This window comes from Armigeres subalbatus, chromosome 2, assembly GCF_024139115.2.
Source record: "Armigeres subalbatus isolate Guangzhou_Male chromosome 2, GZ_Asu_2, whole genome shotgun sequence".
Taxonomy (NCBI): Eukaryota; Metazoa; Arthropoda; class Insecta; order Diptera; family Culicidae; genus Armigeres; species Armigeres subalbatus.
In genome coordinates, this window is record NC_085140.1 from 339809540 (window position 1) to 339870487 (window position 60948).

Genomic DNA, 60948 nt, shown 5'->3' on the forward strand with positions numbered 1-60948 from the left:
AATGCCAATGAAGAAGAAGAAGAAGAAGTAGAAACCTAAATACGTTTTTGTCGAAACAGAACGAGATTGCGTAGAAAGGAATTCTGTTAAATTTCGTTTCGAATCACCTGAAACGAGATATTTCGAAATACCGCATATCCTTATCACGTGTACATTCAAAAGCGATCGAGAAAAAGGATAGAAAAACTATAAGAAGGGAAACTTGTGGGTGGCAAAACGTAAATGTCGATATTTCCGATTCCTTTTTGTTTTGTTCATGATGCAATTCATCAACCAGATGTATCGTCCATTCAAAGAAAGCTATCGCAACGTGGTGCGAATATCAGATGATTTGGTTCTATCCTCTTAGTAGTGATTTTGCCTTACTTGGGAGTCAAGACAGTTTAGACAAGTTTTGTTATCTTGTGCCATCTAATTTCATTCGTGATTTTAACTAACATTCAATTGCAACAAAAGGATAGCTTTAGGGTTTTCTGCTGCATGATTTTTACCTTCAGGATATGAGCAATTTTCATCGGATCACACTTCTGTTTCGTTTCGGTACGCAATGACGTCAGTACCGGTGTAGGTTAGTCTTGTTTATTTCAATAAATATGCCCATTCAGAGCTGGTACTCAACTCATCGAATTGAACCGAGCGAAAAGTGCCTCTGATTATCCTATATGAAAAGTTTCTTTTTCGAGTGAAATCATTGTCCTTCAATACAGCTTAGCATTACGAGAAACGCAAAAAGTGTAATATATTACGTCTTGCGAAAGCGGTACAATCTGTCTGTTCAAGACAGGGGAAAAAATCTCAATAGCTATGATTTATGACTGTGCCTAACAGAAGACGATATCGGTTTTTTTTCTTCTCAAGCTCTTGAAAGGTCGCGAGGTTATCGTGAACAATTGGTTCCTGTATTGATTTTCTTTCCTATGATGAAAAGTGCGGTGTGAGATGCTGCAACCGATCTGAATTGAAATTTCTTAATCGAGATGAATCACATGAAATTTTAATATGATTTAGTGGAACCGGAGCTGGCACATGTGACGTATTGAATAAAATACCACAATAAACCTCTTGACTAGAAGAAAACTTTATTATCGAAATGTTCGCCTCATGAGATCACAAAATAGTTCAGCAGTAGCACCCACCCCACAATCGCAATTCCTTCAGCGGATCTCCCCGCGCCACCATTCCTCCGCTGGAACTGTCTGTGCGACGACCTTCGCCTTCCGCCGGTATGCTTGCGCTGCTTTCTTTTGTCGGACAAATGCGAACTGATCCAATGATTGGCGAAGGCGACATCCGAGAACACATCGGGAAGACCGGACTTGTTTGCCCCCGCGGCATCGACTTCGTCCACGATAGCGACGGTTCCAACAGCAGTAGTGCCGCCGCATTGACCTGCCGCTGCCGTTGCAGTTTGCCAGTCGATGTGCGACACCACGGCAACCAGTTTGCCTTCGCATACTAACGGACTGCCGAGCATGATGTTGGTGCGTTGCTGGAGCTGTTGGTTTGGTTGGAAAGTTATTTGATCGTGAGTGCAAAATGCGATAAACGTGGCGGCGGCAGCAGTAGTTCTCATTCTGGTTCTGTTTGCAGTTGCATAGCATTTGGCAATAGTTTTTCGTTTTCGTTAACAGTATGAATAGATGCGAGTAAATGTAGCTTTGTTAATGACATTGTAATTCAAAATAATAAGTTAAAATGCTGCCACTTACAGATGGCGAAGGGCCATTTGGCCGAGAACCATTCGGAGAAATGCCATTTGGCAACGACTAGGCCAAAGGCCACTAGGGCGAAAGATGTTTTCCTGAATACACCATTTTCCGAACAGACCATAAGCCATTTAGAAGAATAGGTTATTTGGTCAAAAAGGTCATTTGGCAGAATATGTTTCACTTCTCAATCAACATTACTCACTTCTCGTCACGAAAAGTGAGGAACAAGAAGTTAGAAATGATGAGTGTGAAAAAGGCGTCCTAATTCTCATTTCACACTACTTACAGTGCAAAGTGAGAAGTAACAAATGACGAAAGAGAAGTGAGATGTCACATCTCACTTCTCACACAATATTTCTCACTTCTCACTATGAAAAGTTAGTAGAGCGAAATGAGAAATGAGACGTCTCACTACTTACTTCGCAAATCTTGCTTTTCACAGTGAGAAATATGAAATGAGGTGTGAGAAGTGAGATGCGAGACGTCTCACTTCACACTAATCATTTCTCACCTTTCACTGTGAAAAGTGAAGTAAGCAGTGAGACATCTCATTTCTCATTTCGCTCTACTAATTTTTCATAGTTATAAGTGAGGAATATTGTATGAGAAGTGAAATGTTAGACGTTTTACTTCTTACTTATCTTTCGTCATTTGTCCTCATTTTTTAACAGAAGTAAAGAATGATTAGTGAGAAATGAGAAGAGAGACGTCTCACTTCTCACTCATCATTTTTTACTTCTGTCTCACTTCTCACTAATAATTTCTCACTTTTCACAGTGAAAAGTGATATATGAGTTGAGCAAAGTAAGAAAAGAGACGTCTCACTTCTCATTTATTTTTCCCACTTCTTATTAGCAAGAGTAAGAAGTGAGAAGTGGATAGTGAGACATCTTACTTTTCACACATAATTTCTCACTTGTCACTGTGAAAAATGAGTATTGTGAAATGAGAAGCCAAATGACTTTCGGCCAGATGGGTTTCGGCCCAATAATGGTTTAGAGCACCTCCACGGGAGTCCTCATCGCTATTCTCATTATAGCGCTCCCTCCCGAGTGCTATTTTAGGATAGCGCCCCATCTTCCCACCGGTGGTTTTTGTTTTAGGTATAGCGACTTTGTAAACATATTGAGTTCTCACCGGGCGTTGCTAAAAGTAGTCAACATCTTCTTCAATGGCTCTACATTTCAACTGGAACTTGGCTAGCTGCTGAAATTAGTATTCTATTAGCATTTTATCAGTTGTAAGCTTTTCTGTGCCCTTCATTACATGCGTATGTATTTTGTGAGACAACTGACAACTATACCCATGGAGCCCATAGGTATACTCGAAAGCATCCTTGACCGAATCGGGAATAGAACTCGCCATCTCCGGAGGGCAATTCTACGCTTTTGATCCCAAGGCTAACTGTAGACCCGTCGTAATAATTTTTTTCACCGTTATTCCTTCTGAAATTTCTTCCGGGGATTTATACTTATCGAAGAAATTCCTCATGAAATTGCCACCAGTTTTCCCACAATCTCTTGACAAATTACAGCAGGAATGCTTCCACAGTTTTTTTTCTCTGAAGGATGTCTCGGAGAAAAAAAATTTGTAATAACATCCGAAAGTATCCGGAGAGTTTTCAAATGAAACCACAAAAAATATATAGGGCTTTTCCAATAAATAAAATCCCGAGAGAATTTGGAAGAAATCCTAAAACTATTCTTGGAAGATTCTTAAAAGAACACAAAGATTGCTGGGGAACTCCCGGAGGGATCCAAGATGATTATCCAAAACAAATCATTTTTAAAAGAACGACAGAAAAGATAAACTTGCGGGAGCTTTTCTGGAGAAACTACTTGAAGAACATATTGAACAATTACTAAAGGAACCTTCTGAGGCATTCCAGGAGGACCTTCCCTTAGAATAACTATAATAACAAAATAAAAACAGTGGAATTCGCTCCTCAATATAGGTGATCCATTACTGTAATCATTTCTTCGCGGAGTTGAACTGGGGCACTAGTTAAAAAAAATTAATATTCTCCTTGTTTTTAATTTACGTCGAAATTTTTCTGAAAAAAACAGATTTTCTGCAATTTTTATCAATACCAAAGTGACGTTTCACAAAATAGCAACCCTGTATGGAAATTTAGCAACCCAGTATGGGGTGCTAAATTTGGAGACTCACGGCTAATTTTGAGTTGCGTTCTTATTTTACATTCCCGTTTAGATACCTCCGGTGTAAAAGTGGGTCCCTATCAGGGGCCCGGAAATAGCGATAGGGACCCAGATGGGGACTCCCGTGGAGGTGCTCTTATTCGGCCTAGTGGAATTCGGCCAAATGACTTTCGGCCGAATGAGTTTCGGCCAAACGACCCTTCCCTCTTACAGTCTTCTTCTTCTTCTTATTTGCCTTACATCCTTCACTGGGACATTGCAATTCTTCCTGCTTATTGTTCATTCAGCACTATCACATTTATTAACCGCGAACTTTGCATTCGTATATCATGAGGCTAACACGATGATACGTACATACCCAGGGAAGTCGAGACAATTTCCAAACCGTTAATTGCTTAGACCCTTAGTCCCTCGAACCCTGCCAACCTCAGCAGAGTTTTGCTTTATAGCCGCGCATCTTACTGCTAGGCTCCCACTTAAAGATATAGCTCAAAATGTTCCCATTAGATTCTATTTGTAAATTTCGTATCGCCTGTAGAGGTGGGAGAGGGAGGTACCTTGAGCAATTAAGCCAAATATGTCCTTTGACCGAACAAACCGTTAGGCCGAAAAGGATATATGACTGAAATTGTTGTTCGGCCGAACAGGTTTTCTGGCCAAAAAAGTCGGATGGCAAAAATGGATGTTTGACAGAAAGGGTCATTCGGACGAAAATACTATTGGCCGAATGGGTCATACGCTTAACTTAGACTCACTGTACATGACAATGCCAGCTACTCCGTGATTGATCAGAATTGTTATTTATTGTTGCTGCTAGAGACCGATTATACCTCTGTCTGCATCCCCACAATGCCACGGAAAGGATATTTTGTTAGTTGGTTTGGGTCGTTGCGCAATGTAAATAATGCCACTGAACCTGACCAACAATACTCAGATACATCAAAATGAACTCTATTGATAATTTTTCGCGAAACCATGATGTGTCAGACGTCGCAAGATCAGATCAGATCACACCAAAAAGTGGCCCTTTCCTCGGGGAAACAGGTTCTCGGAATGCCACGAACCCTGATCAGCACCACTCAGGTACCTCGAAACATACTTTATTGAACACGTTTCCCGAATTGATGAAGTTTTATACATCGCAAGATATGTTTCAGATCACATCAAAAAGCGGCCACTTCACCGGGGCAACCAGGTTCCCGGAAGGCCACATATCCTGTCCAAACCCACCAAGGAACCTTGGAATAGGCTTTATTGGACATGTCTCGTGATTTCATGAAGTATGACACACCAAAAAATGATTTTTAAGACTAGATACCTAACTGGTTCGTTTGGTTGGTAACACAGGTACCTCGAAATATACTCCATGGAACTTGTTTCGCGGCATGATCAAGTTTGAAATATCGAAAGATGGATTTCACATCACATAAAAAAGTAGACACTTCCCCCTGGTAACCAGGTTCCCGGAATGCCACGGAACCTGACCTTCACCACTCAGGTACCTCAAAAAAGGCTCTTCTGAGCATGTTTCGCGAAACCGTGAAGTTCGAGACGTCGCGAGGTGGGTTTCAGATCACATAAAAAAGTGGCCAGGTGTCCGGAATGCCACGGAACCTGACAAACATCGTTCAGGTGCCACCAAGTAGACTCTATTGAGCATGTCTCGTGATTTCATAAAGTAGATGATGATGATGATGATGATACTACCATCTATTGTAGCAAGGCACCTGCCGATAGCACTGGCCATATCTGACAAACGATTTGATCATGATTATACTATTGCTTGTATTTCATCAGACTCCTGTATGAAGGGCAAAAATGGGTGGGGTGGTTCCATAAGCAGAGACACTTATGCGAATCCACGGGATGAATAGAGAATCTCCTTCCAGAAGAAAGTTCGTACATACAATGTTATAATCTAGCCCTCGTTTCCCAGATTGACCCAATAGATGGGGAGAAGAGCCCGCCCTTTATCCACGAGATGTTAACAATAGGAAGTTGGCGATTCCACTCTTCCTATCCAAATCGCTTCAATCGGGTGCCCTGATGGTTTTTTTTTTATGGTATATAATCATATAGTTTCAATATAATTTGGTAAATACATATAATGGCATTCTCTCACCAAGTTTCAATTCCATGTCCTGGACGAGAAAGGACCTTTCTTCAGCGCCAGCCAGTTTTAGATTTATGTCTTCAGAAATAGAAAACCAATAGCTCTTCAAGATATGTGGTGGTTTGGATCAGGGAATAATCTCGTGATTTCATAAAGTAGAACACACAAACAATGTGTTTCAAGACTTTCAGCAAGGCCATGTGGCCAATGTTAATGCTCTTCCCAGTGTTATAATTTCATCAAGATTGCACCAATATTTTAATTTAAATTAAAAACAATTCAAAAGAAAATAAATGGGAATATTTTCTATGTAACATCCCGAGTAGACGAAAATAGCTCAATAATATCAAATGTTTATTAGATAGCAAAATGTGATATGGACATGATTGATATAAGAGATAAAAGATCAGACGACAATATCAATATTTTGCACTGAAATATCATGAGGAGATCAATTTATGTTATTTGTAAGAAGTGATCAATAGCATGTGCCATTAGTTTGATCTTATCCTTAGCATATTTTAATATTTAAATGAAATTCTGGTGCAAATTTTTGATATTGTTGTCTGTTCTTTTATCTCTTATATCAATCAAGTCCATATCATGTTTTGTTATTCTGTTCACGGCTTCTGCCCGGGATAGCTCTTCTTTCCGATGAATTTGGTTACCTGAATTAGGAGATTTGGTATATGGATGATGCAGAGCCAATATACAAGTAATCAGGTTTACTATGATCTCTTTATTAGTTTTGATTCAATCATAGGATGCTTTTGATATGTCATATGACAGCCAACAATTTTTTTCGTCGTATCTGTTCGACAGCTTTTCCATGAGTTCACTTGAGATATTGGAAAAGTAAAAACGTTGCACACAAATGGTATGACCTCCATGAGCTGATAAAATTACTGGTTTGCCCAGAAGCCGGCTCCAAGGCATCGGCTTCCAACGAAGTTGAAGATAATCTGTTTCTATCGATATCAACGCGAGGTGCTGAACTGTACATCCCAAAATGTCTCAAAGCAATGATTGAAGAGCTTGTAGGAATTTGGAAAGAAGCTGGATACGAACGTCATGAGAGGAAGAAAGCGATCAGGAAATTAAAAAAAAAGTTAAATGCATGGCACAATATCCGAAAAGATGTCGGCAACAGTAAAACGAATAAGCAGAAGAAAATAGAAATTTTTAAGTCCGGACTTGAAGATTTGTTTGACATCAATATCGGAGAAAAATGAGATATCATTTTTATACTGGCTCCTTCCATATACTCCGACCTAATCCTGTAATTCAGGTAACCAACTCCATCGAAAAGAAAAGCTATGTTACCTAGAAAATATTCTCATTTATTTTTTAAGTATTTTTAATTAAAATTTAAATATTGGTGCAATCTTGATGAAATTATAACATGTAAAGAAAACGTACCGAATTTGTACACTTTTTGACTATTTACTAAAACTGCAATATATCAGCCCCATAATCACATTTCTTGAATCTTTTTTCATGAAAATATTCCTTATCCTAAGAGCTGTTTCTTTGTAGTACGTAAGTTGTTAGGAACGAGAAAAAAATTATATTATGTCTTGCCGGATTCCAATCCAGCGCTTGCATACAGATTCCTTCCTCGCTTTTTCGTAATGTGTGGCCAATCACCTCTATTTACGCTCTCGAATTCCTGTTGATATCGGTTTTTGATGGCATCGTCGATGGAACTCAGCATTCGAGATCTAGTTGTGAGGCCACCAGGCCCGAAATATAAACCGTAGACATCGGTTGATGAATACTTGCAGTTTCTGCGTAATCTTTGTTGATACACACCAAGTGTCACTGGCATATTACATAACAGATTTCACGTAGGAGTTGAATAATCGAAATTTAGTGCATTGACTGATCTGATTGAATCTCCAAATATTTCGTAAACTCGCAAAAGTAGCTTACTCTGCCTATCGTTGCACTATTAAAGTAATATCATCAGCCAAATAGAAGTCATTTAGATGCCAGAGCAGCCCACGGTTTGGTACACGGTCAAACGCACCCGTGATATTGTCGATTACGATGAGGAACAGTAGCGGAGATATAAATCATACTTGCCTAACTACAGCGACTACCCAGATGGGGTCAGACAAAGCTCCGTTATGCAGAACTCTGAACGTAAAAGCTTTGTACTGCGCTTCGATTAGGCCGACGATTTTGTCCGGAACTCCCTTGCATCTAAGGGATCTAACCACAGATTTTCGTGGCTTTTTTGTAGTCAATGAATACCAGATAGAGGGACTCACGGAATTCGACTCATAGCTCCAGGTTGATACAGAGCGTGACAATATGGTCCACACATGATCTTCCGGGTGGAATTCTGCCTGCTGTAGTCGGAGAGTCTTGTCTATTTTGTCCTCCATCCGATTTAAGATGAATTTGCAAATTTGAGAGCAATACACAGTAACATGATGCCACGCCAATTGTTGCACACAGCCAGATCCTCTTTTTTTGGACCTTCACTAAAGCACCCTTCATCCAGTTCGCCGGAAAAGTGGCAGTTTCCCAGATAATGCCGAATAGTTGCAACATTTGCGCTATGGTCGGCTATAGCGTCAGCTTTGAGCATCTCTGCTGTAATGCGATCGACTCCGGGAGCCTTGTTGGATATCTTGCTTCGGATGGGGAAGCAGCCATAATCTGGGGTAGCAGACATTCTTGATAGCCGTGCACTGTTCTTCTACGCTGCCACCTTCCGGAACATACGTTGCCCGAGTTCCAAGTTCTTCAATGAACGAAAATGGCCGTCCGAGTTTCTCCTCCCGCAACTGAATCCGAGCAATGTGTAATCGTATATCCATTTTCGGGTGATGCAAAGGGGGTCAATTTGATCTTCATTTGCTCAGTGACGAGAGATCCACGTGGCTTTGTGCACTGATCGATGGGGGAAAGAGCGATCTTCCAACCACCATGCCGTTATTGCCACATAATTCTGTAAACAGCTCACCGTTTTTACTCATTTCTCCAAGATCATGGCGTCCTATGATACACTCATAATCCGTATTTCCGGAGCCGATCTTCGCATTTAAGTCGACCATGTAGATCTGGATGTCAATTTTCGGAGCTTTATCCACGATTGTAATGAATATTTATAGAAAAAGTTATTCATTTGGATTAGGTTCATGAAGCAATAGCTATTCATACTTTTAGAATGAAGAAAATATATTAAAACAGCAGCGCATTATAACGTAATGTTGAGTCGTGTTATTTTGTGGAATATAAAGAAGAATCTTAGCCATTTGTGTACTCGTCATAGTTTGCATTTTCTGTCATGTCAAAGGGAAAATCGTCATTGATGCGTTATTACAACAATATGACTCGCTTCAACTAAAGAACAGTTGAGAACTACTGCACTAATTCTTAGGTGAGAATAGATTCGTACACTTACATCATTACACGAGTGATTTCTGCGAGCGCTGTTCTGGCTGTGGTGCGTGTTTCCATTCGATATTTTCGCACACAGCGCGTCATCTGTGAAATTGAACGATTTCGGATAGTCAAATTCGCAGCGCTCCCTGGACCATAGCTTCGCTTTGATGTCCGGATAGTTCGACGTATGGCTCGGGATCGTACATTTGGTTCCCTCCTCCATCCCGTAGCCTGGCTTCACCATCGGAATGGAATCGATTATGTGCGAATATTTCAAAGTCGTACCGAGTTTCAACAATCCCACGGCTCGTCGAGATGTTTCCAGGTTGTATTTGGGATGAACGTGCGACGATTTAATTCCAAATAATAAACCCTCTTTCGGGTTCGTTGCTCCTAATCGGACGGTTATGTATGAGGCAGTTTTGTTCCTTAAAACAACAAAGTTCCACTTTAAAACATGATTTTGTTGCCTACAAGGGAATTGAACTCACATTAAACATCTCGCAGCTGTCAGTATCCACGTCGTTTCCACAACCGCACCAGCGCAGAACACAATTCCCTTGTACTCGATAGCAGCTTTGTACGGGGTGATGCGGCCTCCAACCCCGCCGACACCTAATTAAGATTTGCATTTTCAAACTCGGAAAATCGTTATCTCTATGCATAAAAGCTTCCACACTAAACCAACCATCAGCAAAAGCACCGATAAAAAGCACCATTAGACACGTTCGAAATTCCATCCGAATTACGATAGCAACACACGAACGGAACTAAAACTATAACACAACATCTACAACCGCTACTAGTTTAGCTCAAACTAGTTTTATTAAATGGGGGTTCTAGCATTAGAAGTGCGAGTGCAGACAATCGGTGCACGAGAGATGCAATAGGCCTTCAGATCTTTGCACTCTCGCAGCCTCACCATCATCAGGGCAGCGTCATCGGTTGCTGTTTGTGCGGTACTTGAATTGCACTGTAAAGATACCAATAGGTACGTACTTCCTAAGCTGCGTCACCCTGGCTTTTCATGACTGTAACGAATAAGTACATTATGCGTTATCGGTTCACGCTTCATGACCGAATTTTAGGATGGGTACCTGTTTCTAGAAGCCACATTAGCATTGGGGGGAAATTTTTGTAGGTAATTGATATTTATATTTTAATGCTGGTTGCAATAGATGGAATGCGTTTTGTTACTAGGGTTAAACAGAGAGTACACATGGAATGGTTTAAAGCCTCTCTTTCACTGTCAATGAGAGAAGATTTATTATATCTAGAGTTCGAACATGGCTCTCAATGTAATTTAGCATTATCCCGCAATGCTGGGTAGACACTTTCTGTACCACACTGTACTATAGTTCTTACTATTCTTGTTAATATGTATATGAGTGATGGTTGGAGAAATATGGAACGACGATGATTTGCAACGATGTTCTAGGGTGACAGTACCCTTAGTGGTGGTAGCACCAATAGTGGAGGTAGTAGGGTTTTTAATGAGATTTATCATAATTATACACTTAAAGATGATTTCAGTTGATATGTCATGCTTTAAATATCCTATTAAATGCAACTTATCCTAAGATTTTGCTTGAAAATCTATTGAAAACTTAATAAAATTGACTTTCTTCCACCTATAGTGGTACAACTGTACTAATAGTGGCGAGTCTCATAAGAAATCAATGGATAGCACCGCTATGGGAACCAACAATATTTTTACCGCCACTAAAGAACAGTGTATCCATTATTGGTGTAAGCAATACTTGGTAGTTGTTGATGATAAATGATATCAATCTCATTTTTGTTAGCAAATTTATAAGTTTATCTATTGGCTAAAATATTAAAGCTGTAAATTTTCCATGATTATAAATTTAAAAAATATATTTCCTTTTGTGGATCTACTAATACCTCCATTATTGGTACCGTTACCCTATCTATTTTTTGCTGCATTGCTCATGGCACAGGATAAAAAAGTAAATTATTAAAAAAACGCAATTCAATCAACCTCATTACTGATGAAACAGAATTTCTAAGGAATTTTGAAAGAGTTTTCTACGAAATATTCACCGAAAAGTTTCATTTCATTTTCATGAAAATTTCCTCAGAGATACAACGATAAATGATTGATTTGCTTATGCATGATCGGTGGTGATCAAACGCTAGTGAAAAATCGAGAGAGGCAAATACGCAAGGGAGCACCTGATTGAAATTACTTTGAAAATTCAGCTATGGCCATATGATCAACAGTTAATTGATAAGTCAGCTTTCTTTCGCCCAACGTTCTGGATTGAAATCCTCTGAACGGCTCGGATAATGTTGAGACGACATTAGTACAGGTACTGGCAAAAAAAAGCTGACTTATCACGCTGATAACTGTCGTGACGGATTTATCTGACTCTATCGACGGACATTTGTTAACAGCCGTCTGTAAGACGAACAGAATACATAATTCGTTCCTTCAATAGGCGATATTACTTTCATTATTGCATACTCTGTCATGACGGGCACAAAGCGACATTCGTTACACAGGAAATTGTTTCAAACTCCCACGGGATTTATTTTTAAAGTTTTGGTCGATATATTTTAAAAAATCACCAAACAAATTCGGAGCACTTACGAAAAAATCTTCGGAATTTCCTCGGAAAATTTGTTTCTAATATCCTTACAAAACTCTTCTGAATTTCCTCAGGAAATTCATCGGAATTTTCTCGGGAAACTCTTCGTAATGTCTTTAGGAATATATTCGAAAATTGTTCGGAAAACTCACTGGAGTTTCTTTGGGAAACTTTGAAATTTCTTCTAAGGCATTTCTTTAGAAAACTATCAAAAACTACCTCCTGGAATTCATCGGATTAACTTTAGAACTTTACGGGATTCCCCCAAAAAACGCTCAGAATTCTCGAAACGATTCAAAATTTACTCGGAAGAATGTAAAAAAAAATCCAGAAAAGTTTTCGAAATTTCTTCGGGAAACGCAACACTTTCCACTTTCCGCAACAAATTTCCTCAAAAAGATTCTTTATGGTTTCCTCGGCTAACGTTTCGACACAGACAAACAGACGTAACTCTTAGTGGAAATTGGTTGAAAAAAATTGTCATCATTGAATGCTGAGACACTAGCTCTATCTGTTGAACAATCTACTCGAATCAGTGGCAGCTTTGACGCATTGGCGTTCAACGCTTCGCGTCTAATGTTTGAAGCAGCGCAGCGCCTTGGTAAAAAAAAAATCAGTGTTGCTATGGTGCTAGTTGTTGATGTTTCTTGAATAATATTCCTTAACTCACTTTTCATGTACTGTCCGGATTTGTTGCTTTTGAAGTTCCGTGCGACGTTATGAACATAGAAATTCGCACCATAGATTAGCCACATGCACAGTAAATAGAAAGCTCGGTGATTATCCAGCTCTACGTGATATAGCTCACTCTTGCCCGTCTGCATCAAATTTATCGTTCTATGTTCATCCTATACTGACCTTTTTGTATATTCTCACAATGAGGTACATCCTGCCAACACCTTATCAAACCATTTTCCGGTATTAACCAACACGTGATCGTCGGATCCAAACTATACCTAAAGCTCCAGCCAACATATAAATCAAGAGCAATATTCGACCCCCAAATGGCTAAACTCGGCTGTCGTGATTTCTGGTTCTTAATTCACAATATGCCAGAAGAGGTTTGGAGTCTCTTGATAAGTCTTGCTCCTCTTTTAATTATGGATTCTTGATAATCTGTTCTTGATCTTCTCCTTTTCTTCAAATTTGATCCGTTCGTCATGCCATCCGTTGTAAGAATGACCTCTTGCCCCGTTGACACCCGCCTTTTATACAGTTTGGCGTTGGCGACGGTTATGTGTTGTTTGTTATACTTAACCCCGCCTACCATGATCCATTTAGTCGAATTTCTAGAAATTGTGATGCAAACACCGAAAATACCATAGAGTGGCGGATTAACTTATTATTTATTGTTGAACGAAATAATGTATCAATTTGAATAATGTTGTATTTATTGATCAAGCCTTATTCTCTACATCGGCTAAGAAAAAAAGGTCTTAACGGAACTGATCGGTCCTATACCATTACAAACTCTAACTAACGCGAAAATGACATCCAATGAAAAAATTTCCTAATTTTTTATTCTATGAGTTTTCATTTTATTATTGGTTGTTAGTTCAGGCTCATCTTTGATGCGTTAGATTCGTCCTATGCGAGCTCTTTGCAGGTGTAGTGTCAGCCCAAAGACAAACATAGAATCCTGAACCAGTTAACTCTTTTAATTCTCATTTAAATTTCGTAGCTCTGCACTGCCATAAATTAAGGAAGGCGAATGACACTAAATATTGAGTTTATTTATTTTTGTTTTCTGGTTGCGCCTCACCAAGACGCGCATGCTTTGATGCAAGGTAAGGCGACGCTTTGGGCGTTTGGTGATTAGAACGTAAAATGCTAGACTCTTCTCTAGACTAGACTCTTCCGAGAGAATCGCGCAAAATAGTTAATGAGCGATGAACTGGATGGAAGTGTTACGTCTGTTTGTCTGTGGTTTCGAAATATCCTAAGGAAATGGTTTCTTCGGGAAACGCTTCGGAATCTCCTTGGGAAACGATTCGAAGTTTTTTTTAAACTTCAGAATTTCCTAGAGATCCACTTCAAAATATCCTCAAGAAACGTTCCTGATTTTTTTTTCGTAAAACGCTTAAAAAACTTATCGGGAAACGTTTTGAATCTTCTTCGAGAAACATTTCGAAATTCCTTCAGGAAATGATTTGAAATTTGTTGTCGCTCGTTGTTGAAAATAACTCGAAAAGCGATTCGAAATTTACTCGGGGAACGCTTCCTCGGGAAACATTTCGAAATTTCCTTGGAAAGCTCTTCGGAATTCCCTAAAAAAATACTTCGAATTTCTTAAGAAAACGCCTTTACAAATCCTCGGGAAACACTTCGGAAATTCTTTGGGAAACACTTCGAAATTTTCATCGGTAAGCTCTTCGGTATTTCTTTGAGACGTTTCTAAATTTCCTCGTGAAATGCTTCGGTGTTTTCTTGGCAAACGCTTCGAACTTTCTTCGGTAAACGCTCCGACATTTCTTCAGGAAACACTTAGGAATTTCTTCGGTAAACGCTTCGATTTTTTCTTGGGTAGCGCTTTAAAATCTCCTCAAGAAACGGTTCGTAATTTCCTTGAAAAACGCCTCAAAATTTCCTCAGAAAACACATTCGAATGTTCTCGGGAAACACTTAAAAATTTCTTCGGAGTTTCCTCGATAAACGCTTCAAAATTTCTTTAGTAAACGGTTCGGAATTTTCTTAGGAAACACTTCGAAATTTCCCTCAGAAACGCTTCGGAATTTTTTTTGAAAGTACTTTGGTTTCCCTCGAATTTTTTTTTCGGAATCTCTTCTGGAAACGCTTCGAAATGTCCTCGGGAAGCGCTTTGGAGTTTCCTAAAAAAAATATTCCAAATTTTAACGAGGAACGCTTAGTAGTTTCCTTACGAAACGTTACTGAATTTCCTCCGGAAGTGCTTCAAAATTTACTCAAACGCTTTGAAATTCCCACGGGAAACGCTTCGTAAGCTGCTTGAAAAACGATTCGAAATTTTTTGAGGAAACGCTTTAAAAAATTCTCGGGAAACACTTCGAAATTTCTTTGGGAAATTTTTCTCGGTGAGCTCTCCAGCATTCTCTCGAAAAAAGCTTCGAAATTTTCTCGAGAAATGGAATTTCCTTGGAAAATGATTCAGTCTTTTCTCGGGCAGGGCTTCAAAATTTCCTCGGAAACGCTCCAACATTTCTTCGGGAAAGGCTTCGAAATTTCCTTGCGTAGCGCTTTAAAATTTCCTCAAGAAACGCTTCGGGATTTCGTCGGGAATTGCTTAAAAATTTACACGTTGTTTCGTAATTCCTTAAAAAAAAATAACTTTTCGGAATTTCCATGAGGAGCGCTTCAATATTTTCGCTAGAAACGCTTCTAAATTTTCTCAGAAGATGCTTCAAAATTTCCTTGGAAAAAGCATCGCTGTTTTCTCGAGAAACGCTTCGAAATTTCCTCGGGAAACGCCTCGGAAAACATTTCTCCGGGAAACACTTCGAAGTTGTCCGGAACTATAGCTCGTGACTGTAAGTCCTCCAAGGTCACGTTGTAGTTTAGGAGGGGTTAGGGTTCTAGTCGATTGTTTTTTTTTACCTGAATGGCTTCTAAAGCTTCATAGCTTCCACTGTCTCACAAGGCTTCACTTCACTTGCTTCTAATTGATGTTTAATAAAATGGCTGTATGTTTAGACGTCTGTCGTGTACGTATCGCTTTGGAAATGATTCCAAGCAATGGCACATATCGGTTTAGAACCCTCGACCAAGTTAATTTTCCCTTCAAGCCTTTCGCTTATCATGGCGTCTTCTATGCTGTGGGGTTTGAGTAAGTTACCATCAGCGTGTGATTATACATTACCACCTCAGCGTGTCAATTGGTGAGTAGCAAGCCATGACTCCCCTCTTCTCATCCGATCTCGGTGGCGTGTACACGCACCGACGGAGAGCTGCGGTCATCGCATTTCGCTGCAGCCATTTGGAGCCACACATTTTGGCGATCCTGCCAGGTTGTTTTTTTTGTATCCTAACGCTGATTTCAAAAGGTGAGTTGAATTCAAGTAGTTAATATGCGAAAAGATACAGTATTTAGTTTTAAATACGGAAAGGAATAACAACCATTTCAACAAAGCGCATCAGGATGACCGCTGAAAAATGGATTGTGGTTTGAAAAATCACAAAGACCGCTGGAAAATGGATTGTGGTTTGGAAAAGCACAAAGCGCGTCGGGACGACGCGACCGCAGGAAACTGGATTGTGGTTTGGAAAATCACAAAGCCCGCTTGGAAGACCGCTCGAAAATGGGTTGTGGTTTGGAAAAGCACAAAGCGTGTCGGGACGACCGCTCGAAAATGGATTGTGCTTTGGAAAATCACAAAGCGCGTCTGAGAGACCGCTCGAAAATGGATTGTGGTTTGGAAAATCACAAAGCGCGTCTGAGAGACCGCTGGAAAATGGATTGTGGTTTGGAAAATCACAAAGCACGTCTGGGAGACCGCTGGAAAATGGATTGTGGTTTGGAAAATCACAAAGCGCGTCTGAGAGACCGCTGGAAAATGGATTGTGGTTTGGAAAATCACAAAGCGCGTCGGGAAGACCGCTGGAAAATGGATTGTGGTTTGGAAAATCTCAAAGCACGTCTGGGAGACCGCTGAAAAACGGACTGTGGTTTGGAAAATCACTAAGCGCGTCTGGAAGACCGCTGGAAAATGGATTGTGGCTTGGAAAACCGCTTGGAAAACCGAAAAACCCAGATTAATCCACCTAGCGGTGATGGCGCCTTTCTCGCGCAAAAAGGTAATAAATGTAGCCTTTACGATTACACCTCGATGATGTACAAGAAAGGCAAAACAGTTACACCGTCTAATGTTGTGATAGAAAATTTACACTAGTAGACGACAGATGACGCTGCCAAAAGTTTCTCGAATTTCCTATGTTCGAATTTTGACTTTCGGACAATTTCATAGTACTATGAAACTGAACGAAGAGCATACTTACGCCTAAATGCGTGCAACACGAGCATCTTTATAGTACGATGAAACTCGGATGGGAAGCCACGGATAAAATATTCATAGATGCAAGGCATTTTTCATAACACATTATTGTTCTATGTGACTATGTCTCATCACTATTTTAATATTATCTATTTTTTGCAATTTGCAATTATTATGAAATTGAATAGTGATCAACAGCGTTTTAGTCTCTGTCGGATGCAACTTGTTGCAAGAAAATCGGTTAAGAGTTTCTATGTGAAAATTTGGCTAATGTTTTTTATGGCATTTTGTGCACACACACACGCACACACATACACACACACACGCACACACGGACAGACAGACATTTGTTCAGCTCATCGAGCTGAGTCGAATGGTATATAACACTACGGGTCTCCGGGACTTCTATCAAAAGTTCGATTTTGAGTGAAATGATAGCCTTTCGGTACAACTTAGTTGTACGAGAAAGGCAAAAAGGGTTGACAATCTAGAAAATCCCAGGGTGAGTCCGGGAAGTATAGATTTTGGTTAACATAAATTTATACAATTTACAGTGTACATAAGACCACAAGTTTAGCTTATTCTAACGAAATCTGAGAGATATGCAGAACTATCATATGCGACAAAGATGTTTGGAAAGCGAAATAGATTACATATCTTGAAGTTTATTTTGGGATTTACTGACTTAGTAGTCATAGCAGAATTGCCCGTTGAATCAGATATCTGAAATTCACGAAGTTAAAAAACGTTGCCAGCTTTCACAAAGCTATTAGTTTGGAATTGTTGGTTAATAGTACTAGTGACCAAAAAAATCTAAAAATGAGGTATCGCTATATTTTTTAAAATAAATATCATTTTCTAGGCAGTTGTTCGGAAATTTAACATCGACATGTTGGAGGTCAGCTTGATGGCTTGGCTGATTGTTGGACTAATTGGGCAGAATAAGTTATTTAGATTATTGCTGCGAACTATAACGTGTCTTGAGAGATCAATATCATAACAACTAGATACCAACGTTTTCTGCAATTTAAAATCGTGGTTAAGTCAAGTTTATTTTGGAGTTCAATTTTCAAATGAAACAGGTTCAACGTTCAACTTCGTCTTACGAAAAGGACTTTGAAAAAAAAACACTCGTCCTATGCTAAAGGATTTTTTTTGTTCCTTTTTTGTGAGAGAAGAAGGGGAATGTGGGGTTTGAGTAAGTTACCATCAGCGTGTGATCATATATTACCACCTCGACGTGCCAATCGGTGAGCAGCAAGCCATGACTCGGCCTCTTCTCGTCCGATCTCGGTGACGTGCACACGCACCGACAGAGAGCTGCTGTCATCGCATTTCGCTGCAGCCATTTGGAGCTACACATATGCCACCCCGCAATGGTCGCCCGTGATCCTGCAACTGATGGTGAATAGCGTAACTGTGTGTGGTGTGGCTACTGTGTGACCCTAAATGACCGGAACGAAATTCTGTAACAGCGACTCTCCGTTAATACGTGTGCACTACACGGAGATCTGACCACGGGACTGACACTTGTATACCTCCACCACAGTTCATTTCGTAGCCAACATAGAAAATTCCGCACTGACAGCCATAAGAAGAATCATGGGAAAGAAAGAGATAGGTGCGTTCCACACTGACAGTTTCATAAACGACAAGCAGAAGAAACGAGACTGCATCTACACTACGAAAACAGAACCAAAACATCAAACCCACGGATCTGACTAGAAGAGGCAGATTCATGGCTTGCTGCTCGCCGATTGACACGCTGACGTTGAGGTGTGAATCTATAAACACACGCTGGAGGCATTTAGCTCAAACCCCACATTTTCCTTCTTCTATCATTAAAAAAACGCAATAAAAAATCTTCTGGCATAGGATGCAATGCTTGTTTATCTCCTGGGGGTATTAAATGAGATGAAGGTGAATATCTATTGCATTTGATAAACCGGTTAACTCCATTGAAAACTGCACACCAAAATAACCTTGTCTCAACAGCATGGTTTTAATACCAGAACAATGATATATAATATGGGTTCCCAAACTATGGGCAGTGTTGTTAAAATCATTCATAAAACTTACTCATCGAGCTCTCCCGCATGAGCAAACTCGTTTGCGAATTTAAAGATTTACATCACGCCTGAGTTTTTCATGCCAAAACGCATCATTTCACTCATTTGCCAAAAAATCATTTCGCTCTAAAAAGCATTTTGAATCAATATTCTGGCAATTTATTGTTTACACAAGCAAGAGTATTCATTGTTCTATGCGACGAACGTCAATTAATGGTTTTTAACGAAGGAGAATAAAAGAAAACCTACGATGATTTAAATGGATGATTCAACTCAGTCATAAGTTTTTAGGAGCTGAGTTGATGCGTTTCAACTCACGATTGATTTGAATCATCCATGAGTTTTGAGTTTTTCCCAACACTGACTGTGGTTCGCCAAAAATCAAACGTGATTCATACTTTCGTTCCTATTCCGTGCCACAAATCTATACAACCATTTAGATTAGGATCTAAGTAATGAATGAATGATTAGAGAACAACAAACTTACGACGTTAATGGCCTTCTTTTGTTATCCGAGATTTTATCAAATACAATTCAAATACCATCCACATCTTTTACAAATCTAATTCACATTCAATCCAAATCAATTCAAAATCCAGTTCAAATCAAATACAAATCCGTACATTTAATCCAAATTTTAGTCTCGCGTATAGTACACCATCCATCTGAACTTCAGCATATTGATGTTGACCTTCCGAGCAAACGCCTTGCAAATGACGTTTATCTTAAATTTCGCAAAATCTGAGATATTATACCCAAATGAGAGACGCGTAAACTAGTACTGCTACCCAAACTAAACTTATGCATAATAAATTTGAACTTCCGAATAGCTTTGTGAATTCTGGCAACCTCATTAATTTTGCAAATTCCGAAAGATCTGATCCTACAGGTAGTGGTACTAGTCACTGCACTCCAAGATAAATCTCCAGACAATATACTTGGTTTTCCGAACAGTTTTATAGTATTGAATATTTCTCCATTTCACTCATAATTCATTATATCATAGCTCAACTGGTAGCCTCATGTACACTACCACCGCCAAAAGGCTACATGAAGTCTAAATTTGTTTTAATCAAAATCAATGCTCGCAGGACTTTCAAATTTTCTAGATTGTAAACCATTTTCCGTTGGTTTTCCACATTTTTCGGTCACCTTTCAGACACGCTTTATGAAATTCTAAACCACAAACCATTTTCCGACAGTCTTCTAGACGAGTTTTGTGATTTTACAAACCACAAACCAAGTGCTTTTCAAACTAAAAAACATATTTTTTCACAATTTAACCACATGAATTAAACTCACCTCTTGAAATCAGCAACAGGATTCAAAAAATAGACTGACAGGATCGCCAAAATATGTGACCCTAAATGGCCGGAACGAAATTCTGTAACAGCGACTCTCCGCTAATGCGTGTGCACTCCACGGAGATCTGACTAGAAGAGACAGAGTCATGGCTTGCTGCTCGCCGATTGACACGCTGAGGTGTGAATTTATAAACACACGCTGAAGGCATTTAGCTCAAACCCCATAGCTGCATCCTTTCATAAAAAGATAAACGACCAAAAGTGTCGTTTAACCGAACTGGTAATTTCGTCGAGAAAGGTGGTTGGCGGAATAACTCATTTATCCGAAATTGTCATTTGGTCAGAATAGTCGTTTAGCAGAATGAACTATTTGGCAGAACGGGTCGACATATGATCTGTTCAGCAAATGAACTATTCGGCCAAATGTTCATTGCGTCCAAACAGTTGCGGCATTTTCGGCCAAACCATATTCGACTTAATAATCGTTTGGCCAAATTAAATTCGGATACATTACTTTCGGCTTAACGTGTTATTTGTCTAAGTGGCATTCGAACAAATGAATTTGCGCAGAATAATTTTCGGCCACGCACTTTCATTGAACCGAAGGCCACAAGGGAAAGAAGTTGTTTGGTCCAACATGTCATTTGACCGAACAAATCGTTAGGCTGAAATCCATCTGTCCAAAAATATCATTTGTCTGAAATCGACAACTGTTCATTTGACTGCAAATGCCGTTTGTCTAAAAATGTCATTTGGCCAGAATGGACATACGGCCGAAAATGTGGTTCGGCTGAACTAATCCTTGCGCCGAAAAGTGATTTGAGCGAATATGTCAGTGGTCCCCAGCATGCTTACTATCAAGGGCCGCATAGCAATTTCGATCTGTTGAAGCGGGCCACAGTACATTTGCATGATTTGTTTTTCATTTCATGTAGATTTTTACTGCTTAATAAATTATTTTGAATATCTATTTCACATTTCAATAAAATTTGTTGCGATGAATCTTCTTTAAATAACATACTTGTAAAAACATTTTATTCTACGGGTTTTATCACCGCAGTTAATACTAAAGACGATAAAAATCTTTTCTCAGCAACATGTTTTTAGCATAGTTTGCAGAACATATATTAATCTTCTTTCCCAAATGATCATATGCCGTCCGATTCTAAGATTTTGAATTTTTGTTGAAGGATTATTGTGCACTACACATAACAGTAACGATTCCTTAACCTCATTCCATCCGTTCAAGGACTTTAAATATGCAAAATGTTTGCGCGGAGATGCATGAAATAAATAATCTGATAGTTTTATTTCCTATTTAAGCAGTCAAAATATTGAAATCTCCCAAGTAAGTTTACTTGGCTTTGAAACATGTTTGTCGTTATTTGATACGACAAACTATGATCAATGATAGCTCGAAATCTCAATTTTTATCTATTCGTTCAATGACACAGAGTTTACTTTGCTTTGAATAGATAAAAATTGAGATTTCGAGCTATCATTGATCATAGTTTGTCGTATCAAATAACGACAAACATGTTTCAAAGCCAAGTAAACTTACCAGCAGTTTTGAATAGAAATCGAATAAATCTGATTTCCGCACTATGTGCCTTGTTTCCAGATTTCCGATCAATTGATTTTTTCAGAAACCTTTTATTCGTCAACTAATCGGAACTTGGGAAATTCTTGACTTTGTTAAATATTTTAGGTACAATCGATCGAAGGTTCTTTTGATAGATCGAAGGCTATTTTGGACATTTTGAAACAAAAATTATATAGTAAATTACTCTCAAATTGCATTATCACAGTATTGATTGGTTGGATGGTTGTTTGGATTGTTGGATGCCAACTTCCTGTTTCAAATTTGGTATTTTTTCCGTATAGTTTTTTTTAGAAAATCAAAAATCCAAAGTAGCTCCCGCAGTCAAAAAAAGCAATGCACGACGGTAGCGCAAAGTACGTTAATCTTCAGCTTGCTTTCTTAAGTTAAAAATAAAGGAAATTTAAATTTTGCCAAACCTTCATATGACAACATTAGTTTGACCGTTTTTGACCATTGGAATCTGCGAAAAAATTGACGAATTTGCTATTTTCATAGCCCGGGGCAATACCATCGAAGTTGTTTGCTGTTGGCCTACGTAACATCTATGAACTGATAAATTATTTAGTTAATCATGATGGTGCTTATACATCGTAATGTTGTGAACTTGACAGATTCCCTGAGTATAACAAAAAACTGAGTATGATGAAAAGCGTTTCTTATGCATATAAACGGGCCACATGTAGTATATATTCTGAAATCCTTCGCGGGCCGCAGGAAATGGCTTCGAGGGCCGCATGCGGCCCGCGGGCCGCACTCAAGGCATGACACGTTCGACCAAATAACGTCCAAATTGCCCCGTTTGCCACACGACAATTTCGGCCAAACGGTATTTTCGGTCACATGACCTATTTGGACAAACGACAATTCCGGTCAAACGACCTGTACGACGATACTGAAACTCCTCATTTGTTGGTTGAACAGTTGGAACCTTATCATAACAACAACACGTTGCTTCAGTGCTTGAAGCATTATTGGAACGAACGATGTGATGAACTTATTACCCAATAAAAAATCACAAAAATAAAGACAAAAAAAAATTTTTTTGGAACAACAGATAGATGCCTTTTCGCAGCCGTCATGTTGTTCTCAAAAAATACGAATGCCAATACAAGGTTAATAGCGTTGGAATACTATTTGAATGCTACATAGCGCTTATAACTCCATAGCGGATATAACTCCAAAAGCAAACAACAGGTAGAAGCTTAAATCAGTTTTTCACCAGTGCTCACTGGCAGCGTACACTAAAAAAATGGTTTCAGATGTGCTAATCGTCAATAAACTGTTTTTGTGCCAGCAAAAAGGCGAGGTGAATGCTAGGACGGCCATTATGGCAGCCATTTTAGAACTCTGTTCATAAAAGACGTCCTCTGATTGTCTGTCTTGCTGCATATGTATGGATATCAGCTTCGTTCGTCACCCAGCAATGCTATGGTCAGGTAATCTGTTTGATACGACCAGGAATGGGAGCCGGCTCTCAGTGGACTGCTGGGGCCGATCGATAACATCGCATAGGCGATCGTGTCTGCAGATGACCAGTAGGAGATCAGTTTAATTAGTTGAAGATAGCCTGATACCGTGTGCGGAAGGAGCGTGCTAGAATTTTTATTTTTTTATTGTTTGGTGTCAAAATTAGGAAAATAAATGTTAGGTTAAGTCCAAATAAACGTTTGTTTCCGTGAATAAATGTTGTATTTCTAAAATGTCGCGTGTGTAAATCTAGTCCTGAACCTGAAAATACCCGATAAGGAATGTTATGGCAACTAATTAGTGCATGCAAGTGTTAGAGAGTAAGCCACGAAAGGGAACTATCGAAGGCAAGATAGAGGAAGCGCGGTTCCCCACATTGTCCTTAGACGACGTTTAAAAATGAATCAGTCGCATACAAAGAACCATCACCACCACAAGAGCCATCATTTTTTTTTTCTTTCAATTATTAATTGATAATGTAGTTCTAATGATGAAAACCTTACGCTTATCCGATGCACCATCCTGTGTTAAGCAAAGAAGATCATATGTTTCGTGATTTAATATAAAGCATGAATTTTAATAAAATTTGTGTACTCAATACTCACGAATGTGTGTGGATTTGTTACCTGTGTTTGGATGCCTTTCGTGCTTTTATTTCCATATTTTTGTAATCTATGATTAAATCTTGATGAAATTTTCAACATTCAATAAATAATTATCACTAAAACAAAAGTGTAACTTAAAATACTAACTGCAGTCATGAACTAGAGTGACACTGGCATTACATCCAACAGCTTCGATATTGCCCTTTTGCAGATTAGTCTCAACTCAACACTTCCATCAAATATTATATATTAACAATATAGCCCACTCTCGCGAAAAACAGGCGAATAGCGATTTCAGCGCTTTTACGAGTGGCGGTCGAACTATTTTATCTTAGTAATCGTAGATCGTTGTGAAAGTCGTTGCTATCGTGTGCTATCGTTGTCATAAACAAAAATATACGTATACAAAAGCTAAACGTCTGGTTCGGTTCTCTGTTAACCGATAAAAATAAATTTACTAAAAATCAGTATGGGTCGAATCTATTGTGCTGTGAATGGCTGTGTTAGCATGAAGGACGGCGTGTCCTCATTATCATTCTTCAAAATATTCTCCGGAAATAGGTAAGAACGTATCCATTAAAGCTATTGGACACTTCGATGAATCCATTAATACAAGGATTTTATAACCTTGAGTTATATGTATTCTAACATGGGTACAACACTCAAAGGCACGCATTAGCAAAGATTCATATAATATCTGCCTAAGAACGTTTTTTGCTCATTCAGTTTTTTGTTTCTGGCGTATCTAATGGTCGAAGAAGAAGTTCAATGCATTTTAAAATTCTATGTATATTTTATATCAAATATTACAATATGTTAACTCATTTTTCAGAACTGTCCAAGGATGGGTTGAGTTCTGTAACAACTCATGTTTGTCGAAGCATAGTGTTATCTGTTCCAAGCATTTCCGTGAGTCGGATTTTGTCAATCCTCAAAATAAATCTCAAGGGTATGTATACACATGTGTAGCACATTAGTTGTATCTGGAAAGTTTATATTTCAAACGGTGTTTTTAAGTCGCGAGTTTTTTATGCATGATTCGAAAATAGATATACATGATGTACCTATTTCTTAAATTTCGATGAAATTATTTCGATTTGTGTACTTTTGCTAAGCGCTGCTTCCCAAAAACATTCAGTGGTATCTAATTCACTTAAAAATTAATTTCGCACACAATAAATAAAATAGATCAAATAGTTAAATAGATCTAAAATAGTTAATTAGTCGTGTTTTAGGAGATACATTGATTTTTTTTTATTATTTCGTTTTCATTATGATCTCAATTATAAAAGTATTTACAATTGGTACAGCTAATAATCTTGACTGTTCTAGTCTCCATTCATTTGCACGTCCATCATTAATGCCATGTGAGGAAGATGCTGTTTTAGACATCTCAATGGATCTTGATGAAGATCTACTTCGTACTGATCCAAATCTACAATCCGAGGATGTTGGATACTGTGTTGAAATAGGAGCATCTCAGGATGTCAATGTTCCATTGTCGAACACTCAGCGCCAAAACAACTCATTTGAAACAGATCATGAATATTGTTGTAAAGTAGATAATATAACTAAAATGATGGACCAGCTGATTCTGAAGGAATAATAAAACGTTAAATTAAAGAACAAACTGAAAACTAAACAAAAGGAAGCATCTAAATTAAAGAAGAAAGTTCGTTCTTTAAAAGAAGAAGTTAAAACGTTAAAAAAACAATTGGTAACATGTTCGTCGCAATTAGTTGATCCAGTTTTATTAGAGCTCGAAAAAAATAGAAGAAGAAAGTTACGCGGATCAAGATTTTCCGACAAGATAAAAAACATGGCAATCATTTTACATTATTGTTCCGGTAAAGCATATCGACAAATACGGAAATATTTTTCGCTTCCGTCTGTTGGAACCATCAAAAGGTGGCTTTCAAGATTAGAAGTAAAAGAAGGGTTTTCAAAAGTTATCTTCAAGCTCTTAAAAGTCAAAGCCGCTACGTTACCGCTAGATGAAAGAGTTGTAACTATTTTTTTGGATGAAATGTCGATATCTCAGCGTCTAACCTATGTGGCGAATGCCAAAACAGATTATTTCACAGGATTTCCTACGAAGGTTGGTATTTTCTCAGCAGCATATATATTTTAAGGACATCACATTCAATTTTTATTTAAAATAACATCATTCTAGATGCTAGCTTTGGTAAAAAATTTTGAATGAATTACAATAAAAACTTTGTAAAGCTGTCATAAGAATGAATAACATGATGAGCTCGAAATAATAAAGACATAAATACATTCATCTTTAGTATTTTTTTAATCTACTGCCTATGATCGCATACGAGTTGGAGAAAAGAAAGAACATTAATGTAGCAAATTTGTTTCATCTTAAAAATGAACGTATAAGAGTCCCATTTTTTGTAAACATAGTAAACGGCATTTAATTATGCCTGTTATATTGAAAATTTTGCATACTGCACTTCTATCATTGCTCAAAGAAGTATTGGTTATGATATATTAACCACGGAGGCGCAGGGAGGAATAGTATGAACTCAAAATTGTTTGCGCTTGCACATATTTCATCTATATAGAACCTAAGAAAATAAAAGATCCTCTTTCTCATAAGTTCTTACGTTACTGAGGTACGGTTCATTAGCAGAAAATGAGCATCAAGGATGTTATACAAATACTGTCCTTAAAAAAATAATGGCATGTTGAAAACTACTAATAACATTACACTATCTCTTTAAGGTTGGGAAACAGAAGATTGATATTGATAAGCGTGCGAATTCAGCATTAACTTTCATGCTGAAATCAATGAAATCGGGTTTCAAGCAAGCAATCGGATATTTTTTCAACCACTCGTCAACCAACTCAAACCGTGTTCAAACAATTGTTAAAGAGGCCGTCAAGTTAGTGTCGGATACTGATTTGATAGCAAAACTAATTGTGTGTGATCAAAGCTCGATCAACAGATCTTTATTCAAATCGCTTAACATAACTACAAAAAACCATGGTTCATCTACAAAAAAATTGTGCATTTGATGCGCCTCATTTAATTAAGTCAAGCAGGAACAACCTTCTGAGAAATAATGCTATATTCGATGGACAAGTCTGCAAATTGTCTTGAACTCTACAACGAAGATATTCAACAAATCCCTCGATCAGTTCCGAAACTAACATACAACCATATCAAGTTGGCTCCGTTTGCAGAGATGAGAGTAAATTTAGCAACACAAACGCTAAGTGAGTCCGTAAGTGCAGGACTGCGGACATACGTCGATACAGGGAGACTCTCTGAAGAATGTTTAAATACAGCGAATTACTGCGCAAGTTTCGATAAATTGTTTGATTGCGCGAACTCCAGTACATTTAATGAAACTAAGGTATGCCTTAAATTATTATCAAATGTATTAAAATATTATAAGATAATAATGATTTTTCAAAGGAACTGAAGAGGCCAATTCAAGCAAAATCCCCGCACTGGATATTCCTGAAGAGCATGAAACAGAAGTTGAAAGAACTGCGGTTTATTCCTCAGGCCTGCGAATCTTTGGAAATGGTATTTTCCAACAAAAAGGCTAACGATTGCTCGCTAATTAATATGTTCACTTTTGTTCAGGAAGGAGATCAACCCAATCTACCCGCTCAGTCACGAAATCCATACTTCATTGAAGGATGGATTTTGTATATTTCTGCTATAGAACACTTGTGGAAGGAGCTCCACTGTAAATATGGCTTCTCGTTCCTACGAACCAGGAATCTTTCACAGGACTGCTTGGAGCACTTTTTTTTCCATCATTCGATGGAAAAACAGCAACAACAGCCATCCTGATGCCAGCAAATTTTCATCAGCATTTAAATCAATAGTTGTAAATCAGCTTATTGCGCCAAAAAAGTTGGGAAATGTTGAAGCAGACGTGTGCAAGTATTTTGTCAATTGTCCAGATATGGCGAAAATCAAGCTGATTTCAACTCCAACGAAACAACAAAAGCGATGTAAATCAAAAGTAAAACCCGATGATGAAAATTTAAGCCTAAATCAAGCGAACAGTATCTTCTACACAACCGGATGGATAGCGTCGAAAATAATCCATAAACAATGCCTTGACAGATCTTTTGCAGATGTAGGTCGTATAGGGCCTGAGCTGAAAATTCTTCTTAATAACAAAAAGTACGATAGTTCGTCGAGATTAAGCGCTCCAGGTCTAAAGTTATACAAGTTTTGTAAAAAAATAGTTTATATTTTTGAAAACAATTTTGAAACTTTTTTAAAACAATCAAATTACGCAGTGAAGAAAAAGCTTCTCGATGTTTTGTTTTGGCCATATAGAACAGCCAAATCTCAAACCCTTCTAATCAATGATATATTATGTATGTCTTGTGCCGAAATGGTCGCTAATAAGTATATTAACATGTTAACCAAAGCAAAACTTCAAATACTTAACACAAATATCCAGAAAGCAGATAGCAAAAAACGCATTGACAGGAAATCTAAAGTATCAGCAAAAAGACGCAAGCTAAATATAGATAAATAGGTTTATTGATTTTCATTTCATTTTTTTTTTCGTTTGTATAATCTTGAATTAATATTAGTTAAATTGTAGGATAATTACTTATTAATAGAATTAATATTGTTAAATGTTGCTAGAAATAAATTATAATACATTGAATTCATCATATTTCAACGTTGCATTTTGCTTCACATGAGCTTTCCCCTTAATCGCATATGTTTTCTCTTTGTCTTTTCTACTGCTGCTTCCAACACAGTATTTTTTAAAATTATGAATCGCAAATTTAATTTAATGGAGTGTAAGAAAATGTCATGACGTATTATCATTATTTCGACAAACACGTCAAAACTATAGATGTTTAACAGCATTCTCAACAGTAACATTACGAATACGTTAAACTTTTGTTGATATTACGGGGTTTTCGGAGAAATTGTTTAGTTTCTGATCTATTTGGTTGCTTTTGAATTTCACTTTATAATTTTAGTAATAAATTATTTTGATATTCGTTGAGATCCTCAGCGTACGTGTCTTAGATAAATATCCAACTTTTCTGTGGAGGTATGATGATCTCTCAAACATAAAAACATTTCAGTAGTACCGTACCACAAGTGAAACTATAATGAACAGCATCGAATAAAAACACGTTCATTGTGCGCTATCCTACATTCCTGATCAATAATTCTGAAATGATTATCTCCTTGAAATTCTTCTAAAAACTTAAACGTTGATCGATTTGTGAGCATTATTTGGTTGCTGTGACGTATGAACTGAATATATTATGATTGTTTACCTCGTTTGCATCATTCCAACGCCAATGCTACTATGATCGATTTTGTAAAAATAATTCGACTTTCTGCCACTAGCCAGCGCTGACCTCAGTAAAGTCTGTTCGCCAATTGATAGTATGGAGAAACGCGAAGTGGACTATCTTGTACTTAAATATCTTTGCTTCCATAGAACCTAAATATCTGCAAGATTTCCCTACAAAGTTATTGTGTATGCAATATTAGGGTGGTTCAAAAAATCGATTTTGCTCCACAGTGCTCATCTGATTCTGTGTCATGTCCTGAATGTCCTCTGAAAAATTGAGCTCATTTGAATTAAAATTGATTTAGCACAAGCCGTTTCAAGTTTGCATGCAAATTAGTATGGGGAAATTTATGTTTTCATTATACTGTTAATGACGCTTCCCCATTAAGCGCAGGTTAAAAGAAAACCTACATAGCTTAAAGGAATACTCAACAGCTTTCACCCAACGGAAACCGCATGATGATTGATTGCCCCAATAATTAGTAATCGATTGTAATACAGGTTGCGAATCTTTAGTCATGATCGTTAGACTTCTTTGAGGGCATCACTGAAATGTGCAGTGTAACATAGTAGCCTGAATTTGTGTGTGTGCTATCTTTCGCGCCACGAGCAACAAAGCTGCCTGTTTGGGAGTTATGCAATTAGCTCCAGAAACCCACAGTATACATAGACTAAATTCGATTATTAATTATTAGAACGATCAATTAAAAATCTGATGAGCACTGTGGAGCAAAATCAATTTTTGAACCACCCTAGCAATATACATCCGTATGTTATAAGGCTAACATGAATACTCTTGTGCTTGAGGAAATTAAGAAAATTTCCCATCCGGGGTTCAGTGCACGGATTGTCGCTTATTAGCAGGGATTGAATCCTAAAGAGAAAGATTAAGTCTCTTACTTATCATCTCTGTATACATATACGATATGTAGCATACCGCGAGAAACTTTTTTCGCAAGCTGTCATGATAGCAAATATATTATATAATATAATATATTTGATGATAGAGAACTGATTCGGGAGGCTATACCCCATGATAAATTTCTTTTAGAAAGCTCCACATGCGGGAAGCACTGGCTCTGATGATGCATTTTAACTTGTTCTACAGAGCTGTGCAGTAACCAACACGAAATGAGCGAAAACAAAGCGAGAATCACATTTTTCTGTGGAAGCTGCCTATCCGATTCTGTTTTTTCGTACTTGTATATTGGCAATTAAAAGTGAGGTTAGGTTTCGAAAAATTTCAAAACTGGAATCAAAATTTACACTCTCTCATAACTTCAATTGTAAAAATCAAAGCAGGGTTTTCATTATCAAACATTTTCTTCCATTTTAAACACAAGAGACAGTGCACAAAACGTGTCAATCATCAATTTATCGAATGATGATCCTTCGTTTTTAACCTCACTTTTATCTGCCAATAAGTTTGATAAATTTGTTATCATGGCTTGTTATGATTCGGAACAGTTTTTGCTCTTTTATCGTTGTTCGTTTTCTATTGAGAGCGATTTCTGCAAACCCTGCTTATTAGCATTGATGTCTCTGTCTTCAATGCAGTTTGAATTCCGAAACAACTCAGAAGTTGCAAAATATATGAGTGATTATTTTCACCACTTAAAAGTCAATTCAATCGGAGATTTTGGCTCTGGTATTGGTAATTTTCCGTAAACCATTCGTCATTTGAATAAAGTTACCCAGGTAACCACTAAGCACTTATTTTGGCAAATTGAAGGGCTGTTCGAATGCTAGCCCCCACTTTTACAACGACGCTCGTGTACCCTGGTTTTCAAAAAAAAATGGTAACGTAATTGATAACGTAATTGGTAATTGTTTACGAAAAGTTTTGATACGGCATCTCTTTCTCCCTCGTCGTCGCATTTGTTGTACAATCCTTCAATTTAGTATTATACCTATTTCATTCAATCTGTCTGCGATGTGTTCACTTTTTCAACTCTACTTCCAATCGTGAGGCTCGTACCATCCATCCTTGGTGTCAGAAACAGTTTTGTAGCGCTTTTGTCAACGGATCCTCAGAAGCAGCGAGAATACGACTGGATTTTCGCCTTCTCAAACCAATTATTTTATGCAATCGGGAATGGAGTAACCTCAACGGTTTGGAACATCGACTGGAGTCGTCAAAATATTCCCGCTGTGGTACGTATCATTTATTTGCGACAATTTAATGTTGTGCCTTAAATATCAAGCATTATGTTTCAGACATTATGGCCCGCAGAAATCAAAACAAGAAGTGTTCCGCGGCTACCCTGCTGGAAGAACTAAAACTAAAAAATGCAACGACTCGTGGACGCAGACGGACCAGATTCTAGCAACGCTAGAGAACAACAGTACTGATATAAAGCTCAATAAAGCGTTGGTGCTCTTGAGCCACATAAACATAAAACTGGATGCAATTGGTGCCTCTGGTGTGTGCAAGCCGGAAAGCAACGCAGTGGCCGTTCGAAAAATCACCCTGAAGCCTGTTACAAATGTCAGCAGTCTGGAGGCCCTCGAAGAAAAATGCATCGATTGTTACATCGATCGGACAGTTGCACGGACGACATCGGTAGTCGGTACACTTCAAGAGGAGGAACCGTCTGCTTGCAAATTATTGATTATTTCTTCGACCGCAACTTTCTTGTGCAATGCTCATGGACAGGTCCCGGTCGTAAGATCCCTGGTTTCCTTTCTCCCGGTATAAAAAAACGATTGACCTTTTCCATCAAACTGTGTTGCACTCCGATCCAGAATTTTCCTTTGACGAGTGCAAGACTTTTTTTGCATCGCTAATTGCGAAATGCAAAGCAAAGGTTGAAGGAACTTGGGGCAACACGGAAGCCGGTGGTACGTAGGCCGGTAGCACGTAAACGCAGGAAGCTACAGGAACTAAACGGCCAAGATGCAAAATACCTTGATGATCCAGAGGAAGCGGGTGAAATAGCTGAAACAGTTTGGACTATGGAGGTGGCTGCAGCGGATTTGAAGTAAATTAATCAAATGGATTGTTTTTTATGCGATACTTTTTTATATATCTACTTCTAGAGCTTAGGTAGGCTTTGCTAGAATCCCGATATCTGTCCGTTTCGGTGCAACCGTTGTAGGAAATACGTTAATGTGTAATTCATGTTGTCATTCTCCAACAGCAGTACATTTCAAGCATCCATGAATAGCGTTGAAGTTCACAGATCCTGCAGGTTATTAGGTGAATGACTATAATTTAATATCAAATATAAATGACTATAAATCACCAGAGCTTACCTTTTATAAACGCTCTTGCGGGTGAATCGCACACAAAGGCGCGGATTTTAACTTTTAGTAAATGACCTTTGATAACTATGCCAGAGTTCAGAATCGGTACGGCCTCTTCAACAAAAGGACCCAAATATTCTTCAACGCGCTTCGGTTTCGTTTTTCCATGAAAATTCGTATAATCATTGGAGCGGGCTTGGTAGTCATATGGCTACTGCTTCTGCCTCATACGCAGGAGGTCGTGGGTTCAATCCCAGGTCCGTTCCATTTCCTACTTTGTATCTTTCTCTATATTTCTCATGTTCTAGCAATCGATAGAAGTGGAAATGAACTCCCATACCGCTTCCATTACTATTCCTAAACCTTCAACTTCAGTATTCTAACAGTAATCTGCTAGAATTGAAATGAACTAATAGAGCTCGTTTCCTACATCCAATTAGAAATTCCATAATTTGCCTTCTCCTATCCATCACATTGGCAGCTCGTTAACCTCTGCCTCTCGAACCTAAAATTCCAAAATTCCAACAAATTCCGCATGAACTCGTGACAAGTGCAGAGGTATATTCGGCTTGCAGTGGGCGAGTGATTGCATCATCATTTCCTTCCCCTTCCCTACATTGACTTGCATTCTGACGTGGCAGGCGCCAGTATGACCTAACAAATGAGATCACCAGTACTTGCACATTGAAGATGTGTGCTAGTCCCAAGCAAACATCTGTTGGTTCCCTTTGCAAGAACAGCTGATCTGGTCATAATGGAGTAGCAACTAAGGGCAGTCAATCAAGCTCAAGAAAAATTCCTATAATCATTGGCTTTTGGCTGACTTCTTCATGAACATTGAATAATATGGGCCACACTCCGGTCCGTGCCGTTTTGCATGATGGCAAACCGTCAATATTTATATTGATTGATATGTTTCTGGGGGCTGTTAGACCGGTGAAGCCGTAACGAAGGCAATTTTCTAAAATGGAATCAATTGGAATAGAAGTTGAATTATAGATAGAACTTCAACTTACCAAGACCCTGGTACCTTGTATTTTAACCACAGCGACCGGCTTCGTGGATCTTCCGGAAGCGTTCGATCATACTGAGACAAACGGGCTAATAATGGTTTCAACGCTGCATGAGATATTTTGTTCTCCAAACTCCAGCTTTGAAGGAACGATGGAAGATCTTCTTCAACGTATTCATAGTTGGCATCGTTATCTGGGCTGTAGTCAGCAACATTATCTGGGCTGTAGTAGTCTTCATGTATTTGACTTATTACGTCATCAAGTTCAGAGAACTCATCATCATTTTCTGCCAACGGAACCGCTGGTCGCCAATCCACCTGTGAGGTACTGTTCTTGTATGATGCTGGATCACTCGTGGTTGTACTAGTTTCCGTCTCGTGAACATTTTGAAAAGTCTCTAACGCTGTTATATCACTGTATTTCTTCAAACTTCGATCGAAGGAACCACTTTGCACAACCTTTCCTATTTCTTTGAGTTTTCCATGTTTCCAAACAGTTTTAAAAAGTGTAACAATTTTCTTTTGCCCGAATAGAGCTCGATATAAGCATTCATTAGGACTAGAGAAAAAAAAATGAGAAGCACCGTCAATGCTATCAAAATGCTGAAGTGCCTTCGAAATGCTGCATAAAAACTGCAACCATTTATTCTGCATTGGTGATGCTAGCTATTGACCTCTGATCATTTCAAATGCTGCTCTAGAACAAAGTGCATATGACATGTAGATAAAAAGCTATTTTACAGCAAACTTTAATGCTTGGCGGTTACCTGGGTATTCACATTTTTTTTAAATGCATTCTTGGCGGCCGTACTTGGCCGTACCTGATATGTCATTACTCCACACTGTTTTTAGTTAATTCAATATTCTCAACATGGATGCATAAATACGCAACTAATAATATACCTATTTGTTTAGCATTTCTTTGTTTTCGATAAAATTTTCAGGATAAAATGGCCGGGGTTCTGCCAAATCACACCAAGCGCTAATGAAAATTTTTCAATTTTTTCGCCAAAGTTTTCGTTTAACATATTCAATGAATCACAAATCGCATCGGACATCGTTCAACACCATAAATGATGGTATCCTACAACAAATGTACGCATGATTTGACATAAAATATAAAATATCACAAGTCAGTCAGGCTGAACCCCGACCAAATGATAACGGAGGGATAATTCACGAAGTCGAAGCAAATTCTGCTCTTCCCTCCTATGGGAAATCCCATTGCTATCTGTCAGAGTTTGAGTAAAACATGGCCGCCATCTCCTCCTCTCTGTTGCTCTACTGTAAAAACCCGTAGAGAACTGTCATTGTTTGTGTGAAAAATTTTGCTTTGACTTCGCGAATTAAATCCGTCATTTAAATGCCATGAATGATCAATGAAACAATTACGAAACTATGAAACCGAAGCAACCTGTGCAACTCGGATGTCAGAGAAAATTTTCATTCCTCTGATCAGGCGCTACAGAAACTGAAGTCCAAATTCTGATTTCCCTGCGAAACTGATCTTTCGTCTATTGGAAATCTATAAAAGTAATAAATAAAACGATGCCTATCCAAGCCTGGTTCTGGATGCGGCCGCTCCACCGTGCCCAAAGTCAACTGCTGGCCTCCTTCTTGAAGCGAAATGTCCACGGCCAAACAGTGGTTGGAACAGAGAAATGCTCGCGACCGCCCTCAAAAGGCCTGGTCCTCGGAGTTTACGCCGACGAGCACGACCGTGAAGACAACGGGCTCCTGACGCCAACTGCCGCCAAGTATAATGAGGTATGGAAAATCACCGCTTAGTAGGTTTCAATTTCTATAAAAATGCCTTTTCCATCCAGTCGTACACAAACGGAGCCCTGATGGACCTGCTTCACATGGCTGGTCCGTTACCGAAACGTGGCCAAACTAGAATTTTCTTCAATCTCGAACCCACCTACTCCGCGGTAGCGGTCTGCGGACTCGGTAATGAATGTCTGGGGTACGATTCGGCGGAAAAGCTGGACATGTCGAAGGAAGCAATCCGCGTAGCGGCTGCGTCAGGATGTCGGGCACTCCAAGAGCTGGAAACCAATCGGATCTACGTAGAAGATCTCGGCCATGCAGAGTCCGCTGCGGAAGGCGCCCACATGGGCATGTGGATCAGTCAAAAAATGAAGAAACCGGAGAATCGGAAATTTCTGCCACAACTGCAGTTATATTACGACCCTCAGCTGCCTTGTGATGCGAACGGTTGGAAAATAGGCCTAGCAAAAGCGGAGGCTCAGAATTTGGCGAGAGAACTTCAGGAAGCACCGGCGAACCATATGACCCCGACAACATTTGCCCAGAACGTGGTCCAAATCTTGTGTAACTCTGGTGTCAACGTGGAGGTAAAAGTGAGGAGTTGGGCAGAAAGCCAGGGAATGACGTCCTTCTTGGCTGTCGCCAAAGGATCATGCGAACCACCGATCTTTCTGGAATTAAGCTACTACGGAACGAATCTCAAGGAACGGCCTATTGTGCTGATCGGACAGGGAAATACCTACGACAGTGGTGGCATCTGTGCGAAGAAGCTTCACTCGCTGAAAGATATGCGTGGAGACATGGCGGGAGCGGCATGCGTAGTTGCCACATGCCGCGCGATTGCTGCACTGAAACTACCGGTTAACATCAGAGCTCTGATCCCACTCTGCGAACATATGATCGGATGCAACGCTTTGAAACCTGGTGACGTCATACCCGTGAAAAATGGAAAGAGCATTGAAGTGGTCGATACCGACTATGAAGGTCCCCTGGTGCTGGTCGATGCACTGCTGTATGCTACCACTTTTGGTCCAAAATACATTGTAGACGTTTCCACAATTTCCCATCACGTTTTGGGTTCGTTTGGAAAGGTGTGCAGTGCGGTGTTCACCAATTCGGAGAGCCTGTGGCAGCGTATGAAGAATGCCGGTGTGCACACTGGCGATCGAGTCTGGCGGTTGCCACTGTGGGAGTACTTCACGCAACAGATGTGCTCGGTGGAACACGCTGACGTGCAAAACTGCGGAAAAGGAGTGGGTGGCGAAGCATGCAAGGCAGCGGCTTTTCTACGCGAGTTTGTTCCCTGTGGCGAGTGGATGCACATCGATGCGCACAACGTGATGATGACTAAGGGCGAAGATTTTCCTTATCTGCGTCGGGGTATGGCAGGACGGCCGACGAGGACACTGATCGAATTCATTGCGCAAGCTTGCTGCAACGAAAAGTATGGCAATCGTCATTAGAGTATTATTCGATTTATGGTCACAATTGTATTTTGGTAGTATTTATTGCGAGTTTATTTATGATTGGATAAATTGTTTATTGTATACAAAATAGAGAGAAATATTTTATTTTTGTTTCAACTAGAAGGAAATGGAGCACACATGTTTCAATTGCCATTGATTTATTAAAAAGGTGAATTGAGTTCTGCTCAGCCGGGCGTTTATGGCGTCTTTTCAAAATCTGCTTTAACCGGCGCGGTGGTGTTGCAGTTAAAAATAGCTTTCATTTCGCTGTTTTATGATATTTCAGCTGGTTCATGTGTAATTCTTTGGATTTTTTTTTCAGAAAGATAAAAATAAATTCAACGGGAATTTTATCAGCACTTTTTCGAAATTTATTACTACACAATTTTTCCGAATTTTCAAAGGAATTTCAATTGGAAATGAAGGAACTGAGAATTTTCATGGAACTGAAATGATTTTGATTGAAACGGTTGGACAAAGTGTGAAAATTACCTTCCATAATAAAATATTCACATTTTTCTAAATCATGCTCTAATGAAAAACATTCATATCGAAAGAACTATATAGAAATCTACACTGACTGAAATCAAACTGCTGGAAAAGAAATTCTCTAGAACTGCCTTCTGGAGAAACGAAATTCCCCCGCCATTTAAATTACTTCTGATTTGAATATAATTTTCTGCTAGTTCGGATATTATATATTTCGACTCTACGTGAATGCTGCGGATGTGTAAAATATTATGCTGGTGGAAAGCCATAAAAGTTGATTCCTTTAACCTTACTTCATGCTGATACAACAGACAGGGATACATAACATTTAACAAAAAATAAAAGTAGATAGAATGTCCAAGGTAGAAAATGTTTTATTATTGTTTTTAGGAAAAAGTAAAAATAGCTTACCTATTGAAATAAATTAAATGTAATAGACTTTTACAAAATCATACAAACTTTGGTTAAAATGTTTTACCATCACATTATTTTGGTTATCATAAATATGTTCAATTAAACAACTTACAAGAAAATTCAACGAAACATCACACCTGTTATTATATCATATTCCATTTTATGATCTTTTTCACTTTTCCAAAATATTACCAAAAATTTCGACACTTTTCCTAAAATTCGACGTATTTCGCAGCTCAAATTTTGCATCCAGTGCCTCATTCCTTGATAGTAGCGATTACCGTCTGTAAATCGTCTGATTTTTGGTGTAAGTATAAGGATGAAACGAAGAGGCAAGTGTTCTCATTCTGAATTAGGATTTGAATCTGGACAAAAAATGTTTTTTTTCCCCTGCACACAAGCGGAAACAAAACTACATTTTCGACAAGACATGCTCATTTCCCAAAATTAATCCCGCACTTTTGATACATCCTTGTTTTTCGAATACTTTTAAAATACACAAATTTTATACAATTCAAAACAGTTTAAACCGAGATCTCAACACCTGGATCAATACCACCAAACTGATAACAAAGAACAGACTCGCGAAAATCAGCCAATTAAACCGAGAAAGTCTTTTCAAATATCCCTTTCCGTTTTGCAAATCTTTGACCAGATTTTTGTGATGAACAACATCCATAATCCATTCGTGAAAATCGGCCACACCACTGACGATGAAGGATGCATTCGTGGTGTCGCACTGCTTTCTACCGGACATGTATCCAGCCTGAAGATATTGTTCCTGCTTAACGCAAAGCAAGGGACTACCTTCGGGAAACTCGCACAAACGGTTATCGGTTTCATTCATGCACAGACTTTGCGGGACCTGATCCGAGCACTTATCATTGGGAAGCAGATCAACTGACTGCAACTGTTTGGAGATCCTTTGATTATAGTTCCATCCGACTATGACACAATCAGTCAAGTTCTCCAGATCAGCGCTGTTATTTGCTAGTCTCATAAATACGTTGCGACCGTTCCATTCGATTGAACGTTTCAGCTTGATTAGTGCCATATTCGCACCTGGTAAATGCGCGTCATAATCCGGATGAACGTAAATTTTGTGAGGTCTCCGGTGGTATCCACTTAGTTTAGGATCAAGCGATTGAATACCTATGGAAACTTCCGTTGTCAGTTTGTTCCTGTAATAAATGATTAAACATTAGTAATGGGAACATTCTAAATGAGTCACACATTACCATACGCAGCTAGCTGCAGTGAGGATCCAGTTATTTGTTAGTATCGTACCCGAGCAGAACTGGCCACCTTCGTTCTCCAAACTGACCACGAACGGAGCCCTTGCATCATTGCTGGATGTCAATGACCACACAAGCTCTACTGTAATAGATATAATGAATCACGTCGTATACCTCCATAATTTTCCAACTCCATCGCCAAAACTAACCTCCAATCAAAATCACCAACAAACTCCCTATACCAAAATATAGTAAACGCATAATGGACCGTCAACACGTTATTATGCTTCGTTTGAAATCTGTTTTGCAACTGATGGATTAGCGGCGCCAGCCGAGCTGACGACCAACGGCAAAACGTTCATTGCAAAAATAGAATATCCGACATGATGTAGCCGGCAATTGTCGACCCTAAATATCTGCTAGACAAACAGGTATCCTATACTCATAGAGCGAGCGCAAACAGGAGTTCACGGTGTCAGCGCCCCATTAATAACTAACTTTGTACAGCTTTGTACTATCGCCTCACGCAGTGCAATGCAAATCAATCGAGGCTTCCCTGTTTAGGGGAAAATCGCGCCATATGCACCACTAAAGCTTTTACCAAGGATTTTAACAATTTAACTTGAAGGTGGTGAACTACATAGTTTGAATTAATAAAATTACACTTGAATGCGAAGCTCTTGATGATTAGTTGCGGTTCGTAAATACAGCCCACTCGTTCAAGTCTTCTGTTTTCCTCTACGAGAGTGCATTATGTACCGTTTTCACATACTTGAGTGCGAAGCTGTAGGTTGTGCTTTCGATGTGTTCGCCGATCTGATCTAATCAGTTGAACTTGAAGCTGGGATTTACGCACGTACGCATCTTCCGGGCGCCCCCAATGATGAAGATAAGAAATGCATATTGTTGGTTTATTTTGTAGGCATTTCTTCAGGTAATAAGTGAACGAAAAATATTCGTGCTTAATATCAAAAGTTGTTTCATGTTCAACTTGTTTCAAAAACAATTACGCCAAAATATTTGTCTTTTACATTCCATAGCTTCCACATGAATCATATCAAAATTGAGCAAATCGGAAGTCCAGTTGACTGGTTTTTTCTGCTGGTTTCATAGATTGTGATTAATGTGTAACGGACTGCGTCTAAGCGCTCTGAATCATATCAAGTCCGACTAAAGATCTCTCGCTTGGGCATATTTGAAAGTGGCTCTTCTAGCACTCAAAGACAGTGTTTCTCCGAACGTGGAATAACACGTAAAGCGTAATCGAAGCGAAAACGAAATTTAAAAAACCCTGATTGATCCAGCTAGCGGTGTTGATGCCTTTCTCGTGCAAAAAAAAAAACTAAAAAATATGAGTGAGTGTTTTTTAGCGTGTTTTGCGCATAGAAAATGGTATTTTGGCCATATATGTTGATCCCATAGGTCAATTTGGCCAATTTTCAATAGCAAACAATGGGACAGGGTTCTTAGTCGAATGGAACTTGTTGCGAATAATTCGGCTAATGCTAAGTTCCAAAAAGTGTGTCTACCAAATTTTGAACACATACACACACACACATACATACATACACACAAACAGACATCACATCAATTCGTCGAGCTGAGTCGATTGGTATATAACACTGTGGGTCTCTGAGCCTTCTCTCAAAAGTTTGGTTTTGGAGTGATCATATAGCCTTTACGTGCATCGCACAACTGTCATTTCAATTATTCCACGCATGCTGCGACGCAGCAAAGCTGAAATAATAAAAACAAAAGTTGTCCGCTGCCTCCGTTTTGAGTGGTATACCCTTGAAAAATGAAAACGTGAGTGAATTTAGTTTTGGATTCTGTGATGCTTGTCCTTAATACCATGATTTATTCCTTTACTGAAGTTGCTATTATACGATTAACCCGTTTTTGGGAATGTGCAACAATAACTTACCATTTAAACTAATTTTGAGTTCAACATATCCTTAACTAAGCACAAGCGGCAACGATGGGCGAATTTTCTGGTATGTTCAAGGCCTGCCGCCTCCAGTTGGTGTTACCAAACCAGTAAATAGACAATAGTGGGAACAACTATTTTGCTAATAACTCTTTTATAGATTTATTTACAATTCATTTTTGCCTTTCTCGTATACAAAGTATACGTAAAGGCTATAGGATCACTCCAAAACCGTACTTTTGATAGAAGGCTCGGAGACCCATAGTGTTATATACCAATCGACTCAGCTCGACAAATTGAGGTGATGTCTGTATGTGTGTGTTTTTTTTTCTTCCTAAACAATGGAGGGGGAATCTGCTCAACAGACATCCTGGGTTGACCAGGAAGTGCTGGGTTAGGGGCCACCTCCAATGAGGGAGGCAGGACTGCATCCCCGACCAGCTAAACCGTTTCCATTGCCGCCAAGCCCATCGTCCCTTCGGTACAACCAGAAACAGTGTTTCAAGAGCATCCTTCTACTCTCAGATTGAAACAAGCATGCTTTGAAATAATTCTTTTTTTCAAGATTGTTTCAAATCCTTATTTTTTCTAATCTCAGCATGCATGATTGATGCTCGGATTCAATCCTAGATTTAAATCTTTGGAAAACTGTTTTGCTAAATTAGGAGTACAAATAAACTGAAATTGCACATAATTGGTTAATATAAGTAGTGAAGTCGGAATTTGAAAGATATTTTGATGCTTTTATTAAAATACTGTAGAAGATGAGAAATCTGTATCTATATTCCATGGTAGAATTCGAAGGATACAGAGCTCTATAGAGATGAGGAACCTGATAATACTTTGTTAAACCTAACAATGATATAAAAAAACCGTTCACAAAGGATTAGTAGGACTATCCACATTATGGTAGGTATTTCCGGGAAAGAACATTGCCGGCAGCGACCGAACGATAGAATCGCGGCGACTAGTTGTCGTCGTCGCGGCGATGTAATCGCATCGGTCTGGGGCAGCCTTTAAATGTTGGTTGGGCGTGACTGAACTGAACCATCCTGTTGCTCGAAGTAATGTTTGTTCATCCATCCTTTCACGTTCGGCTAAGACCGATAGGGTATGTTAAAACCAATCGTCCACTATACTGACACTAACTGGAGCTCAGTTCCCCGTGGAAGGGCCTTTTGTTTTTCTTCTCTTTACCCATAAACGAAATGTTGACAACCGCCAGGATTCTCAAAAAATACCGAAGTTTTTTTTTTCAATTTTTTTTTAATATTTTGAAATTAAGCTCTGTGTGGAAAAAAATGCTATGCAAATGGCTATTTTTAGAGAAGTCGAAAATCATAGATCCTGCCTCCATCCACATGAACTGATTTAGGGGCCGTTCGAAAATAACATCCTTAGATTGAAGGAGGAAGGGGTCCAAGGTATAGTGACAATACATACGGGGGGAGGAAGTTGAAACATCTCAAAAAGTAGTGGACGTCATATTATCACCCTTATAGCAGTTAATCTATAGAAGGCCCATTGCAAACGGCTGGCGTTGGTAGAAAAAAAAGGTCAATCACTGTACTGAAATCAAATAAGAACAGTGCATTCTTTGGTTCTTCAACTATGTTTTTCGATACATGGCATTGTGGTAAATGAAACTAAAGAATTATGTCAATAAAACAAAATTATTTATCATATTTATTCTATATTTTTATTCTATAGTTTGGTATTACTAATTTTTTGGATTATCACCACAAGACCGCCATATGAGGAGTGATTTTTTGGATATTATTATCGTCGATTGGGTTGTGGATTATCGATCGTTTCAGCTCCTCAAAATGCCCATGATAAGAAGGACATTCAACAATACAGCATTGTGCAGGATTGCTGGTAAACTTGCGGCCTTATCTGCAATGAATAATGACTGATTGTGAAATGCAATAATACATTTTGCACATACAAAATTGACCTGGGTAAAAAAACCTTGACTGACACTTCAGTGAAATTGAATTACTGAATAATGTCAAATAGATTACTACATTGGAATTGTACAAAAAGCATCAAATGTTTTGGGATTAAATCCCAGGATTCAATCCTCCCATACAAAGTGAAAATAGACAATGCATGCCTGGATAGGGATCGTTTGCGTAATTGGGATTGATCTCTCTACCATTTTTTGAATCTCAGCAGCTCCCAGAGTGGGATTTTTTGAAGACTGCCAGAAAGTAATGCTTCAAAGGGGGCCAGTGCATAACGCACCCTCGAGGTTAGCTGCGTGTCCTTGCAGCATCGAACATCGTGACTCGCTTTTTTAGAAGAACACCATGGTATCGTGCCAGCGCATTGCCGGCTTTCCAGGTGGCCTTACCTATGTCGCCCTATGTCCTCGGAAGGTGGGCAGGGTCGACTTCGCGCCTGCTTCCCTCTGCACGACTGGTATCAAGAATGATGATGCCGCGTGCACCCCAAATTGACCTTTCTGCGATAGGGCCTATTCGCCAGCACACAGAGGACTTGCCGACGCGGTGCCTACGCCTGCCCCCAGCCTTGACGAGGACCCCTTTCCGTCCTCGGGCTCGGAACCCGCCTGGTTGACCGACGCCGCGAAAGCGACGATACCATGTTGTTCTTCACGCGGCCACTTGTTCGATAAAAGGATCGAGTTCGACCACAGGGCACCGGTATGACCCATGAAGCCGACTCCGAACCCTCTTATTTGCGCCTGAACTAGCCATTCCTCGAGTCCACGCGCCACCTTCTGTGTAGCTCCGAGACGATTTGGACGATAGCCGATAAAACGGCGTTCCAGCCAACTTCATCTTTACACATCCTCCGGACTAGGTTGTCCGGGGTAGTGTCCAGACCACATGTGGCAAGCATGTGGTCACGCATTGTGCGAAAACGCGGGCACACGAACAACACGTGTTCCGCCGTTTCCTCTAAACCTACGCACACTGGACACTCGGGCGAGGCCGAGTGTCCGAACCGGTGAACTTAGTTTACAATTAAAAAAAACACACTAATAAAGATTAAAAAAAAAAAAAAAACCTGGGTCAGGTAGAAAGTGATTTCCCCATGGCGCCTCTTGACCCACGTACCTATCTCCGGTATCAACCTATGTGTCCATCTACCCTTAGTGGAACTGTCCCACGCACGCTGCCATTTGACCATTGAGGCCAACCTGACAGTCCTACGGATGCCTCTCGTGCCGCGCATTTCGAAGCACTCTATGTCTTCGCCGATAACGATGTCAATAGGCATCATACCGGTGATGACGCAAAGTGCATCGGGCGACACGGTACGGTACGCGCTCGCAACTCTTAGGCACATGAGCCTATACGTACTTTCTAACTTCGTTCTGTAGCAGTTAATACGCAGGGCCGTGCCCCAAGCTGGCCCCCCATACCTCAGTATGGACAGAGCAACGCTAGCCAGAAGCTTACGCTTGCTGGCATAAACCGCAGAGCTATCGGACATCATCCGGGACAATGCCGCTATAGCTGTGGAGGCACGCTTGCAGGCGTAATTGACGTGGCTACCAAAGGTGAGCTTATCGTCGATCATTACCCCCAAGAGTTTGATGGAGCGTTCAGAGGTGACCGTGCAGTTGCCTGCCCTTATCACCGCTTGTTGCTCCGACTTTCGGATGATAACAACAACCACCTCAGTCTTATGGTGAGCCAGTTCTAACTTCCTGGAACTCATCCACTCCTCCACAATTGCGATCGAGTGGGCTGCAGTCAATTCCACCTCTTCGATCGATTCGCCGTAGACCTCCAGCGTAATATCGTCAGCGAAGCCGACGATTGTCACGCCCACCGGGAACTTTAACCTCAAGACACCGTCGTACATGACGTTCCATAACACCGGACCCAGTATGGAACCTTGCGGAACCCCTGAGGTTATGTCAACGCACTTCCGACCCGCCTCCGCGTCGTATACCAGTACTCGATTCTGAAGTAGCTTCCGAGAATCTTGTACAGGTTCTCGAATTCAAGACGCAGGAGCGCATCTGCAATAGCTGCCCAACTGGCATTATTGAAAGCATTCCTCACGTCGAGAGTCACTACTGCACAATAGCGAACTCGCCTCCTCTTACGCTGGATAGCTATCTCCGCGGATTTGGTAACCGACAAGATAGCGTCTACGGTCGACTTACCCTTTCCCTGAAGCCAAACTGGTTACTCGATAGATCATCCGCACCCTCCGTGCGTATCAACAACCTGATGAGGATGATCTTCTCGAGCACCTTCCCCGCCGCAGGCATATTGGTCTATATGCCGACGGATCTCCCGATGGTTTTCCCGCTTTTGGCAATAGGACCAAGCCCTGCTTTTTCCATGCTTCAGGGAAGACTCCCTCGTCCAGGTATCTCTGCATAACAGATCTGAACATCTCGGGAGCCTCGGCAATGGCCGCTTTGATGGCCAGGTTCGAAATACCATCCGGTCCTGGCGCCTTATCTACACTAAGGGCAATCCCCGCAAGTTCCGCCACCGTTACTCTTCCCTCGTCGGCCACCCTGGCCCGTGGCAGCTCCACTAAGGGGAGGCCAGGGACTTGGGTCGTGACGTGGGAAGAGCCCGCGATGATCCTCTCCAGCATCTCTGGAGACCGCTCTGTAGGGGCCATCGCCCCACGTGTCTTAGCCATTACGACCCTATAGGCGTCACCCATGGATTCACGTTGGCACTTTGACACAGGCCCTCGAAGCAGGCTTTTTGCTTGATCTAATCTCAGTTCTCAGAGCGACTCTAGCAACCACGAACGCCACCCGTCGTTCAACACGCTCCTCTTCTGTGCGTGATCGCTGCATCCGCCTCCTTGCCCGTAGGAAGGCGCGGCGCAGGTTCGCAATTGCTTGAGTCCACCAGTAAGCCGGTGGTCTCCCATTCCTAGGGTGGACTTTCCTAGGCATGGTGACATCGCATGCACGCGAGAGTACTGTTACCAGCTGCTCGCCGCTCAGACCGAGAGTATTGTGCTCGCGGCGGAGCGCTTCCTTAAACACCTCGTCGTCGAAGTATGTCTTCCACATACGAGGACTAGGCCTCGCCCCTTCTTCCGTCCGCTGAATGCTGGTCGTATAGTCGATACTGTAGCGAACCGCCAGGTGGTCGCTGTGAGTGTAGCCATCATCTACCCTCCAGTTCGAACTACTCGTTTGGCCAGGGCTCCAGAACGTAACGTCGATAATCGACTCGGCACCGTTCCAGCTGTAGGTACTTTTGGTACCGACATTAGCCAAGTCCACATCCAACATGGCCAGTGATTCCAGCAGGATCTGCCCCCGTTGATTCGTGGATCGGCTTCCCCATTCCACGGCCCAAGCGTTGAAGTCCCCCGCTATCACCACCGGCCTACGCCCCGTCAAGTTAGCCGTCAAACAATCTAGCATTCGACCGAGCTGCTCGATCGACCATCGAGGAGGCGCATAGCAGCTGCAGAAGATGACCCCGTTGATTTTGGCAATGACGAAGCCCTCGTGTGTCGAAGACACCAATTCTTGGACTGGGTATTTCCCCGTTGTCCATATCGCCGCCATTTTAGACCCATCGGTGACCCAATTACCGTTCCTGGCGGGTACCCGGTAAGGATCTGCTATGATGGCGATATCCGTCCCCCATTCAGCAACTGTCTGACACAGCAGTTGCTGGGCTGCATCACAGTGGTTCAGGTTTAGCTGCGTTACCTGCACTGTGATTTTGCAGCACGCTTAAACGCCGGGCACTTCAAACGTGCTTGCTGTTCGCAGCTTTGCTGGAACAGATCAAACAGTTGGGAGGGTTCGTGCAGCATTGTGCCTTATGTCCCTCCAATCCGCAGCGTCGACAGAGCTTGCTTCTGTCAGGGCCTTTGCAGTCCCATTGCTTGTGCCCCGGTTCCAGGCACTTGAAGCAAACTTCAGCTTGCTCATATATGCCCACAGGGCATACCGACCACCCCACCTTGACGCTCCCTAACTTGACTACCTTGGAGGCGTCCGCTGCAGGTAGCCGAACCAATGCTACCTGTGTCCCTGCCGAACCTTTCCGTAGCCGAACGGCTGCGGTGGACGCCTCCACTCGCCTCCACACACTCGTCCAGGTCTTTAACCCTTAGAATCACCTTCGTCGTGAGTGCCCTCACCTTGACCGTCTCGCCTAGGACTTCCTCCGCCAACTTTTTGTAGGCGGCGCCCTTTTGCGAGTCGCCCCGCTTTAGCTCGAGGATCATCTCGCCCATCCGGGTACGTCTTATTCGACGTACGTCGGCGCCGAGTTCACCGAGTTTGACGTCTCTCCTCATCGCCTTCAAGACGTCCGAGTACTTAGCCTCGTCCGTTTTGATTACTAGGGCATCGCCCCTGGAGCGATTGGCGCCTACCCTAGACTTCTTGCTACCCTCATTCGCCTTGCTACCCTATTTCCCTGGTCTGGGGCGGCTGAGAGCTCTCAGCCTGCCGTAACCCCTTACCACCGTCTTTCCTGGGTGGACGGACCTTTCCAGGTCCTTCCTCCCCCGGTTTTGGAGGTACCTGGCCGGGGTTCAGCTTCCCAGCCCCACTACCCTTGTTCGGGGTAGTAACCCTCCGCGTTTTGGGGCGGCCCCCAGGGAGCTCATCCCCTGGAGACTGTCTCCCCCGTTTTTGTGTCTGCTCCGTTGGAGCCGACACCCCAGACGTGCCTGCGAATACTTGAGCCTCAGTCTGGGTAGACTTTGGCACCACCGTCTCACAGAAGGACCAATCTTCAAAAAGACGGTCAAAAACCATTTTTTCAAAATGATCCAAATTGATAACTTGAGTCATGGGTTGTTAGTAGAATACTTAACGATGATGTAAACATAGTTTTGAGTCATTTTATTCGGTTGGATCTTACCTTTATAGTCAATACAAGTTGAGCTTGTTGTCGATTTTTAATTCTGTTAAATCTTGTAACATTTATTTTACTGCTTCATTATGTTGGCCACAACGTATACATCACCAAAACCTATTATATTTGGCACCATCACAAAGTGTAGTCCAAAAACTAATAAAGCCACGCATATACGTTGATAAATTATTTTTGATCGCGCAGAAAGTACTCGGTCTTTTTTATGTATAAAATTATTATTGTATTATCTTCTTGCTGTATTCATTGTGAAATTCAAAATGGTACCCATCGGTACCCATCAATGAAATTCACACTGTAGTTTCATTTTTTTGTCAGGAATCCAATCCTGCAGAAATTAGGTTCCGCCACCCTCCGCCGGCTCAGTTATTTCGGTTTTACTGACAGTGGTTGTTTCGGTCTTGCCAATCAATTTTGATAAAAAGCAACGCACAATATGTTTTCTCTTCTCTTTCTACTTCTCACTTGCCCCAATACAATGGTGCGACATCAGCTGAAAATTGTCTAGGGGTCGTACACTTATTACGTAAGCGTTATTTCTGTTTTCGTTATTTTTCAACATCCCTCCCTTCATGTAAGATTTCTTACATACAAATGATTTTTTTATTTATAGGTAAAACGACAGATCCCTCCCCCACAAGGGCATACGTAATATGTGTACGGCCCCCTAGTACAATTTGTTCTTGTCTCACACATATTTTAATTAAGGAAATTCCACGTGATCATGGGTTTTTACAGACACTTGCGCTCTGAGATTTTGAAAATATTGTTAAAGGAAGTAGGACAAACTATCAAGTCATGTCATGTTTAGTTGCAATGCAGGGAGAGTATTTTATTTGACCCCTACGGCTAATTTTCCATACTTACTCTGTAAAAAGATCATGAGTTTTTCACATGAAACGTAATATCAAGAAACGATTTGCGTCTCTACAGCTTTACTTTGTGTAGGGATGAAACAAAATCCATTCCAATAATGGAATACATTTTTCCGTTAGCACTGCAGTGAGGCGGCAGAAATTGGTAATTAAAGGTAGCAGTTAATAACTGTGAAACTGCTAATAAAAATAGAACTCTACACTGGTGGCGCCAGCCATTGATGTTTGATGAGGCATCACTTGGTGCAAGCACGTTGTCTTTGAGAACGTTAGCGTGCTTGCGACGACTGGTGCCCCACCTTTCGTTCCGGTAGTGGATCTTTAGCTTACGGGTCGGTGATGCCGAGAAGATGGACCACCCATTCAATGAAATATCATAATATGTGGCCTGCTAGACCATTTTATTCACTTCTAACATTTTTGACCGTCTCTTTGGAATTGGTCCCACTGTGCGTCTTCGCTGGCACGCCCTCGGTCGATTCGACCTTGCCCAAATCCGCGAATTCTTGGGCCTCAGTCTGGGTAGACCTCGACTCCATGGATTTCACGGGTTTGCACTTGGCCGTCCCGACCGCCGTTTCTAGCTTGGCGTCCAACATCGACTTTCGAAGTTTCAGCAAGCTCCTCTTGAGGTCCTTACTGATATTATGCTTCGATGACGCAAAGTCGATGATGGCGTCCAGCTGTTCCGTCGCCACTTCGAAGGCCGAAAGCCCATCGCGTTTGCGGTTCAACGCCTCCACAAGCCATGGGCCGTCAATAACCTCTACCGGCTAGCCGATATGAAGGTTAAGTGACCCACGCTGGAGCTGCGCACTGAGCTGCCGACTATTGCCTCTGGGCTCCTTGGTGGAGACCTGAACAACTCACCTCTTGCGAAGAGGTTGTCGCGTACACTACTACCACTAATTGAAGAATTGACTTGGTTTTCCATTTTGGTCCCACGAGTTGGTCGGGAAAAGAGGTCCACCACGCCAGAGCCCAGCATGACGCTGTAAGGGACAATTACTGTAGGGGTGCCCAGGTACCCCACAGGCTCCGTTAAAGGCCTAGCTTATTATTTCACCCCCTGGCCATGCATCCCCTCGGCACGGGTCGCTTGACGCCTTGGGACTAGGGGTTAGGGACGATGGTCCCGGTCTAACTTGCAGTGGCCATGGGGAGCCATGTGTGTGTGTGTGTGTGTGTGTGTGTGAAAAATGTGAGACACACTTTTTGGTACTTAGCATTATTCGATTTGCTCGCAACAAGTTGCAGTCGACGCGGATTGTGATCTAGTTGTTTCCTATTAAAAATTGACCCAATCGGTCACTGCGTTCCAAAGTTATTGAAAAAATAATATTTTTCTGCCAAGGGTCCCCCCTTGGGAAAAAAATTTCAAAAACGATTTTTTTTTTAATTACAGCAATGGATTCAAATGACCGCAAATGCATATGAATTGATGTAAAAAGTAAAATCTATACCCCTAAAGTGCTATTTCGACCTCTTTTATTTGTTTTTCTTTTTTTTAATGGGCGAGAAAGGCGCCACCAACGCTAGGTGGATTGATCTGGGTTTTTTTTCTCTATTTTCAGATTACAATACATACATCTGAATTTTTGACTGTGATTAGACGTTGTGTTTGTGGATTATTGGGACGTTGACGTTTGTGGACTATTGATAGTGTGGATTATTTTGGTTTTCCTGTTGCAGTTGGTTCCTTTTAATCGTTGCGTTGGTGTGGTTGGACGGCAAAAAGAGAGCTTTTAGAAGAAAAAATGGCAATTTCGTTGCAATGGCAATGGCAATTTCGTTGCCAGGAAAAGTGGTACATGTACAGTTCTACTCACTAAAATCAGCTTACTGATAAGAAAATTTGACAACATGTATGTTTTCGTCACTGGTTTTAACCCTATTTTACATTTCTAGATGGTTTACTGTCGTTTTAAATAATTTTTTAAATGTACATGTACCACTTTTACTGGAAACGATTATTGGTTTCTGTTGCATTTTGTTCCCAGTAATAGTAGTACATGTGCATTTTGATCTAACAAACTTGAAATTTGTCAAGAAACTTCGCATATTTCTCATTACTACCTTTAGACACATCAGTCATAGCATGTTGGTACAGTTGAGATGCAGAAAATTGCTAATTTGAATTTTATTTTCGAAGTTTTTTGGAAAAATGCGTCTCTTGTGAAATTTACTCAATGTAACATGTACCACTTTCACTGGCACCGGTTCAACTAATGACAGTTCTTTATTGGTTCTTACAGTAGAGCAACAGAGAGGAGGAGATGGCGGCCACATTTCACTCAAACTATGACAGATAGCAATGGGTTTTCTCGGTTTTCCCATATGAGGGAAGAGCAGAATATGCCTCGACTTCGCGAATTTGGCTAACATATTTCCGAAAGTATTCCATTTGCGCCTAAACCATTAGTTTTAGATATATAGTGTATACTGCAAAAAAAATCACATTTTTTGACGATTTTTTCTTCCATGTAGCGACATTAGGGTGGTACCTATATTTTAGAAATTCATAATACCGTGGACCCCCGGTAATATGATCGTTTTTAATCTGAACACTTTTTAATTTGAACCCCGTTGCGTTGGTTTGAACATCGTTCAAATTAAAAATAGATCAAACGCCAATTACCACGTGGAATCGAGAGAAGAAAAATGGAACATCGTGAAATGGAACGCAGAATCAAAACAAACCAGCAAAGAGAGCAGCCAGAAACCAGTTTTTCTGATGCTTATAGAGTAACCAGAAGTTCAAATTAAAAATGAACCCCGTTAATTTGAATGAGGTACCGTTCAAATTATCGGGGGTCCACGGTATTACCTTTTTAATTTTTAGGTATATAAATGTGCAATGTTTCACAAAGATGTAGGGCATTTAATTTAGAGCAACTTTGCCGAAGAAACTTTTTTTCATCACTTATGGTTCCCAAGTTATGAGCTTTTTCAATAAATACGTTAGCGCTGTCCCTAAAAATCGATTTTCTTCCCATAACTTGCTATACATTCATTTCTCGTGAAAACTTAGCTCCGAGTACTTTTAGAACTTTTGAAGACGCACATTTTTGTTAAAGAACCATGGATCTATCTCTTATATCAAAAAAGTTATTTGAGTTTTTCTATGATAAACATGTTTTTTTCATATGCAAATATTTCTAAACGGAGCCAACCGATCTCTTGGTTCTATTCGAAACCTCGCACTTTTCTTCGTTTATGGTGGGAAAAATGAGAGAGCGTTTTTTTTTTGTTTAAAACGTTTTATTTGATTTTGAAAAAAAAAAGTTTTAACCAAAACGGCTATAACTTGATAAATAAACGAGATAGATCCATGCTGCCGTTCTACACATAATTGTCCCATGTTACCTTTGATGAAAAAACACAAACTCGAGTCAATTTGTCTCACTAATTTCAGAATCGATTGGAACGTGTATTAATTTAAAAATATAGCGTCAATACTATCCTCGCACGAGGTGAACCGAGAAAATGCTCTATACGTTTCATCTTACACGTTTGTTACGGTCCTACCTTCTTTTAGCTGCATTAATGAGGTATCGCCAATAAGAGAAAACAGAGAAAACGAAATGATAAGTAACTAAATTTACCGCCGAATGGAGAAGACTCTTATGTACTGCACAGGCCACTTCGGCCTTAGTCTGAATAAATAATAATTGAGTCAAAATGAATATTACACCACTGGCTGACATATTAATTTGGTTGCAAAATATTTGATTATTATATTTAATTTGAGCCATTGTATACGGCTGACCGTTTCATCCCATTATCAAAATTCATAGCAAAAGAACTTTGGCTCAGTGATTACTTCCTTCAAAAACTATTAACTAACTTTAGAGTTATCAAGTTAGAAATGCCATTAATTACATCTTGCACCCGATCCCAAAAGCCACGATAAACTCTAACATAATTGCCTCAATTTTCGGTTAACCCCCGTGCTATGAGTGCAGCATTCCAGGAAAATTCTCTGTTTGGGTTCCTAATTTCACCACCAATTGATATGAATCGTCATCCAAACAATCATCCCCCTCTGTTTAATTGGCAAGAATTAATTTTACTGTTTATTACTACCATCAATGGTCGACCCTTTCGCGCTTCGTCGTTCTCGCGCCATCGTTGACGTCGCCGTCGTCGTCGCCGTTTTCTTTGGCCGTACCACTATAATCGATGAATTGGACTGTCTCATTGTCACGAACGTTTGTTTATCGTATTGATCGGAGACCAACGACGCTTTGCACCCTGCTAAAAATACTGTACTAACCAAAATTTTGGACTCATGTTCGGGAGGTTTTGGCATAATGTTTCTAATCTAATCAATTGGCAGCACAGTCTCAGTACTCTTGTGGAATCTCTTCAATTCGTTATCCTCCCTTAACTGATAGTCATATTATTATCATGTAGGGAGAAGTTTATTCAATATAGGTAGATAAATAGATGGCTAAAAAAAAGGGAGAAACAAAATATAAAGTTAAAAAGTCATCATTTGTATAAGGGGTACTATAATGTACAAAATTTTCGGATAAACCTACCAAAGCGATACGATAATTTACCCTATATTAATTTCTACTGAATGTATTCGGAATGTGCTACAAAACGGTACCATAAGGAATTGTTTTTAGTCGATTGCGTTAATCAACAACAATATTTCTATTCGGTTTCAATGTGGATGTTACAGTCTGCGCTTCATAAGCATTGTGACACAAACAGAACCATTTTGGGAGAAGATTAGTACTTCGGTTCGATGGACCAATTAAAACCACTCGGACGCAGTTTCTATCCTTCTCAGCAGTGTAATGTCACAGTCGCAGATGCGATCAAAATAATTGTGGTGGTTATGGCAATAAAGTTCGATATCAACATTTATATAAACAGAGATTGGCTCAAAAAAAACTTTTTTCTACTTATTTCTTGGCATTACAACCCCACCTTTTCACGCAATCGAAAGTAACCAAGTCCGGTCTGTTTCAATACTGACCAGGTGGTTTTCCACATAGTTCTTTAGTTTTCCATTTAGCATTTCCCGTCTTCCACGAGAACTGTTGAACTGTCGAACAAGCATAATGAAAATGTTGAATATCCTGCAGCACCAGCAGTAGTGGCCCAATAAGACACACAACAGCCGATCAAAACGATGGTCGATGGTAATTATTCTGTTCGTCTCTGCTGTTGGTCGATCGGTCGGAGCTGTTGAATACTGCCACCATCAACGGCGCATAGTGGTACTCTCATAGGTCATAATAATGAATTTGAGCAATGTTTCTCGGCATCCTATATCTCTAATGCAGTGAGTCACTCGGTTTACGAATTGTATTGTAACCTCTAGGATCAAAACTCTGATTCATCGACCTAGCGGTGTTTATGCCATTCTCGTGCATTATATACACTAAAAAGACTTGAGTGAGATTTTCTTAGCGTGTTTTTTGTATGGAAATCGTATCGTCCGATCTAGCAAATTTTCAATAGGAAATAATGGGAAATGCAAACAAATCGAATCAAGATTAGTACCTAAAAGATAAGTGAGTTTTATTTTGCGCACATACATACACACACGTACACACATACACACACACATACAGACAGACATCATCTCAATTCGTCGAGCTGAGTCGATTGGTATATAACACTATGGGTCTCCGGGCCTTCTATCACAAAATCGTCTTGGCAGTGCATATAGCCTTTTCGTTGCACCTTGGTGTACGAGAAAGGTAAAAAAGCATTATTTATGTCTTCTTATAATAATTTCGACACAAACTTCAAACGCAATGCAGAAAGCGGGGACCAAGTTGCTTAAGTATGCGGATTTCGATAGTTGTTTGGGACTCCGAATGCTTCGTAAAAACAATCACCGATACCATGGAGACACAGTTCTACACGGAAAGAAATAAAAATGTTATTCGGCTTGGTAGCTAGTACAACCTAACTCTTTACATATATAACACAGCCTTGGATTTCATTAAATTCTTATATTGGATTTAAAATAGCAATCACCGCAGCTAGTTGCTTAGTTTTATTGTCGCTCTTATTGCTATCAATAAACGTTTCAAATAAATGCTGAGAAAGCTTCAAACGTCAAGCGCCTATTGACCTTATGAGCAGCTCTACGGTTGTGATTAAGAGCGTTATAAATCCCATTTTTAAAGCTAGAATAAAGCCAAAGTTTTTGGTCGCAATGTGGTCAAATGAATAACCCCAATAAGAATATTTGCATCGCAAAGAGTTAAAAACGATGTGTAATAAGAACAGCATTTTTACGATCGAAATTTATGGTGGCCATGTTGAAAAAGTAGAAGCATTTTCAAGTTGGTGATACTTATCAATGAATTTCATGATTTGACGATGTTTTCAGCACGTAATCCACTTTTTTTGGCAATTGATTTGCATTAAAATATATTGAGGTGAAAAATCAATACAATTAGTGAAGATTTACAATATTGCTGTTATATTTATTTTAAATTTATTGCCCAATACTACATTATTTCAAGAGCGCGTGGCGATTAATCTAGTTTTTTCATTAGCTTTCACCGGTCAACCGAACGCACACCTCTTTTAAGAACTACGAACACCATGATAAAAATACTAACGTGGACTACCGTGATCAGAAAATCATGGGAACTAAAATTTTCAAACAGTCTCACCTAGGTTTACCATAATGGTGATGTATATTTCTAAGAATCCTCATTTTTCCCTAGAGGAGCGTGAGTGTGGATGTTTTTTTTTTTTAAATATAGTAAAATTTACTACAGTCCGGAAGTTCCTCCAGGAATTCCTACGGAAGTTCCTCTAGGAATTCCTCCGGAAGTTCCTCCAAGAATTCCTCCGGAAGTTCCTCCAGGAATTCCTCCGGAAGTTCCTCCAGGAATTCCTCCGGAAGTTCCTCCAGGAATTCCTCCGGAAGTTCCTCCAGGAATTCCTCCGGAAGTTCCTCCAGGAATTCCTCCGGAAGTTCCTCCAGGAATTCCTCCGGAAGTTCCTCTAAGAATTCCTCCGGAAGTTCCTCCAGGAATTCCTCCGGAAGTTCCTCCAGGAATTCCTCCGGAAGTTCCTCCAGGAACTCCTCCGGAAGTTCCTTCAGGAATTCCTCCGGAAGTTCCGGCAGGAATTCCTCCGGAAGTTCCGGCAGGAATTCCTCCGGAAGTTCTGGCAGGAATCCCTCCGGAAGTTCCGGCAGGAATTCAATTCCCCCGGAAGCTCCTCCAGGAATTCCTCAGGAAGCTCCTCTAATTCCTCCAAGAATTCCTCTGGAAGTTGCTCCAGGAATGTTGTTCTGGCATTCCTCCTTATTGAGCTCTTTCGTAAGATGCTTTTGGAATGCTCCGGATGTGCATTCTGAAATTCCTTCGGAAGTTCCTTCCGGAATTTTTCAGGATGTTCCGGCAGGAATTAGTGCAGAACTTCCTTCTAGAATTCCCCCGGAGATTTCTTCTGGAACTCCTTCGGGAATTCCTTCTGGAATTCAACCAGAAATTCCTCCGAAAGTTGTTACAAGCAGTCCTCCAGGAAGTTATTCCTAGAACTCCTTCTGTAGTTGTTCCAAGAATTCCTCCTGGAATTCCTTGGGAATTTTATCAGGAACAGCGGCATAAGAAAATCATCGGCGGTCTACTACGAACTTATGAACATGACTGGTCAATGCCAGATTTGTATCGAGCATAGTGATCTGGTAGACCAAATAATCTCAATTCCAAAATAGTTCAGAGAATCTAGAACACCTGGTTTGGGTATCACTGAGTTGCAAATCATACCCGTGGGCTCTACGGACTTTTGTGGACATGGCTGGTCGATTTCAGATAGCTTTCGAGCACAATTGACCAAGTAGACCAATTGATACAAATTCCCGAACAGATTGGATAACCTGAAACATCTGCTTTGGGAACATCTTCTTCTTCTTCTTATTGGCATTACATCCCAACACTGGGACAGCGCCGCCTCGCAGCTTAGTGTTCATTAAGCACTTCCACAGTTATTAACTGCGAGGTTTCTAAGCCAAGTTACCATTTCTGCATCCGGATATCATGACGCTAGGACGATGACACCTTTAGGCCCAGGGAAGTCGAGACAATTTCCAATCCCAAAATTGCCTAGCCCGGCACCGGGAATCGCACCCAGCCACCCTCAGCATGGTATTGCTTTGTAGCCGCGCGTCTTACCGCACGGCTAAGGAGGGCCCACATCTGAGTTGCAAAACATACGTGTGGGTTCATCGGACTTGTATGGGCATGACTGGTCGATTTCAGATATCTATCGAGCGCAGTTGACCTGGTAGACCGATTGATCCAAACTCCAGAACAGTTTGTAGAACTTAGAACATCTGGTTTAGGCAAAAATGAGTGCAATATCGTACAATATCTTTATGAACTGGCATGGACATGACGGGTTTCCATTGGCACGGGTTTCTGTAGTTTTCTTTGGCAAAATTTGCATTACATCTTTCATCAGTCATAAAAGTCATTTTGGAGTCGCTAGGGATGTCCAGAAGAAACATATTGTTCACACATAGTATAGTTAATGCTAGAATAGTATTATAAAAAAAATTGGACCCTGTGAGTGTTGTTCACACTGAAATATGTTATGTAAAGTAAATTGCACTACTTTCCTGGATACCTGGTTGGCTACAGCGTCGATACACCTATGCCTGGCGTATTGTAGAGCTCCATAATCATCGGTATTGGGCGATATTTCAACAGTTTCCCCAAACGTTCAGGGTCCCCAGGTCCGATTCCACCGCGTTCAGCCAGCATGTTCGTGGCCTTCCACGAAGTCGCTGGCCCCTATCTAGTTCTCTGTTGAATATTGTTTCCGCTATTCTTTCTTCCGACATTCGACCAGCCCACTAAAGTCTGCCGCATTTTACACGATTCACAATATTTTCTGCTTTGTATACTTGATACAGCTCATGATTCATGCATCTGCGCCACACACCATTTTCTAGTTTCCCTTCGAGTAATATTGTACGCAGCACTTTTCGCTCGAAAACCTCGAAAGCTCTCCAGTCCACTTTTTTTAACGTCTATGCTTTATGTCCATAAAGAGCCACTGAAACGTTATTGTCACATGTCACAAGCGTTCCAAGGTAAACATATTCTTCAACAACTTCAAACACATTCCCATCAAGCACTACTTCAGCACCAACACCACTAGGTCTTCCTCTATCTCTACCTGCCACCATGTACTTTGTCTTGATGGAGTTAATGGTTGAGCCTGAGCATATGCGACCGTGTGATGATAGTGCCGTTCCTCTGCACGCCAGATCTAATCAGTTTCGCCGGAAAACCATGTTCGGACATTATATGCCACAACTGATTTCTTTTTACTGAGTCGTATGCTGCTTTGAAATCAATGAACAGATGGTGAGTCTGCAAGTTGTACTCCCGGAATTTATCAAGGATCATCCGCAGGCTAAACATCTGATCCGTCGTTGATCGGCCCTCACGAAAACCTGCCTGGTATTCGCCGACGAAGGACTCCTAAAGCGGTCTCAGTCTGTTAAACAGGATACGCGACAGGATTTTGTACACCGAGTTCAGAAGGGTGATCCCTCTGTAATTGGCATACTTTGTGCCCTTTCTTATAGATTGGGCATGTGAGGCCATCCAACCAGCCGGAAGGCAGTTCTTCATTCTCCCATATTTTCTGGATACTGTGGTGGATTGATTGATGCAGCTGCTCACTTCCGTGTTTGGGAAGCTCGACCTGGATCTCGTCCTTCCCAGCAGCTTTACTGTTTTTTATCTCGTTTAGAGCCTTCTTAACCTCGTCCAGCGTTGGTGGTTCCACAGCTTGACCACCGACGAACCGACGTGTCACTGGCGCTCTCTGATTGTCTCACACTTTTTAACGGTCATTCGCTTTTGCGGGCGATCGCTCCTGTCAAATGAGTTAAGACACAACTCCGCTGCTATGTGAATACACGTAGGTTGGTGGCTGAGCTATGAAAACTTCGCGAGTCATTATGGGGGTGGCGGTAGTGTTCGATGATTTTTCATCATGGCGTCGTGGGCAGCAAATTTGAATTATTTTCTATGGGGTGACACGTCGGTTCGTCGGTGGCTTGACCATCGCCAACTATGTCCATCCTGCTCCTTAATACACCTTCATTTTCACCGTTCAACAAATCTTCGAAGTGCTTCTTCCACCTGGCTGCCACCATAGTCTTGTCTATCAGCAAATTCCCCTCTCGGTTTGCCGGTCTTATGCCGCGCGCCATTGACAGTTGCGTAAAACCTCCACATATCGTTTCTATCCATGTTCTCCTGCGCTTCAGCTATCACACTCTCTTCGTGTTTCCTTTTTTATGCGGTGGATTCGTTTCTCTTCTGCCCTTGCTACACTGTAGCGCTCCTTGTTGGAACGGGTACGAACTCGCACTCGCACTCGCTGGCACTCCTCATCAAACCAACCATTTCGTTGGCGTCGCTGTGTAGTGCCTGCGCTGTTGTAGTCACAGTTTCATGGATATTTTCCCACAATCTGTTGACGTCGCCAGATCCGGTGGTATCTGCTATCCGCTCGTCCAGCTTACCACCAGAACTGTTCAGCAACTCCTTCAACTGACAAGCGTTGGATATTGAAACGCATCGTTCTGTTGTTTCGTGAATTCGTGACGCTGGAAAGTCGCACCAGAATTTTTGGAACTACAAGATAGTGATCCGAGTCGATGTTCGGATCTCTGAAGGACCATACATCTATAACATCCGAGAAATGTCGTCCGTCGACCAGCACGTGGTCTATCTGTGAGCAAGTGTCTTCACTCGGATGTTGAGGTGGGTTTGCGGCTATTCTTACGTGTGAAGTACGTACTGCTGATTGCCATCCCTCTAGCAGCAGGAAAGGTTACAAGTCGCAGACCATTATTTTATTTGTACTTTGATCAAAATTCGTCTCGCCTCAAGTTGTGGCTTAAGAGCTATTGGCTGATGGTAGCCAATCGTTAGTAATTCAGACAAGAAAATTTAATCTGACCGCTGCTGATGCTGACGAATATCGCACGACCCACACCATTGGTAGGAATAAAATTTCCAGCAGGAATTCCGGCGATGCCGATGGTGGGACCGCGGTCTGCTCTTCGCGGCATCTCGAACGACATGGCTCGCGCTCGCACGCGCAGTGAAGCTGCTTTCTTGTGATCAATAATTGTAATCCTGTAGCCATGCCACGCCAGAGGCGGGTCTAATGGGCCTCCTTTACTGGTTATAAGAAAACTTCTTTCCCCTGCGTGCGTGGCTAAGGTAACTTGTTGCGAGTAAATCGGTTGAACATATGTGCCGGAAACATAAATGAGGTATTAAAATGCATTTTCCGTATAAAAAAAAGTATTTGGCCATAATTCCTGAGCCTAAAGTCCGATCTGATTGATTTCCGTTATAGGTCCTCTGACGGAATCAATTTTCAGTACTCGCGTTTTCAAGGGCACACGATTCGATACGGAAGCAACGCACAAGTGTCATTTTTATTTTTTCACGCATGCTGCGACGCAGCAAAGCTAAAAAAGTAAAAATGACAGTTGTGCGTTGCTTCCGTATCGAATGGTGTGCCCTTGAAAACGCGAGTACTTTGAAAATTGGATTCCGTCAGAAGTGACCTTAAGAAATGATGGGATTCTGCGTCAACTGCAACTTGTTGCAAGCATATCAGTTAAGGCTAAACACTAGGAAAGTGAGCTAGACTTATTCCTGAGTTTTGTGTGTAAACAAAGGATTTGGTCATAACTGCTAAGCCTTCTAAGTCCGACCTGGCCAATTTTGACAAGTGGTAATGAGACAGGATTTCCTGTCGTAGATTGAAGATAAATGCCTGGAACATGAGCTAGACTTTTTGCGCACGTACACACACAGACATCACCTCAATTCATCGAACTGAGTCGATCGGTATATAACACTATGGGTCTCCGGGCCTCTTATAAAAAGTTTAGTTTAGTTTTGGAGCGAACATGCCTTTACGTATACTTAGTATACGAGAAAGGCAAAAACTATTTAAAAGTTTCGACTTATCGTGGCATGTATTCAAAAATAATAAGTTGGGAAGTGAAACGTACAACAAGTATCATCACTTGAGTTTCCTATAGTATGAGAAAAGAAATAAAATATCATACGTTTCTCTGATACAATTGCAAAGAAATAAAATATCATACGTTGCTCTGATACAATTGCATTTTGGATCACATCATTCATATTGTATAATATTATCTCGCCCCATAAACCATTGATCGAATATAAAATTATCAGTTGGTTAATGCTCAACTTGCTATTTATGACCGCGTTCCGGCCGGTTGTTCTACTACTGTGCAGCGCTTCGAAGCGTTAGAGCTGGACTCGTCTTGATAATGCTGCCACTAA

General features: G+C 40.6%; 4 protein-coding genes across 4 annotated transcripts; 2 read left to right on the forward strand and 2 right to left on the reverse strand.

Moving 5' to 3' along the window:
- Positions 1 to 1070: 1070 nt before the first annotated feature.
- On the reverse strand, positions 1071 to 10196 carry LOC134216991 (trypsin 3A1-like). Its single transcript, XM_062695747.1, has 4 exons — positions 10066 to 10196; positions 9869 to 9992; positions 9397 to 9805; positions 1071 to 1495 (listed from the first exon to the last, which is right to left on the reverse strand). The coding sequence occupies exons 1-4, from the start codon at positions 10115 to 10117 to the stop codon at positions 1100 to 1102; spliced, it is 981 nt and encodes a 326-aa protein (XP_062551731.1). The 5' UTR covers positions 10118 to 10196; the 3' UTR covers positions 1071 to 1099.
- A 14128-nt stretch (positions 10197 to 24324) lies between these two features.
- Positions 24325 to 25607, forward strand: LOC134210007 (uncharacterized). Its single transcript, XM_062686033.1, has 3 exons — positions 24325 to 24562; positions 24834 to 24950; positions 25334 to 25607. Exons 1-3 carry the CDS (start codon positions 24471 to 24473, stop codon positions 25605 to 25607), a joined length of 483 nt encoding a protein of 160 aa, XP_062542017.1. The 5' UTR covers positions 24325 to 24470.
- A 9357-nt stretch (positions 25608 to 34964) lies between these two features.
- Positions 34965 to 36909, forward strand: LOC134216992 (cytosol aminopeptidase-like). Its single transcript, XM_062695748.1, has 2 exons — positions 34965 to 35332; positions 35392 to 36909. The coding sequence occupies exons 1-2, from the start codon at positions 35114 to 35116 to the stop codon at positions 36796 to 36798; spliced, it is 1626 nt and encodes a 541-aa protein (XP_062551732.1). The 5' UTR covers positions 34965 to 35113; the 3' UTR covers positions 36799 to 36909.
- A 785-nt stretch (positions 36910 to 37694) lies between these two features.
- Positions 37695 to 39404, reverse strand: LOC134216993 (mite allergen Der p 3-like). Its single transcript, XM_062695749.1, has 3 exons — positions 39149 to 39404; positions 38943 to 39081; positions 37695 to 38885 (listed from the first exon to the last, which is right to left on the reverse strand). The coding sequence occupies exons 1-3, from the start codon at positions 39198 to 39200 to the stop codon at positions 38219 to 38221; spliced, it is 858 nt and encodes a 285-aa protein (XP_062551733.1). The 5' UTR covers positions 39201 to 39404; the 3' UTR covers positions 37695 to 38218.
- Positions 39405 to 60948: the final 21544 nt, after the last annotated feature.

What these genes read in the sequence shown, in the direction of transcription:
- LOC134216991 (XM_062695747.1), bottom strand. Translation starts at nt 10,117, where the DNA reads ATGGAATTTCGAACGTGTCTAATGGTGCTTTTTATCGGTGCTTTTGCT. An exon ending in TATCGGTGCTTTTGCTGATG is followed by an intron (nt 9,993 to 10,065) that starts GTTGGTTTAGTG and finishes AATCTTAATTAG; the next exon opens with GTGTCGGCGGGGTTGGAGGC. An exon ending in GAAATCACTCGTGTAATGAT is followed by an intron (nt 1,496 to 9,396) that starts GTAAGTGTACGA and finishes CCAAACCAACAG; the next exon opens with CTCCAGCAACGCACCAACAT.
- LOC134210007 (XM_062686033.1), top strand. Translation starts at nt 24,471, where the DNA reads ATGGGTCGAATCTATTGTGCTGTGAATGGCTGTGTTAGCATGAAGGAC. An exon ending in AAAATATTCTCCGGAAATAG is followed by an intron (nt 24,563 to 24,833) that starts GTAAGAACGTAT and finishes CTCATTTTTCAG; the next exon opens with AACTGTCCAAGGATGGGTTG. An exon ending in CCTCAAAATAAATCTCAAGG is followed by an intron (nt 24,951 to 25,333) that starts GTATGTATACAC and finishes TGACTGTTCTAG; the next exon opens with TCTCCATTCATTTGCACGTC.
- LOC134216992 (XM_062695748.1), top strand. Translation starts at nt 35,114, where the DNA reads ATGCCTATCCAAGCCTGGTTCTGGATGCGGCCGCTCCACCGTGCCCAA. An exon ending in CTGCCGCCAAGTATAATGAG is followed by an intron (nt 35,333 to 35,391) that starts GTATGGAAAATC and finishes TTTTCCATCCAG; the next exon opens with TCGTACACAAACGGAGCCCT.
- LOC134216993 (XM_062695749.1), bottom strand. Translation starts at nt 39,200, where the DNA reads ATGCGTTTACTATATTTTGGTATAGGGAGTTTGTTGGTGATTTTGATT. An exon ending in GTTGGTGATTTTGATTGGAG is followed by an intron (nt 39,082 to 39,148) that starts GTTAGTTTTGGC and finishes TATCTATTACAG; the next exon opens with TAGAGCTTGTGTGGTCATTG. An exon ending in ACTGCAGCTAGCTGCGTATG is followed by an intron (nt 38,886 to 38,942) that starts GTAATGTGTGAC and finishes CATTTATTACAG; the next exon opens with GAACAAACTGACAACGGAAG.